The 60,948-nt window shown below is 51.7% G+C and overlaps 2 protein-coding genes across 3 annotated transcripts; both read right to left on the bottom strand.

Annotated features, from left to right (window-relative positions):
- Positions 1 to 22,367: 22,367 nt before the first annotated feature.
- MFNG (MFNG O-fucosylpeptide 3-beta-N-acetylglucosaminyltransferase) lies at positions 22,368 to 32,573 on the bottom strand. Of its 2 annotated transcripts, none has more exons than XM_009957067.1 (8): positions 32,235 to 32,573; positions 26,870 to 26,918; positions 26,232 to 26,334; positions 25,991 to 26,144; positions 25,442 to 25,527; positions 23,930 to 24,095; positions 23,294 to 23,379; positions 22,368 to 22,434 (listed from the first exon to the last, which is right to left on the bottom strand). In XM_009957067.1, exons 1-8 carry the CDS (start codon positions 32,571 to 32,573, stop codon positions 22,368 to 22,370), a joined length of 1,050 nt encoding a protein of 349 aa, XP_009955369.1. The 2 variants fall into 2 exon arrangements, with proteins under 2 accessions (XP_009955369.1, XP_086324961.1); XM_086468835.1 differs by having other exon boundaries at positions 22,368 to 22,437.
- Positions 32,574 to 38,324: 5,751 nt separating this feature from the next.
- Positions 38,325 to 54,317, bottom strand: CARD10 (caspase recruitment domain family member 10). The gene is made up of 21 exons (XM_086461666.1): positions 54,311 to 54,317; positions 52,096 to 52,341; positions 51,584 to 51,721; positions 50,919 to 51,244; positions 48,852 to 49,034; positions 48,341 to 48,496; positions 48,078 to 48,203; positions 47,710 to 47,904; positions 47,464 to 47,610; positions 46,590 to 46,705; positions 46,295 to 46,335; positions 45,473 to 45,593; positions 44,826 to 45,006; positions 43,880 to 44,003; positions 43,288 to 43,528; positions 42,911 to 42,980; positions 42,464 to 42,563; positions 41,815 to 41,973; positions 39,544 to 39,665; positions 38,779 to 38,894; positions 38,325 to 38,532 (listed from the first exon to the last, which is right to left on the bottom strand). The coding sequence occupies exons 1-21, from the start codon at positions 54,315 to 54,317 to the stop codon at positions 38,325 to 38,327; spliced, it is 3,123 nt and encodes a 1,040-aa protein (XP_086317792.1).
- Positions 54,318 to 60,948: the final 6,631 nt, after the last annotated feature.

Consider the following 60,948-nt stretch of genomic DNA (forward strand, 5'->3'; position numbering starts at 1 on the left):
ATTGCTCCCAGCTTCCATACGGGGCATGACAGAGACGAAGTGGAGGCACAAAAGAACCCTGTCTTCAAGCAACTTGCAGCCCTGCGGGTGCGGGTGTTTGTTATGGGGGGGTATCCCCCACCTTGTGTCACCCCTTGGAGCTGTGCTGTCCCCTGCCCCACAGCTGTCTCATTCCCGGCTGCACCTAGGCAGCGCTCCCAGCCACGCACACACGCGAGCGCGACAGGCGGGGACGGAGCAGCAGTCCAGGGAGGGCACGCACAGCCGAAGGATTTGCTGCCTTCGCCGCATCCGCATCACTGGGGGAAGAAGGCAGAAAGGGCTGTATTGGCATTTAAAACGCGAGTGATTAATTCTGCACAAGCTCGGCTGATAGGGCTCTGGGACCAGAGCCGGCACTGCTTCTCCCAGCTGGGAAAGCTGTGACAAGCGAAGGTCCCTCTCCCATGGAGCCAGCTCCGAGCTCTCCTTGCCTGCACAGCCACCGCTCGGGTGCAGGCAGAAAGGGGTGGGCCTCCACCGGAGACATGAGCACGCATGCAACAGCTGCTGGGGAACTGCACACACACGCACACACACACACACACACACAATTTCCTTACGACAGCTGCTGAAGAGCTACACACAACATACAACAGCTTCCCAGGAACACACAGAAGAAACAGCTGCTGGGGAATCACACACACACACACACACACACAGGCTACAGCTTCTCAGAATCGAGCCACCCACATGGAAATACAACAGCTTCTAGGAATGATACAGGTACAAGCCTCTGAGGAGCTACATACACACATGTATGCATGCAACAGCTATGCATCTACTGACACAGGTATGTGCAACAGCTGTGGGAAACTACACTGTGATACATGACCCTGCAGTATTCGCTAAGAAAACTGACATACAAAAATGCAATGGGAGGTGGGGGAAACCTTTCATCCACACACAAACACATGCATGCAACTGCTCTGGGGAGACTGTCTTTCATCCATCTCCTCAAGTCACCACACACAGAAATGCAACAGCTCCTCAGAAATTGCCCGTAACCACACACTCTCATGTACATGCAACAGCTTACTGGAGGACCTTCCACCTCCCTATGCCCAAACCCACATATGCCATCACTGATGGAGTTCTTTGCCCACAGTCAGAAACAAACATCCATGTGCACCAGGTGCTGGCAAACCAGCCCCCAAATACTGCACACAGGAAATACCTGATAGGAAACCACCTTCCCAAACACGGGGTGACTCCTAAGACATTACTGCCCAGTCCCTTCACAGAAAGCACAAACACACATGACAGCTAGACATAAATAATCCCTCTGCAGGCATGCAGGCACACAGACTGTGACTGAAGGGACACAATGCATCCCTCGCACTCACCACAGCTGTGGAGGGACTGCCTGTCTCACTCGGACATGCACAGACATGCAACAGCTGCAAAGAAACTTAGGAACATAGGACATTGGATGGGACCTGGCTTCCTGGGATGTGCAATCCAGTCTCCTGCTATTCCAGGCAACCACATCATATAATCTTGCTCAGAAATGTTTCAAAGTCCATCCTAGCGCTATGAGACTATTTGCTCCCTGCTCAGAGGCCGTTCTGGCCCCTGGCCACTCTGATGTTAGAAACCTGTCCTAACACCTACATTTACTCATGACCAATTCAAACCCACATGTTCTTGTGCCATCTGACTGTGTCCTTCACACAGGCACGCATAGAGGTTGCGAGAACAAATGCGCTTGCACTTGCAGCCAAACAGGCACCATCTGCACCCCTGCCTCACACAAACATACACACACGCAACAGCTGGGTGAAGTTGTAACCCTCAGCATAAATATCAACATGCTTGCCACAGCTTCTAGGAAAACAGGCACCTAACCCTGCCACCCGCAGCCCTCATATGCACACAGGTACAGACGTACAAATGCATGTAACCTCTGATGGGAAACTAATGACTTTCTTCATGCAGTCCAAGAACTACAGATGAATTACTCTCTCTCTCTCTCTCTCACACACACACACACACTGCAAGCAACACTGTTATTGAATGTGTTATACTGTGATGTCCAATTGCATCTAAAGAAGCTCAGCTATGCCCCACCTCCCCATCCTGCTAGCTATTGTATAAGTACAGAACAATGTAATTACCCCATCTATCTCACACCTGCAGATCTATAGGGGAGTGGTGAGTTCCTTTGACACCCCCTGCACATTTTTCTCTCTGTTGGGAGAGAAATAACGTCACTCATATCCAAACCCAGCAAGTACGGGACTGCCCCTAGCTTTCTCACTTGCATACAACAGCCTCAGGGACAGGACAGCAAACCCACAAACACTGTACATGGTGGGGGCTGGCAGGAGGGACAGGACAGGACACCAAACAATCAGTAGCCCTACAGGAATGAGCTGCCTCCTTCAAAATGCAGGCAACAAGTGCCAAGAACACATCTACAAAACTAGCCCCAAGCATCACACACACATACTTGGCACAAAGAAACAAGTTGGTCCACCAGATACAAACACATAAGGTCATCAGCCCTGTTGAAAATGACACATAGGAAGCTGCTTGTATCCTCTTTTACTCCAAACCTGCAAACCCAAGTGGGAAAACAGCCCCACCCACACACACACACGCTCCTCAGCAAGACAGGAGGTGAGCAGCTCTGAGGACACTTCTGGATGTTCCCTGGACCATCTGTAGATGTCTCTTCCCAGTGGATTAAATGCCAAAGCTACTCACTCCACCTGGGATGAGAGGAGAAGGAAGCTTGCCTTGGCGACTACAGGCTCTAGTTTCCTTGCCTTTATCACTTTGGGGTATTATGACCATGGGGATTTTTCTCCAAGCTCTTTTGAAGCTAAAAGCTAAAGGAACAGAGACTTGCTTCCATCTTTCTCTACCTTCTCCAAGGACAGACACTCTAATTTTAAAGAGTGTTGAAGTAGGAGAAAAGGTTTCCAATTCTAGATTAATGCAGGACTTGCTTCTGCTTGAGTTCCTCCAGGATCATCTTGCAGTCTAGTCAGGATGAGTCTCCCAGAGGCTGTCGTGCTGGTGCAAATCCATTCTGGACTCAGGAGTGCTGGGACAGGATCCTTGTGCTGCCAGGGCCTGAGGGGGTCAAACAGTACTTGCTTATACTGCCACTGAGCCAGGAACAATACTTAAATCTAGCAGAACAGGACTGCCCCAAGAGACAAGTAGAAGCAAGCACCACATAACCAGCAATGTGGGACATATAGGTCCTCGATCTGATTTGAAGCCTGGCCCCCAATGCTTATTCATCCCATTGCAGATGATCATCCAGAGGGTACAGAAGCTCACCCCCATGTTTATTTTGCAGAGGCTCTGACCTTGTCAAAAGCCCTGGAAAGACTATGTTGTTTGTTACTTCACAAGCTCACAAGTAAAAAAAAAAAAAAAAAAAAATTCACCAAGGAAAAAAACCTCCTAAGGACGTCATAGGTACTTAAAGTCAGCTGCAGAGGTGCCTCATTCTCTACGTCCAGCACTACAGAAGAAGAATCGCCTTCTAATTCTTTTGTGCCAATGTCTCGGAGACCACCACCAGCCAGCCAGGCCTGACCTCTTTGCCCTCTTAACGAAGATAGAAACAGCTCCGAAAACTGCCTTGGTTTACACCTTTCTGCTCAGCTGCTGCTCTGTTGGGCTGCTACATCCTCTAAGACTGGAGATGCTGTTAGGGGTGAACAAGGGAGCTGACCTTATTAAAGCAATTCCCTAGTGTTATTCCAACATATGCCAGGGAGCTGTTAAGTCCCAGAATAGCCCAGAATCCGGGAGTCACAAAGGTGATGACAAAACTGATTATTTAACCCTCTGTGCCCAGGCTGGGGAATACCAGAGGTAATGTTCAACGTGGACAGTACCTGTACGGAGTTGGGGCTGGGAGTATGGAGAGCCATTCCCCATCACCTGCCCTTGTGCCTTTTGCCCGCACAAGGAGGGAAGAGTCAGGCAGGGAAGGCAGCCACACAGCCTGCCTGCGCTGCCTTCGGTGTGTGCTGCCAGGGAAGGGAGTCTCGCTGGGAGCATTTCCAGCTCGCGGAGCTGGCGGATCGGCCCTTGTCCCTCTCTGCCTCTTCCCCTGCCCGTCTGCCTCTCTTCCCCAGGGGTACAACTGGTTCCCATGGCTGGGGAAAATGGGCCCCGCGAGGAGGCTGGGCTCTGCCCTCGCTGCAGTCAGAATCTCTCCGCTGATCTATACTGCGGTGAGCAGTGACAGATTGATTTTACAGCTCTGCTTGGAGCCGGCCGCTGGCCCTGGGCTGTGGATGAATCAGCTTTCTCTGGGCCTTGGCTTTTATTTCATTATTTTCCTGCAACTTCCCTCACAGGCAGCTAAAGAAAGAGCAAGAGGCAGAAAGATGAAGTTGGCAGATTTCCTTCCCTGCTCGTGTGCTCCCAGCCTCCCAGATTGGCTTTGGGACTCCAGGAGGAGGGAGGGAAAGGATTGTTTTCCAGGGACTGACAGCTGTCAGGAATAAAGACATGAGGCTCCTTCTACATGGGTAGCTGCACATTGCGATGGCTGTGGGAGATGGCAAGAACTGCGTAAGCTCTACGTAGCGTGAACGGTTCCGGCACTGTTACGCCGACACCTCGTTCTTTGCCAAATGGAGGGGGGCCCATTTTTCATTACAAAGGCCAGCATGTTTGGAAGTAACATCCCATGAGGACATTGGACATTAACCTGCTCGCAGCCTCCAGGGTGGAAGTGCTTCCAGGTTCTCTCCTAATAGCTGTGGACCTAGAGGCAGGGGCAAGGGCTTTATGCCGCTGTCTCCATCAGGCTGAGAGGTCTCTGCCACAGCTAGAAGGTTCTCCTGGGATAAGGTAGCACCTCCAGGCATGGAATTTGCCTTCTTCCCTCTCCTGCCCGTGGATGTTGCAGACATTGCTGAGGGGGAGCCAGGCTCAGTCCTAACTCTGTTGGTTATTGTGCCATCAAGAAGAGCAACAGCGAACTCAAACAAGGAGAGAGCAGCAAAATCAAAGGGTAGAAAGGTGTTGGGTTTTCCAGCCCTCATCTGGAACTACAGCAGGACAGTTCAAGCCCTCAAAGGTCCCCATGAGCAGAAGGCAGTCTGGGGCAACTGGTGACCCAAGGAAAAGCAAAGGGACCAACACAAAGTGCAATGTATTTCTCTCCATGCCCCCAAAGCCCTGGGAGTGAACAGGAGCAAATCTCTGCTCTATCAGACTTGCTGCTGAAAAATCCTTTTGTCAGAGCTGAAGATCTACTCAGGAGGTCCCTCCCCTGGACTGACACCTGCCCTGCAAGAAGAGGAATAGCTGAGGGAATCCACCACCAGTTTGGTCTACTCCAGCCTTCTTCCCACCTGCTCACCTCCCAAGAGGGGCTTCACATCACCAGGGGTGGTACCTTCATTGTAACGGGTTCCGGATGCCTTGGAGCTTTTTCCTGCCTTCTCACAGATCTCTTCAGCAATATAGACTGCCTGGGGAAGGAGGGCTCCTCAGAGGAGAAATGCTAGAGTTACTGAAGATGGACAGCTAGGACATTATGTCAGTGGCTCCCCTCCAGCTCACACATATCCTTTCTCTCTCCACCTGCCCCTGAGCAAGGATCAGAGAGTGCCCTTAAAGATGGCCAGAATGGCACAAAGTGTCAAGACCAAAAGGCAACGGCCTTTTGATTTGTAAAGATGAAGGGGTGGGAGGGGAAGGGAGGAGAAGGAAGATGGGAAAAGCAGGAGAGGTTTCCCAGAAGTCTGTCCCAGCAAGAGGGAGGGAGGCAGCAAAGTCCATCTCATCCACTTTGTGTAATCTTTTAATCTCTTGGGTTTTAATCTTTCACATCAGGAATGAGACACATCATTAAGAGCAGAAGAAATCCTAGTTGGAAGGGAGATGGGTATGGCGAAGGAGACAAAAAGGTCTCTTATATCTAGGCTTTCTGCCTTGTTCCCTTTCTCTATGTCTCTCCCCCATCCTTTTTCCTCTCTGCTTACAAGCAATAATATAGGTAGTGACCTGACAGACACAGAAACACACTGGGGGCCTCAGTACTTGGAGAAAGGGCAGTGCCATGGCCTCTGTGTGATGCAGGTCGAGCCCTCCCATGGTGACAGTCTGTGGTGGCACAGAGGCACAAGGCTCAGTGCCCCAACTCATCTTGAAAGGCTCTTTCAGAGCCAGAGATGAACAGCAAACATTGCCAGCGAGGTCCCTTTTTGTCAGAGACAGGGTGACAGGAAGAAGCCAGCTCACCCCTCACTGGGAGAGGAGAGACAAGTTCTTGGAGGGCAAGGGAGGACCCAGTGGCACTAACTGCCTCATCCCAGAGCCTTGGGCTGGGCACTCCACATCTAAGCTTCCCCCATCTGTCCAACCCTGTGGATAATAATCCTCACCTCAGAGGGTGATTGGGAGAGGTTAATGAATTAACATTCATAAAAGCTTTAGATAAAGGACTAAGGATTATTACTGTTGTTATGCATGGAAACAGCTCCTAACGAGCATTTCCCATCTCCTCTCTCCTTCGAGCCTGGGGGATCATCTGACACAGATCCTGCCGCACAGGAGCTCCCCCAGAGATGGAATTACAGGGAGAGTAACACAGAGGGCTGCAGGCTGCCAGAAACACTAATCAGGGGAAGACAAATTTGGGGCACTCCGTCAAACCCACAGTGGGCTGTAGGGCCAAGGGCCTCTCCACTCACTCTCTAACCACTAGTGACAGGTCCATCCCACTCCCATCAAAGTTCAGCAGAAAACAGCTGCTGATTTCTCGCCATGGCAAGCCAGCCCCTCCTTTTGCCCTTTCAAGGCTGTCGACTGACCTGAGATAGTTGTGCAAGATACATTTGCTTTAAGGAAAGCTTAATCCCAAAAGGAAACTTCTGTGCTGCTGGCTTGGGGCAAGATTCAGAAACAATCCAGACAGATGCTCCCTTCATAGGCATAAGAAGAGGCTAGCTGGAATCAGATTTTGGTGTATTAAATCTTGTGCAAAATGTTTTCTGGGCTGGGATGGGAACTAATTCAAAGCAGGAGTCTTAACATTATACATCTCTCCCTTACACACAAGCATAACCTCGACAGAGAAAAGCCCTCCCTAACTCGCCTGCTATAAATACACCAAACCACTTAAAATGTCTACGTTAAAAGAGAACTGGTAATTTGATAGTGGTCTCCACTTAATTAGATTAGGCTCTTCTTGAACTCAAGGGCTGCAAGCAGCTGATCCTCCTTTCTTTTTTCAGTATTATCCTGGAGCTGCCATGCTGACACGACCATTGAGTCTCCCTCCATGCTTGGTCCTCATGGGATGCTGACAGGGAAACCCTGGGGGACCAAGAGCTGTTGTCAGGCAGTGACCCAGCAGAGCATTTAAATATGTGCCCCTAACCCTAACCAAGACAGACTAATTTTTGGCCAAGGTGACTGGCTGAGGACCTTTACAGAACTGCACATTTCCATGACATCCCATACTAATGAAGAGGGAATGGATGGGTTAAGGGGAAATCATACCATCACTGATGACTGGAGATGAAATCATGGTACTCATCCATGCTCTGGGCAGCTGGATCACCAGCCCTGCCATGGAACATATCTGTGCCACACAGTGCAGAGCTCCAGATCCAAGAGCAGAGTCGCTGCACCCGTACAGTGCCCTGCCTGGGCTGTTTAGCACTGCTGAAAATAAACAGTGCTGTGCACAACTTGGTGACAAAGTTTTTCAGTCACATCTGGGGTAAAAATCAGCTTCTTTACACTGCAATGTGTGGGACTTTGCACTTGAGCTAGGCAAACAGCAAATGGCACAGTTAGTTTCCCCTGCAATGAGAGACCAGAGGAAGCACTATCTTGGTCTTCTCCTCAAGAGACTAGAGCAGATGTTAATAAACCATACACACAGCGAGAAGGGTTTTTTTAAAAATCTCATTTTCCTGATTTCTCACTTGAAGGGAAATAAGTGACCTGTTTGTAGGTTACTGGGTCTAGCTGGCAGAGTCTGTAGCCTGAACGTCATTGACAACAGGACAGAAAGTCACCTGGAAGGGAGAGGTGAAGTTGTTCTGGTCTTAGAGCAGGAGACAGACTTGGTGAACTCTTGAAGGCCTTGTCGAGCCTCCCTAGCAATGCAGTCAGCCAGTCAGTACCTTTTGCATGAGTCCAAGTGCTGGTCTCCCTGGAGTCTGATCCAGTTCTAACTCAAATCCAGGCTAATGGTAGCATTTCTCTTAAACTGCTGCATTGAAATGACACGCATCCTACCCAGGTCCTTCAACCTCTGCTCAGTGAACTTAACTCTGTCCCTAGCAGGGCTGTATTCTGCACAAGTTACCCCCTCCAAAAAACACCCCCAGATTTGGAGAAGTAAAATTCCCGGACCTTTTGCTCTCCATCAACAATGGACGAAGTTGGCTTTAACAACAGAAAGATTGCTATTCTATATGTTCTTAATTAATATTAAAATCTATGTCAGGTTGTTTTGTTGTGGGGTTTTTTTTTTCTTTTTAAATCCTCTATCTCTTTGTTATTGATTCGGTTTGATTTTTTATTTTACCTCATTAATGTAGTGGTGATTTAGATGCAGTTTCCTCTCTCTGCTGCACTTAATGAGTCGTCAGCTTTATTCACTCTCACCCGCATCCTCATGGGAGCATGCTTTGATTTTCTAGTGGGTGCATGAAAACACAGATTAAAGCAATTAGACAGAAATAATCTTAGGGAAAGGGGAGAGAGATCCAGAGCGCCTAATTATACCATTTTAATCAAGATACAATTATGCAGAGACTTTTATAGATTATAAATTAACCAAACTCCAAAGGCAGAAAAAAAAAATCATTTTAAATATGGTTCATTATGCTTGTTCTTTCTGCCTTGTGATGTCTCCCAAACTGGACTTCAGGGTTCATTTAGAAAAAGTTCTGGATGGGGCTTTGTGGAAATGGGGGAGAAATAGACTCAGGAGACCCTGCTTGCTAGGACCAGGGTCTGGAAATGACCTCTGAGAGAAGGTAGGGAACCACAGCTGCCTTTCTCACTCACTGATCTCACCAGTCTTTTTCTAATTAACTGAGTAAGTGCACCTGCTGGTAGGCCAGGCTTGACTGAAGACCTCCAGCTGCCTGCATGGGTCAGATAAGGAAAGATCCAGTTCAGAGGTCTGGGTTTTGCTTTGCCCTGACAGGCTATGCCGAGCTGCCAGCGAAGGACTGTGGGTACTGTAGTCTAAGAAGCAATTTCCCAAGCTACAAACATTCCAATTAGAAACACAGTGAGTGGGCAAACAAAACACATCAGGCTGGATGTGTTTTCTTCTGAACCCTGGAGGAACTTAAGCCAGCTGCTTCAGATTTATAGCTGCTCCAGATTTATTGCAGCAATACTGCAAGGCGCTCAGGCTCTCAGAACACGTAGGAAGGTGTTCTGCTCCCGCTGTCTCTGCAGAGGAGCCAGGGAGATCCCCCCCCTCCCCAAAAGCTGCAGGGAATCCTTGTTTCCCATGTAGCTGTCCTACTACTTTATGATGAGGAAGGTTTGCAGAGCTCAGGCAGAAACAAGCAGGCCAGTTCAGGCACTTCCGATTTTGTGGCTGCAGCCCAACGATGTCTGTGAGGCATCGTGCTGCTCACTTTTTCCGTGAGCGCAGCACTAGCGATCCCTCCTGCACCAGCGTGCGACACTCCTTGAGCTGTTCGCAAAGAGCTTCCAGGTGTTAAGGAGACAGGAGAGGGCTCACCGCAGTGATCCTCAGCTTCCTGCGAGGTTTGCCAGCAAGTCTCCTGACTGGTTTTGCTGCACCGTGGCCTGCACAAAACTCTTCTACAGAAGAGCCTGCCGCCAGGCACCTCTTACAAGGATGTCTCAATCCAGCAGGGCTTCATCGGGTCCCTTTCTGTTGCCACGGCCACTCCATGCCATGAGCAGCAGTGCTGAAATGGCTGCTGTCCTCTCCATCAATGGCAATCCTCTCATCTGCCAAGGCACCAGCCTCAACCATCTTCCACCTGCAAGTCAGTCCTGGTGACACTCGTGCAGGCTGTCTGCAAGATAGGGATGACTGGGATATGCCCAGAGCTGGTCTAACCCAGTGACAGCACCAGAATAGGCAGCTGGGGAAGGGGGCTGATGGGTCCTGCTATTGAGCCTGAGGCTCAGCAGTCCTTCCAAGGAGTGAAAGGCTGTTCCTTCCCTCAGCTGCCCTGTGTCAGAGCCATGCTGCACCCATTACCTCAGAGGAGAAAACTCTGGTATGTATGCAGTTTATCCACTGTCCATGTCCAAGTGGTGGGACTGCTGCGAGCTGATGGAGGCAGACACAGGTAGCAGGGAGATTCCTGGCACATCTCTCCCTTGCAGCCATTTCCTCCTTCCCCTTCCCACAGTGAAGAAAGCAGGGTTGCGGGCTGCTGCCCTTGATCCCCATTGCCTCCTACACCCAGGGCAAACCCGAGGAGGGCTGTAGGGCTTTGGGGGTGGCCTCGTTCCCCATTTGAGGGCTTGGTCCGGTGGGTGAGCGGTGGTATCGGAGTGCCCTCTGCTGGCCCCATTTCTGGACTATTTGGACTGTCCAAGCCTCGCATACCCCCAGTACCCCTGGAAAGCTGGGTCTCGGCTTGCCCCCGCCAGGCCCTGACACCCCCACCATGGTGGTCACCACTCCAGCAGCAATACAAGCCATCCCACAAGCGGCATGGAGTCTTGTCAGTGCTGGGTCACAGCCCCAGAGGAGCCAGCGTGATGGAAAAGCTGGGACAGAAACGATTGTAAGTCAGTGTTCAGCTCCGCCTATGTGGGTGGGTGGGTGTGAGAGCACAGGCATCGCTCTCATGCTTACCAAGTGTTACTGTGGAGATGTGGCAGTGACTCCCAGGGGCTTTTTGGCTATGTTCCCAGTTCCATGGGAGGAAAAGTCCATCCCTTGCTTCTTTGCTCCAAGAGGCAAGAAAAGCAGAGGAATGGTGAAAGGGGCCAAGGAGGAGCACACTTTCTGCCTTTAGGCTTGGTGCCATTCAGATGGTTGACCTGTGATGGGAGAGGGATGTCTGGCCACTTTGAATGAGTGTCCACAAAGCTGGGGCAAAACATCCTGGCCATTCACCTGCTCCAGCTGGCTGGGAGCCTTCATCACACTGGGATGTGCATGCCTTCATTCTTCAGCCTAAATTTTCCTCCACAGCTCCCCTGGATGTTTTGATTATCCCAATCTGCCATGGCGAAACCAGCAGAGAAGGCTATAATCATTCTGTCTGGACCCAGGACACCCAGGTTTGGACCTACCAGTGGATTCCCAGGTTGTGCTAAGGAATCTCCCAGGACTGTGCACGCAGACCGGGGGTCTGAAGTCCCCTGTGGATCTATACCGATTTACACCAGCAGAAAACGTGGCACACTGTCTCTGGGCTCTAGAACTACCGAGGTGACCTTCTATTGCTATCAGCAGAGGAAAGAAGGAGAGAGGGAGATTGCGATACAAGGAGTTCAGGTCACTCTGTGGAGCTGGTCACTTTGTGCTTCGGTATCTAAGTCATTCAAGCAGGGATAGCACTGGCCTGACACATAAGATGTGAGCTAATTAGCAGTGTTCTCTTCAAGCTCTTTCCAAGCTCAAGTGCTGCAGAAATGCTGAATACCAGGTCTGGTTACTGTTCAGGGCAATTTTAGCTGGAAAGAGGTAATGGAAACTGGATTATCCAGGGAAGTGGCTTGTGTTTGAGACTGGGATGCTGTGTTGAGGTATTTGGGGGTCTATGAGGGAGAGATGCAGAGGTGCTGGACATGCCAGTACCCAGGGGCCTGATGGAGCAGAGAGGAGTCCCAGACAAGCCCTGGAGGAGAGTACCTGAGGAGAAGCTTCCTTCTACATGTCCTGGGTAGGCAGCTGAGCCCTGCAAACACTTCCATCAGGAACAGCCTTTTGTAAATATTACAAAATAGCAACAGCAAAAAACCAAATATATGCAGGGGAAGGAGTTCCTTTTTAAAGGAGCAAACAATGGTGTCCTGCAGCCTCAGCAAGTGGAACAGTGCTGTGTGCTGCACTGAAAGAAGACATTGAAATCACTTAGACATGCACCCCACCAAAAGACTTCAGCATGGAAATAACATATAGTGTAGCCATCCTCACTGGGACTGCTTCTGGTCTTGAAATGCCATGCATGGCATCCCTCTGCCAGGAAGGGGGCTATCAGTGGATATCATTCTTTGCTGACCTTCGTTAGAGTAATGTACAAAGCAAGCTGATAGTGTCCAAGGTGGAGCAAAAATTTTACTTTCCTTTCCCTCAGCTTTTTGTTAGGCACTGCTAAAACCACTGCCCTCTCTCCCTCTCTGACCGTCATCTAAATGTTGAGCCACAGACAATGTGGAGCCAGCTTCTGCTCCCATTAACCCAAAGTGCTGGAAGAATTGCAGTCCAGAAAAACTTTGTCTGGTAAAAATGTAAATGTCACCTTACAGAAGACAACTCCAGCTTGACAGAAAATCCATTGCCTCTTTGAAACAGTTTGTGAGCTCTTCTGGATACCACTCTGTGTCTTGCTGAGCAAGCAAGGTGGAACACAACTGCTATTTTTCCAGACCCATCCACTCAATCTCCAACTGCTTCAGTCCATTTACCTGTGGATAGGCCTGTCACTGCCACAAGGGCTCCCATTTTAAAAGGCAGCAAAAAAAAAGTGAAAGGCAGCCAAGGCCTCCTTCCTTTCTCCTCATTACTCAAATCCAGATGCCTAAGGTGTTGACATGGATCCCATTCTCCATGGTCACCTGGCTAAATCCCAACCAAAGTGGTATCAGGCTGGGAGTTTCCGGGGCGCTTGTGAATGAAAATGATTTTTCTGCAACTGAAATTGAGATCCCATTATCCCAAACTGGATCACTTCCAAGTAGCACTGAAGCCCTCTTGCCCGCTAGGTACCAGCTCCTACCAAATAAGTCAATGCATATTACTGGTGTCTGGCAGCAGTATTGGAGAACTGCTTCAGGGACATCTCAGAGTCTGCAACACTCCCAGGGGAAGCCAGGGATGATTCCTGTGCCCCCCAGACTGGACTCTGAGGAGAAGGGCAGAGAGATAGAAATCTGCACTGGATTCCTGGAGCAAGTCCTGACTACAACTCTCTGCAAGCTGCTTCTTTCCCTCCAGGTCTCTCTGGTCTTCTGCCCCATTCCTAGGCTGGTTGTTCTGTGTGGGCACAGATCATGAGGGAAACAAAAACCAGAGTTCTTCTGAGACATAGGAAATGGTTTTTATCAGAGCTCTACACAATCTATCCGTCCATCAGCCGATTACTCTAACTGTCTCCCAGACTCCCTGTAGCTTTAATTCCTCCTCTGTTCTGTCTCCAGCATTCTGAAAGTTCCTCCTCAGATCACCTGGAAGGCAAGGGGCAATATGTGAAACAGCTAAGTCCTCTGTAGAGGATGCCAAGCTCCATCAGCTGTAGCAGGGTCCCAAAAAAAAAAAAAAAAAAGAATATTTTGCACCCAATTTCAACATGCAGGACTCCAGGGCAGTCAGGTCTCTCTGATAAACTCACAGCACTGTGAAAGTGACCACAGAGAAACAACCAGGAGAGGGAGTGAGAAAAAGAGACACAAAAAGGAAAGCAGTAAAATACGTACATTGGAGGACAGCAGAGACATGAAGACTAATGTGGAGATGCAGAGCAGCAGAAAGTGAGCAATGAAATTATATTCACAGAGAGCTGGCTATAGGAAAAGAAAAGGGGAGGGAAGCATACAGAGGGAAGAGCAGAGATGCAAGGGAAGAGAACACAGGGCAGGGAAGAGAAGGAGGAAGTCAGACAGGGAGAAAGGGAGGGATCTGGAGGGATTGCCTGATGTCAAATCTGATAGAAAAGAGGATTTATCTGCAAAAAATAACCCAGATCTAAGCCACAGCTTCAGAGCAGCTGTGTAAAGAGCCACAGCACTGTGTATTTGTTCTTAAGCAAGAGCAAAAAAGGGCTGGTGCAGGTTGCAAGCCAAAGCAGGGTCGTGCCATAGCAGAAGGCTGCCCGCCAGCCTGGACCAAGACAAAGGGAAGGCAGGGCAAGGGAAGGAAAAACAAGGCAAGGCAGAGGAAGGCGAGATGAGACACAGGAGGGATAGGCGAGGCATGGGAGGGGAAGACAAGGCAAGGGAGGGAAAGCCACAGAAAGGCAGGAGAAGGCCAAGAAAAGCAAGGGAAGGCCGAGAAAGGCAAGGCAGGGCCAGGCCAGGCAAGGCAGGGGCGCGGCGGGTCCGTCCCTGTCCAGGGTGCTGACCAGAGCCCGCCGCCTCCCAGCCCCAGGCCCCACAGCCCTCCTCCTCCTCCTCCTCCTGCCCCCTCCCCGGCACGGAGGGCAGGGACCATGCCGGGGACATGAAACAGTTAGAAAAGCAGTGTGCTTCCTGCAGTGAGCTGAGCAAAGGGAAAAGAAACACACAGTCCACTAGGTGTAAAAGACACTTTCCCCCTTGCTCTCTCCTGCCAATAACTGCAGCAGCGGGGCTGGGCTCTCTAAGGGCTGGACTAGATGACTAGTAGTGAAGTGCGTGCCCATGGCTGGGGAGCTGAATGAACATAAGGCATCTCTGGAGCTGCATTTCTGACCTGTTCTGGATAGGCCGTTGTAAGGAACAGCCATCCTCTTAGCCTCTCTGTGCAGCACAGACCTCACTTCTCCTCAAGCTAGGCTCTCAGTACTCCTAGCCTGTGTTGCCCTGGATGTGTCTGGGTGCCCTCTGTCCTCATTGCTGCTGGATCGCAGGCTCTCAGCATTCACACTGGAAAAGCAGAGATTGAGATGGGAGGATGGACTCAGCTGTCCCACCTGCACCTGATCTGTCCAGATTGTGTGACCAGGAATTGGCAGTCACACAAGTGTTGTGTGTGTTGGGCCACATTTACCACCAGGGAGCTTTTGGTGAGGAGATTTCTCTCCATGGCCTTGAGGCTTACAAAAGGCTTAGTCTGAAAAGCAGTCTTAAAACCAGGGTCCACCCACAGGGTGGACAGGTGCTCTGTAACCACAGCAGCTCAAGCCCCTACTGTGGACTGCCAGGTCATTTTGCAAGATGAAAAGGCTGGAAGGGAGTTGATCTCCTCTGCCCACAGCTCTAGTATGTGTCTCTGCCTCTTTCCAAACATATCCTGGCCTCACCAGGCAATTTTTATTCCAGAGAATCGCAAATCAGCTGCCCCACAGGGGAGAAAGTAGTGCCCAAGAGCCTGACAGGGTTGCTTTATGGGCATTCTACAAATCAGTTGGCACAGAGTTGCGGAACAAACCTGTCTTTCTGAGATCAACATTGTATCAGTGTTTTCTTACCAGCAACTTGGTTTTCCAATCTGACATCTATAGTCTGGACCAGAACAACATGTTTTAAGAGTCCTTTGGAAAAACATTTGACAGAAGTGGTGTAAGGTGGCTGGCCCTGCCGCAGGACTAGATAACCTCCCAATAGCTCAATAACAGCACCTCCTTAACTCTCTGTGATTTTAATATGTGACCAAGTCAGAGTCCAAACCCTCCAGTCACTAAGACCCTTGTCTTACCAGAGTAGTAACCACACAAACATTTCTTTCCAACCCTGAAATCTTGCTCCCACTTAACATGTAGCAGGAGCCCATAGTGATTCCTGCCACAACAATGTAACAAGCATGACTTCATAATCACCATTCTCCAGGTCACAATGGAAGGCAAAATGGCCTTCAGGAATGCAGATGTGAGGCATCAGCTGGGTCCCAACTCTTCTGACAACAAAGCAAATCAGGGGGCCTTTAATCAACAGAGACCACATTTCACAGGGTTGTGCTGCTTGCCAGCAAGCCAGCCCCATCTTGGGGGATTATTGAAGCAAAGAAAATGCACCAGGAAGAGTCAGAACAGAACAGCACAGTCCCAGGCCAGCCAGGATGAATCACCTGCCTCGTGTCTCCCCCAGTTCTGCTCACCTTGGCTGTGCTGTACCCAGCAGCTGGCTGCCTGAGTAGCCATCCCTCTCCTGTGGGCCAGTGCCATGTGTCTAAGTTAGAACATTATTCTCCAGTTCTAGGAAATTGGATTAAGGGTCAAAGAATACTGACTGTTATTTACCTTTGATTAAAACCAGCCCTCCTCCCTCCCAGGCTGGAGAGGCCAATGTTGCTGTTATTTACTCTGCTGCCAAACCTGGAGCTCAATCCCTGCCCTGCGGCACTCAATAAAAGCCAACACGGAGGGGGTGGGGTGGCGGGGGGTGTACGACAGGCAAGCAGGCAGGGCTGTGTGGGTGGAAAGGGAGCGATTATCCAGGCCACTAAGTCCAGTTTATTTCTTTTGCAGTCAGGCTCTGGCTCAGCAAGGACAGGGCTGCTGGAGGTGCCTGCCCATGTGTCTCACAGCACTGATAGGGATCCAGCCTGGGTGATCCCAAGCAAGCCTTTTTTGCCCCCATGCCTGTCTCTGATCCTCTCTCCTCAACACATCCCTGTTTTCACACACCTCTCCTCTTTAATCACCTCCTGCTCTAGCTCTCTCCCCTCAGCCTCTACTTTCACCCTCCTCTCCCCCTCCAGATCTCCCTGCTTCCCCTTTCTGCCTTTTCCTCTCTTCCTCTCCCCCTTCTTCCCACCGTCTCCCCCCACCTCCGTTTCCCATTCCTCTCATTCTCCTCCTTCCCTCTCCCCCACCCTCCAAGCAGCTATTCCAGGACAATAGAGCAGATGGCAGGCTGTTTGTTTTATATGTCCCTTCGGAAAATCAGCTCAGCTGTTGAATCTGCGACTTTTGCTAAAAACAGACACTGTCCAACACCAGCTGAATGCTGGGGGAAAGGGAGGGGGGTATGGACAGGGCCCTGCTCTCCCTACCAGCTGCACTGAGACATTGTTTGTCTGCACCCCACACCATGCCTTTGGGAAACAGGCCTGTCTGAGAGACCAGAGAAGAGCGTTCTCCCCTGCACACTGGAAGAAACACCATCACAAGCAGAGAGAGCTTGGTCAGCTTCTGCAGTCAAGCTCACTCCAGCCAAAGCTGATGGTAATGTGGGAAAGGTGGGGCAGTGAAGAAGGGGCAGAGTCTTTTCAGCACATCTATCCTGCTCATTGGCCCATCTGTTGCTTCATGGTGTTTCTGGGTGGAGAGGGATCTTTGCTCCTGAATTCTGCCTCTCCCTGTCCCAAGGACCACCTTGCCCCCTCTGCTCAGATGTGATAATACTGTCTCATCAATCCTGTAAGCCCTCCCCTTCTTCTCCACCCTGGTTCTGCTAGTAAGTGCTTCCAGGTAGGCACCGTTTTTCTCCATGTCCAGCACCAAGCACAAGCTGGCCTTGGCTCACAACTGGGGCTGCTACATTCTCCAGCAGCGTAAATGCTGGATATTTCATGGCTAATCCTCCACCTGATAAACTGTGTCCAAAGGCACAAACTGCAAATTCTCTCTATGTCCAGCTTCTGGGGGTGGGATGGGAAAGCAGGGCTTCCAAATAGCAGCATCTCTCCCCATCCAATCACTCTGTTTAGTTGCAATTTTTTCCTACATTGCTAAAATCAACACTGTCTTCTTCTCAAGCAGCAGCAGAAGGGTCAGGGCAAGCAAATCCATGTACAAAGCACTCAATTTAATTTGTTCTCAAAGATCACCATGAATCAGATGCAGCTCCCAGCAAAACCAAGGGAGGCTTGACCGAGGCACAGTTGGAGGTAACATCTGAAGAGGCTCCTTAGCCTTGCAAAATACTGGAAGGCAATTTAAACACAAGAGATAGGCAAGGAACCCATTCTCAGGGTCTGCAATTAATCACATACAGTTCAAACAGGGAGAGAGATGAGTTCCCGGCTTTCTTGGAGTCCAAGCTGGATCAAACAGGGAGCAACAAAAATCCCAGGCTGTCAAGGAACGGCCTTAAAGAGGCAATGCCAGCTGAGCAACAACTTTTCAGCCCTGTGTTCCTTTAACCTCCCAGGTAACTGGGCAGAAAGTCTAGAAGAAAAATTCCTGCATCAGCTGCTGAGAATTTGTACATTTGTGATGCTGCTCTTCTTCCTGAATCTACAGTAAGACTCACAGCCTCTTCAGTGAAGCCATAAGCTGAGCAGTATTTGGGACAGAAGAAAGTCCCAGTTAGTGTGAGATCCCACCTCTGGCACCAGCTGCTAGCAGGTGCCTCCAGGAAGAACATAAGGATGGTTCATGCCTCTCTGTGCCCATTCAGTTACTGAATGGAGCAGTCACCCACCCTCCTTCTCATCCACCTGAGAAGTGTGCTCAGGTGTGTAGAGCCCTGGTGGCCTGTGGTGCAAAAGGGCAAGCCAGCTGTCCTGTAGGGTTTTTCAGGGACTGAAGACAAAAGAAATTAAATAAATTAGTTAAAAGAGCTGCTGATCCCACACCTGGACTGTCTGAAGAGCCTGCATTGCAAACCACGGCAGAAGAATTATCAAAATTAAGAGGCCAAATCTGCTGTAAGGAATTGAATATGTCAGATGAAAAGACATCAAATTATCTGGAATGTTATTAAAAAAAAAAAAAAAAAGAGGTTTGGGGCCAACCAACCTGATCTCAGCTCTTCCAAGGTGAACTTTGACTCACAGCCTGGCATCCTCTGTGGCACTGGGGGGCTACAACTCTCCTAATCACAAAAACATCCAGAGCTGGAGGGCCAGGCAACACCCCCTTTCCCGCTATTGCTGGGTAGCTCCCAAACAGCACTTTCAATGCACAGCTCAAATTCCCAAGTTCTCCTCCAAGGCCCCGTTTGGTGGTTTCTTTCCTTCCAATCGCCTTTCTTCCTGTTCCTATTTCTCACCTTTTGGCTTCTGCCTGATAAACTGCTCATCTTTTGAAGGCTGCATCTTTAGCAAGAGGCCTGGGGAGAGAGCTGAAGGCTGCAATCTGGGTACGAGTTGGGTAAATCCCACAGAGGCTTAGAAATCTGTTTTTCTTCGGCAGCAGAGCTGTTAAGAGGAGTTGGCACCAGGGACAGAAACATTGTCTAGCGTTGCTATTCTTCTCTCTCCCCTTCAAGTCTTTAGCAACAACTGCAGTTTCCCACCTATTTCAACTAACTTCTCTTTTCCCCCTAAAGAAAGGATAGTCATTAGCATTTTTTTTTCACTGTCAAATAGGGGTTTCCTTATAAAAATTCTTCACAGCTAAAGGGAAAGTGAAGAAAGGTTATTGTTAACATGAACGCCCCACTTAATACTTTACATTTTGAATACTGTAACTGCTTTTTTCCCCCTCCTTCTCCTTTTTCTGAATCTTCAGTATACAGCTTAAACATCATTAATAATGTTGGTTGCTATGGTGTTGGGCAGGCTGAGGTTTCTGTACTTGAAACCTTGAACTACACTTAATGTTGTACAACAGCAGGGTCATGCCAACACCTTTGACTTTGACCCCATTTTTCCCAGTAAAATATAAAGACCATGTCTCCATCCTTTTCATTCATGGGAGAGGGCTTTTTTTTCCTGCAATGAGAAAAGGGAGCATGAGGTAGAGAAAGGGAGAGAAAGATATAAAAAAAGAGAAAGAAAAAAAATCATAGACCCAGTGGAACCTTTCCAAAAACTTTTAACTGTTACATCAGAAAATCATGAAGGAGAATAAAAAAAGACAGTCCCCTGAAAAGTTTCATGTGGGATTGTTTCTCATTTTCCCAAGCAGCTAAACATTTTAATAAACTAGGAAAATGAGACTGTAAAACCACAACATCTGACAGCAAGCCCCAGGGGCAGGAACCATTCCTGAAACTAATTTTAACTCAGGTTTTAACGTTGATCAGATTTCATGTGGTGAATGTCCCCTTAAGCTGTCTCTCTGTTCTTAGAGAAAACCTGGTTTCTTTTGTCGACTCCAAGAAGCTATTTTCTTTCCAGCGCATTGTCGTCACAGGCATAACAGGACTTTTCTGTCATTCGTTTCTCTACAGCCCAAGAGATGCCCTGCCCCAGACATCTTCTCGTCTGTTCTCGGTTTCCTTATGAGACAAGACATTTTCCACAGAAGTAGCACTTAACAGCTCCAGCAATGAAGCCCAGTCTTAAAATCAGTCCCCACACAGCCGCTCAAGGACTCAACCCATTTAATATCTGATCTGCAGCCATGCAAAAGGCACCAGGTCAATTCATACCAGCTGAGGCCAAGATCCAAAGCAAGCTTCCAGTTTCTCTGCTTTGCTTTTCCTCAGAGAAGGGAAGCTGCTGTACCAGTTGTTCTCCTTCTCCCAGCACATGAATTGCATTTTGCTTTGACTGTCACCAGGACATCTACAGACAGAACTGGCTTTTAAACTCAAAGTCTCATTTAACAACAGCTAAAAGTTTGAATGGGGAAAAAAATAAGATATCCGGGTAGTATAGATTTCTCTTGAAGACTCTCATTTCTTCTTGCAGAAGCATTTTTCATCTTCTGGTTGAGTTCAAACCAAACCATTTGCCCTGTGGGGCAGGACTTCTTCATGCTGCAACTGTCTTCCAATAGTTGGGTGTCTCTGTTTTGAGCCACATGGTTCCTAGGTTCGCATAGCTCTGTGAGCCAACTGCTTTGCACAACTCAAGGAATAGTCATTGGCATCAGCTACCCGTTGTCCCTGCTCAGGATGAATTTCCAGTTCAAAGGCATGTTGTGCAAGAGAAGAAAGCAGGGCTCTCTGCTGCTTCACAAGCTGGTTAACTGCCAGTAAGAATGACCAGGCTGCAAAACAGCTCTACAGGCTCCTGCTTTCTGCTTCTCCAGAAATTAAAGTGCTGGTTCATTTCTAGATCACCTTTTTCAGAGGTGAAAGGTCTTCCTGATGCCTTTCCTTTAAACCTTGTGTGTGCTGTGCTGGAGATGCTGCTGCTTCGGGGCAGTGGGAGGAGGCAACAGGGTGGCCAGTTTTCCAAACAGCAGAGGCACAATGATAGTCACCCTTGGCTCTTCCAGCCCACCAGCCGCAGGCTTAGTCACATCAGCAGCATCAAAGCTGAGCAGCTCTTTGGAGAAAGGGCATTTGTCCTTTGATCTGGAGATTACAAGAATCTTTCACAGGTCCCAGCAGTGTGTTTTGAAATGCCCTTTAAAGTGAAATACCTGTTTGTGGCACCACCTGCCATTTAAAACAGCATCTTTGCTTTCCAGCTTTGCCTGAAACACTCTCCCCCAGCCATTTAACTGTGTGTACAAAGACAAAAGGGTGCCAAAGTTCATTCCCCAGCAAGCAGAATTGCCCAGTTTCATGCCAGGCTCTGCACTGAGAAAAGGACTCTCCACAAACATGCCAGAAAGCTCGTAACCTATTTGGGCCTGCTCCTTCCCCCTGTTGCGCTCAGCAGGGACAGCAGGAAGGCAGAAAGCTGCTCTTAGAATCTGGAGGAAAGAAACAGACGTAAAAAGCTCTTTGCCTTGCTGTTTCGATTCCTTCATGACTTTTTTTTGATCAGGGCACAGGAGAAGATTATAAACCTGTAACCTCTAATCCGCTCCTGAGCACTCCTTCTCCATCTCTTCCTTTCTCCTCTCTTTCAGCCAGTTCTAATCCTTTGTGTCTCCTCTCTCACAGGTAGGAGCTGGAGTCTAATCTCAGATGACAGGTTGGTAATTAGAGCAAGAGATTATCTTGACCCCATATCAAGAAGGTAAAAAAGAGAGGAATAATGCAGGGCGATACAAGATCAAGCCTTCAATGTTCAGTGCAGGAATCATCCCCAGCTCTATCTGTCTCCTCCTGGCTCCCCCACCCCACCCTCTCTCCTTTGTCCTGGCTGAGGGCGCAATTCCTGATTCTTTGTACTTGCTGCCCATCTCCCCTCTGCCAAGCAAGGACTATGCTTTTCCAGCACTCATTCAGCACAGAAATAGTCACATTTCCCATTTCTATAGACCTTGACTAAGCAGAGTCTCAGCCAAGGGTCTGTGGCTGGGAAGAGCAGGCAGTGGGGAAAGCACAGGCAGATATGGAGGAAGAGGGCCTGCTCACAGAGACTGGAGCCATGACATGCTGTCAGCCATCCTCAGCTGGGCACTGATTACCCATACCCAGGCCCTTTCTAGTGCAGCAAGATGAATCCACAGCAAGGAGCAGCAGCAGGTCCTCATCTCTACCCAGATGCCCAGCAGTCATTACCCAGTCCTTGATCTGCTCAGGAAGGCATACTACACTTATCCCAGCACGGATGGGAAGCCCATCCATGTGTCCAGACCATGTTGTCCATCTTTGGGACAGATCTTGCCTCTTGTCCTGTGTCACCAGTGTTCAGCGAGGACCAAAAAAGCCATCGTACAGCCGCAAGACCACCATAGAAAAGGGGAAATCAGAAGCACTAAGCTTCTTCAGTGTCTCACCCCTTACACACACAAGGTGAATGGATGTCACCAGGACCCACTGTAGCTGAAGCTCAGGTATCACCAGCCAACAGCCTGCAGGCACCAGGAGGTGTCAGGATAGAGATGGCAGTGGAGTGATCGAAACCTGCTGGGGAGAGAGAGCAAAAGAATGCCAGGTGACAGTTTTTACATCAGTGCACAGATGGAGAATGGAAGACCTCTCCCTCATGTCCCATCCCACATCAGGCACCCACCCTGCACTACAGAGCTCCAGGACTAGTTGTTCACCTCAAGATGTTTTTTCTCAGCAAAGCTAAGCAGCCAAGCCTCTCTCCAACATCTGAATCCAGCTCTGGCCCATGTAGCCCAAGCCCGTGGCTCACCCTGATCACAGGCAGGAAGATGGGCACTGCACCAGCCCCTGTTACATGGTTCTGTTGATGCTCTTTTCATCGCCTAGCTGCTTCCCACCCCTTCTATCTCCAGCCAGGAGCTTCCTACCCATGCTCTGCAAATAACAACTTTAGGTTTGTTCACTCAAAGCAGAGAAGGTAAATCAAAGAACACTTTTGTTTGCAGTCAGCCTGAAGTGAACCTTTTTCTTTTTTCCCTTCAGTTTTCTCCACAAAACAAAAAATGAAAAAGCAAGCAGAATTTCCTTTCTTGGGTTTAAAAGAATATTTCTGTTCTTATCCCAGAGGTAAAAGGTTAGCTTGTTCAGGCTCAAAATGTGAAATAAATGGCAATACTTTTGGCTCAGGAATTGTCCAAATAAAATGTTTTGATACTCCTATTCTTCCCGCTCACCCAAAAAGGTTTGCAAAGTTTGTAAGCATCCACAAGCAGCTTAGTGCTGGTGTGGCCTCCACTCAATAATCCATGTGACTGCAAGATTTCTGTCCCTCATTCTAGACCTCCTGCACTCCATTTGGCTGCCTCCCCCTCCCAGCCTATTGTCTGTGGGCTCACACCACAGCAACACCCAGAGCACTCACGTCCTGTACCTTGAGGGATCCTCTTGGGGTGAGAAGGGGCCGCTGAGTTCAATAACATTGAGCTTGTTCTCAAAGACACCATAGCTGAGGGTGACCTGCAAGGAGGGGCGGTGAGAAAGGAGCAGGGACGATGAAGTGAATTCAGGAGCAAGGAACTTGTTTTGGGCAAAGAAGCTCCCATTCTGGTTCCTTCTCTGCTGGCTTTATCTCTGCCTTCCATGTCTCTCCCGTCTTCCTTCCCATGATGGTCCACCATGCTAGTCCTTTGCCTCTCCAAGACCCCTACACACCCTGTTTTCTCCCCACACAAGGCAGACATGGTGCCATGTCAAAGCTCCTTCCCCGGACAATCCTCTTTTCTGCTTGTCCTTGTGCCACATTCCCCCAGGTATGCCCTTGATCCTCCCATCACTCCCCATACATGTGCTCCCCACCGCTGATGCCAGGGGCACTGTGAATGGCATCTGTGCTGCAGGCAACATCCGCTCTTTATTTCAAAGAAGCAGTTGTCAGGAAAGCCTCCTCAAAAGAGCAGATGATTTATTCAATCCACATCGGTGCCACCAATGGAGCAATGTGCCTGTAAGGTCCCCTCCGCTTCTCCTTCCTCACATACCTCCCTCTTGCTCCATTTCCCCTCCTCACCTGCTGCATGAGACGAGATGGGGGGATAAGCTGCAGGTTCTCCAGGTGGGAGTGGAAGAGTGTGTTGGGCAGCAGCTGTCCACCGACTTTGCACTCAATAATGTAACCCACGGTGCAGTCATCTGGCAGGCGGATGAGCTCTGACGTGCTCAGGAATTTCCTGCCACTGGAAGACAGTAGGGCTGCATGGGTTAGGAAAAGGGTAGGAAGGTATAGAGGCATCCACTTAGGGGGGAGATAAATGAAGGACCTAACTGAAAACCAGAGTAAATCTTGGAACTAGGAAAGATATCCCCGAGTGCCACCTGCAAACATTTGGGAATGTGTTTGCTCTTTGATCACTCCCAACCATGCTGTCCCACCAGTTGTCAGGTGTTGTCCCTGATATGCATCCAGCTCCTCGGTGAGCTGATGCAGAGAGCTGGCAGACTTTGCCGAGTCCCTTTTCCACCTGTTTGGTGAGCTGCGCTGAGTCTGAGGGGTCATACAAGTCAGCCCAAGAGAAAGAGTGGGACCACATGACCAGGACCAGGAGGAAGAAGAAACAGGAGAGTCTTGTGCAGCTTGAATAAGCTATCCATGGCTCCACTGTAATTTAATACCACACACTTGGCCATCCATTGCTGAAAGGCTAAATGCAATTTTAAGGCTCCTGTAACTGGAGGCAGTCACACAGGATGAAGCACTGCCTACTGTAACACATCAGCTAGTTCAAATGTGTTTTAAGCATTTTCAGCAGTGGCAGACTTTGTGCCAGGCTAGGCATTATCTATCCATGCCACTTTCATTTTACCCTAAATCACAGATCATCCTCCTGTCTGGGTCTACCATAAAATACATATCATGGGCTCCAGCTAAACCAGCCACCTGGTGTGGATCAGATCTGTCTTTCTGGGTATGCACAGATCTGGTTAAGGCTGGCATAGCCATTGCTTATCAGTGTATGTGCATATAGCCTGAGATATAACTTAGGGCATCATGGAAAACATCATCTTGTTGGAGGCTGGGCTAACACAAGACCCCGGGACCTTTCTCTCTTCTCCATGCACCAAGCTGAGGAAATGACAGTAGGCACTGTAAGAAGCTGAAGAGAGTTTGGGGTGGGGGAATGGAAAATTAGCTCAGGAGGTAGGTACAGGAGGCTGGAAAGAAGCATATTAAAGGGAGAGGAGATAGGCAGACAGGGAAAGCACTTAGGAAAAGAGTCAAAGCAAGCTGAAAGGGATGGGAAGAAGTGTCGGGGAATAACCAAGAGCTGAAAGGAGTTGGGGAGAGGGGAGTATGTCATCCTACAATCACGCTCGATAAACGTGCCCAGTGGCAGACCCACCTACTACATCCTTCCTCCAGTCCCATGTGCTGGCAGATGTGTAGCATATGCCACTCTGCACCCTTGTAAACATCCTTGCAAACATCACATACACAAATCCAGATCTGACACTGCCAGGAATTAATGTGCAGCCATGTTCCTCGTCCCTAAAGACTCCCTTACTCACCAGCTGCGCAGCTCACCTGGCCCATGGCACCATCTTGCTTGCCAGCTTGCGGCTGATGCAGAACCCAGCCCCTCCTGTGGCAAACCAGAAGTGCACAGATTTCTGGAGAGAAACAGCAGAGAAAATCAATGACAGAGGCTCAGATAATACCGTACTCCCTGAGAGGGGAATGCTGAAAACCCAGCTTTGATGCCAGGGTAAACACAGCCCTATTGTCACCCCAAACCCTTGACTGCTGCCCAGAAGAAGGACTTGCCAGCAGTACAGCATGGATTTTGACCTCCTCATATTTGGAGTGTCCAAGTTCCTGCTGGCAGCCACAGGTGGGCTGCCCAAGGCAGGCTTATCTCCTGGCAGACAGGTACCCAAAGGCACTGCAGCAATGTGGGACTCTTCCTCTAGGTAGATCGGATTGAGTCAACACCTACAACCATGTTTAGACAGTGTTTTTCAGCTGTTGGCTGTTGCTCTTGGGGCCTGTCTCTCCTTGGGGTACTTTTACAGCCAATGAGCCAGAGCACTAAAAACAACCTGTTGGCTCCCACACCACCACCACGGGCTGTACCGTCTGGTTGTTTGGCAGCATTTCAGAGGCTCGGATGGGTCGGTTCAGGCTGGGTTTCCCCAGGTAGACATCCCATGTCGCAGAGTAGGAGGACAAAAGTTTCAGGAGGGCCCGAGGGTTTAGGTAGTTGTCATCATCCAAATGGCAAAACCAGCTGGTGGGAGATGGGAGCAAAGACACAAGAGGTAAGGAGGGTGCCTCTTGCTCTCAGGGGTCCCCCCCAGTGGCAGTCCTGCCTCACCTCCGGCCACTGGACAGGAAGGCATCGAACTCAGCGGCCATCTTGCAGGAGAGGGCCAGGTGGCTGTGCTCGGCAGAGCAGTTGGTGAAGATCGCATGATCACCTGCCAGGACAAAGAAAGCTGTGGCCTACTTTGCATGGTCACAGGGAGGACCTCTGGGTGGGAAGGAAGGGATTTGTTCGCAGCCAACCTTCTTGTGGCCCCATGAACAGGCCTCTGAGCCTGTCCCACAGTGATGTGGGTGCCATCCTTTCCTCTACCAGGAGCCTGAAACCTGGAGAAAGCCAAGCATCTTGGCCAAGATTAGGACACCTGCCAACTCCACTTCCACCCTGCCCACTGCCAGACAGGGTGCAGGGGCTGAAGGGCTCTTTTAAGGCCTACTTCCACCCATGGATGCTTTAAGGCAGAAAGCAGCCTGCCTCCAGTTGGCTGCATGCCCTGAGGTAAGCCAACTAAACCAAATCATCACCGCTGCAGCTTGCGGTCCTCCCACGGGACATGGCAAAGGGTGCGCTTTAAGAGGCAGTGCTGGTGTAGGAGAGTCAGCCTTCATGCTGGACACCCTCCCAAGGCCGTGGCAATTCAGAGGCTGAAGGACTGGGGGAGGTGGTGGTGTTACAGGACAGTTAGTTACCCATTCTCCTTTTCAGGGCATCGTCTTCTTCATCGGTGAAGACATAGGTCTGTCAAAACAAGGAAAAGTGGTTAATCTCAGGGCTGGAATTTGTGACGCTCCTGGCCGTGCACCCCTTTCTCCCCACAGCTGGACACCCTCACCATCGTCACCCCACTCCATCCTCTGCTGCCATGCCCCAACTCCACAGCAGCAGTTGAGCAGAGAGATGGCCGCACTCCCCCTTTCTGCATGGCACAATCATCAGTACTTGTGTGGCTTCATTTCCCACCCACCCCCCTCACCCTCTTGGGAGCAGTGAGAAGGGGACCCATGACATGGAGTGAGTGGGTGAGGGAGCCCTGGCTTAGGTGTCAGTGGTAGAAAAATGAAAGCACCATGGCTGAACAATGCCCCAGTTAAAGGGAGAACATCTGTTTGTGTGTTAACTGTGCACAGCCCCCTGCTGCTTCCCACCTCCTCCTCCTCTTCCTCCACCCCCAGGCCTCTCTAATCCCCCTCGCTGCCATTATGTGGCACATCTCCCCCTCTTCAGGGCCAGGCAGGGATCGGAGCTGGTGGAGAAAAGCTTTCCTCAGGCAGAAAATGAGCTTTCATGAAATCAAAAAGGAGACGCAAGCCGTAAACAGCCTTTCCACCAGCTGCCCACAGGCTGGTTAAACGCAGCACCTGGGCAGGGACAAAGGGGACAAGGCAGGCAAACAACAGCTCCAGGAGCCGTCATTGCTCCCAAAGGCTCTTGTCAGAACAAGACGAGAGTCTCTACATCTCCCCACACCCACCCAGCATTTGGGAGATACGCCCCCATCAGGAGGATGTGGCAAGAGAAATGTTCTGCACATGAAAAGAAGGCAATGAAGGACCCTCAGAGACCACCTGGCTCAAGCAGAGACAGCAGGATGGTTTCATGATCTCAAATGTACATGCTACAGTGACTTGGCAAATTACCCTCCAACAGCTGAGCTGCAGCAGCGGGCCATGCACACATTCCTACCCAACCCCGCTTGTAAAGTCTCTTAGTTTAAACCACTTTCAAGGTGGTCACGGGACAAGAAGCAATTAGCTAAGTCTCAGGTAAAGGAGTCGCTCTGGGTCAGGGAACCATATCACAACCTTCAGGCAAGGCAGGGATTGCCAGTGGCACGAGATTTCCCTCTCCAGTGTGTCAAAGCCAGAAATTTCCACTATGACAAATATTTCACATTAAGAAAAAGAATTCTGAAACCACTGAAACTTTCTGACATTTTCAAAAAACCCCAGAAACATTCTTGCTGGAAATGACTTGCTTACAGATATAAAACTGACTAGAAACCATGTGCCTAATAAATAGCATATCTGATTGACTTAAAATAGGAATCTGCGTGTTTTCCCATGTTTTCTACTTGTGAAAATATTCCGAGGTTCCCACTTTTCTCTTGATGCAAGGTGGGAAATGTTTTCTTTTGCAGTCACTCAACATGTTTTTGTGGGAACCCAAGGATAAAGGAACATTGTCACCATGGGGAACACCAGAGTGTCCAAAATAACTGGGAAAAGGGGGCTATGAGTGCGGGGACTAGGCATATCTGATTTCTCTGGCTCTCCCAAACTCTGATCTCTATGGCACACCTGCCTACAGTACTCCAGAGATGCTGGAGTGTGTGCCCTGGCTCTGTACTGAAGGAGATCACAGTAGCACAGGCAGCTGCCTGCATCCTTGTCTCTCCATTGCTCATGTCCCTGAGAGTGGGCAACCTGGAACAGCAGCTGCTGCTGGCATCTGAGTGACTGCCACCATGTGTCCTTCAGCAAAGCCACACACGATGCCTGGGATGGGAGAGCGAGAGAAGGGCCCTAGCTAAAAACCTGAATGGAGACCATTTGTCCCAGTTACACAGGTCCTTCTCAAGAAGACATCAGCCACTGTTGTCCATACTAATGGAGTCTGGAAGAGGTTCAGAAGGTCTCTCTGGCCACGCTAGACCTACTCTCCCTGCTGGGGGCATGCAAGCGGAGGAACACCTGGTGTCACTTGTGTCCCTGCAGGCAAACGGGGTAGACAGAAGCAGCCTCCCCATCATATCTACCGCCTTCCACCAGACCACCCATGGGGCCATGCAGGATCTCCCATCGTGGTGCCTGCCATGGGCGCACCGAGACTGAGCCAGGATGGCTGTCAATGCTACTGCTGGGCAGCTGATCCAGGCCTGAGGAGGGATGCAGCGCAGAAAGCATCCCTCCATTCTGGAGTGGAGAAGATAGCTGGGTGGGAAAGGGTGTCTCCAGGACAGCAATGCAAGCAGTGTTATGAAGCCACTGGTGTCAAACTGCTTTGCCTGGCAGCTCTCCATGAACATAAGAGCACATGCAATGGATAAACATTAGACTTTGAGACCTCTTCACCCCACACTGGGAGAGTAGCCTAGCAAGAAAAAGGGAATAAAGATGCGGAATCTGACAATCCAGGGCCACGTTCATCTCCGAGGCTCCCAGGGTATCCCTTCTCTGGGAAGAAACCCACTCCAAAATGCAAACACCTCAGCAGGGTTATTGTTGTGTCCTGCTCAAAGTCTACAGTGTGTTCACAACCCTGAAGATGAGAAAAACAGTTCAGGATGGGTCATTCAAAGGTTTAATTTCAATTGGTTGGATGTCTGGGTTTCTGAAAGGAGGGGAGGTGCTAGAATTAGTTTATGTTACCAAACAAAATGCCATTTCAGACCAGAAACCTAGATTTATCTCCATCAAAACAACAGGAGCCAAGAATGCAAGCCACTCTAAGTTGCTGTCCAGCCTAAACAATCATCAAAATGGACACTTCTGTTTAGACAAAATCTTTTCTGAGGAAAAGTCCTTTTGCTGAAATGACTTCCACATCAAGCTCCAGTGGAAAGTTTGTCATGGATCAGTTCTCAAGAGGCAAAGCATGATCCAGCGAAGAGTGCCCACCTCACACTCCTCCTTCCCTCTCTCCCACCAGCTGTATGTCTTCTCTTCTGTTTATACAGTGCAGCTTCAGGGAAAACATGTCTTTCTCAATAAGTCTACCACAACAGTCCAACATAGAGGACTTTTAATTTGGCTCCTGTACAGTCTGTCCTAGCCATAAAAACCACAGCTGTTCCTGCCTCCTGTTACAGTCACCTAAGCCTGACCTGTGAGTTCTGGGTTGCTTCCTCTGGGAGGACACCATGCAGGTAATCAGCTCTGAAACCAGGCTTGGCATTAGCAGCGCGGCCAGCTGCTAAATATTCCCCGCTGACCACCTGCAGAGAAGGACCCCCTGAAACAGTCTCCAGCCATGAGTGAGTGAGACAGCAAGATGGTGGGTCAGCCCTAGGAGGAGGCAGGCTCTGCACATCAGGGCTTCTGAGACCTGTATCTCTCCGGAACGGGCTCTTGAAGCCTATGCCTCTCCATAAAGATTCAATAATAGGAGGTCTGGTGCTCTATCACTGGACCCACAACTATTAAATATCCTTTGCAAATGAAGAACTCTCTTATTTTTGCTAAACAAGGTTTCTATACTCTCAATTTTTAAAAACTAACCCTTTCCCCTACCTCCAAAAACACCCTCAAGCAGCAGTATATTTAAAAAAAACCAAAAAAACCCCAAAAAACCCAAAGAAAAAGGCTTTTGGCTTTCATTTACTTCTCTACACCTCCCTCCCCACCCCCACTCCCCCACCCTCAGGGCCATTTAGTAAAAGAAGCAGAAGAAAAACATGGAAAATTGAGGCAGGGGGAGGAAAACACTGAGCTTGCAACAAAAAATTGATAACAATGAAAAAACACTGTTTAAAAATGACTGACGCTCCCACTCTACCCTTCCTTCCTATTCTTCTGCTCAGTTTGCGAAGCTTTCCTAGAGGCTGGCAGCAGCATGGAAAAATTCAACACCTCTTCCCAGGTTTGGACATCATTTGCCTGCCAAACAGAGAGGGTCAGATGAACCTGGGGAGCTAGTATCTAATTCCTGTCATCAGCAGAACAGCCAGGTGCCTGTTTGTCAAACACACAAGGAAGGAAAGGTGAGCTGCTCTTTAAAAACCCACTCCAAAAGCCCCAGTCACTGTATCTGAATGCCAGTGCAGCCATGAGGTTGGGTTTGGTTTCTCCAAAGAGAGGTCGGGTGGAGAGGAGAAGTGCATCTGGAGGAGGAAGCGGGGCATTTCAGATGCTGAGAGGGACTAGCAGAGAGGAGAGGAAGCATGCTCAAAATAGGACATGGTTTCCTGTGTCAACCGCAGCAGACCAGACAGTTGCAGCACCATGAAGTGGAAAACCACCCTTACCCAGAAAACCCTGCACTGCTTCAAGCGCTCTCCTACCCAATACCTCCGCCCCCATACCCCTTCCTCACTGAGGCCTGAATTTGTCTTCTAGGCACCCATCACACACAGGCAGAGGTAAAAAAAAACACACTCTTTGGGGGCAGCCTTAAGATTTCTTCTTTCTTGAGGCGCAGCTCTGCAAGGGAGGGAGAGAAGTACCCAGGCTCTGGGGAGTACTTCTGCCTACCAGTAAGCCAATCTGCAAGCACCACCAACATGGTGCCCCACATCAGTTCCTCTAACAGGAAGGAAACTCTCCAAACTCTGCTTTAGCAAAGGGTAGAAATATCAGACTGCCAGTTAAAAAAAAAAAAAAATCAAATATGCACCCACACCACTTCAAGATCATGCATGTGAGGGCATATGCCCAAGAAAGCAAGGCATGGATTCCGCTCATGTGCTGGTGAGTGAACAGGGCTGCCACAGTGATCTCATCTGCCTGTACCCCTCCTGCACTCCAGGTCCTCCTGCCTTGCCCTCCTGTCCACTGCACCACACCGTCCCAGTGCAAAGGGTGCCCAGGCACAATGCAGGGGTCCTGATGGAGGGCCAGGGGGAGGCACTCAGCTCAAAACCTCGCAAACTCATGGCACTAGGAGGTAGAAAAAACACCATTTCACACAGACCCAGTCTGTGCTCTCAGTCTGCTGTGGCCTAGGCAGTCTGTGTGGCCTAGGCAGCCCCTGGTGTTACTGGTTCAAAAACTGAAAGTAAATCACTTCCACCTCAGGCTGAAAGAGTCAGGCTTAGGTTAGGGGCAGGTGATGCCTGCTAACAGCACTCATCCTCCCAGCCTTCGTGGGAAGAGCCCACACAAGCTCTTCATCTTCTCTGCCAGCCTTTGCCATGAATCAACTACCGGTGAAACATTTTGCTGGGTAGCATCCCTCTTTCAACATGAACAGAAGTGAGAGTTAGGGAAAATGAGGCAGGTACTGGATGAGATTGCAGTGACCAGCCTCCTCTTCCTTTGGCCTTTATGCCCCTCACCGACACCCCACCCCTGTGCCGTTACCAAACACACTCTCTCTAGTCCAAATCTACATGCTCACCTGCTCTCTGGCCTGGGATATCCATGTGTCTAGGAGCAGCTCCATCCTGCTTTGGTGAAATCTCTTGGTTGTCTTCACTGCTATGAAAATGTCCCCAAGCGTCAGGCTCCCCTCAGTCCTGTATCCCTCCAGAGGATGCACTTGCAGGTCCTTTCGCCTCCTGCCACCACCTCCCTCTGGGCTCGCTTTGCTCTGTTGCTCTGGCTTCTCCAACATTCCCTCCCTGAGCTCTGGGTACCGAGCTGTTTTCTGAGCCCCACGGTGCCGCACAGAGAGGAGAGCCATGCTGACAAGGAAGACTGCAGCTCCAGAGAGACCATGGATGAGCCGACGGCCCATGGCTCCCAAATTGTTCCTGCTGCAGCCAGTATCCTATTGAACAAGGACGAACTCTGCCTGTACCTCCACGTGAAGATGTCCGCTCTTCTCAAAGCCTCCGAAGGGGCAGGACCAGCTGAGAGCGAGGTCTGAATAGGATGTGGCCAAGGAATAGGGTGAGTGAAAACCAGAAAGCCAAAGAGACAGCAGCCTTGGAGGATATCAGTGAAGCAGGGGGAATTGTCACAGACTAAGAGGGCTCGATGACCCAGCAAGGCAGGGACATGTCATGGGAAAATACTCCAAGGCAACTGGCAGGTGGCTGGCACAGCCTGCCAGGAAGAAAGCGACCATCCCCACTCCTGGGGGAGAGGCCGGGCGTCCCAGGCTGGGGGTCGAGGGGAAGGCAAAGGAGATCAGAGCCATCGGTGGGGAGCCTGGACAGAAGGAGGCATCAGTTCTCCAGAAGACACCAGCCCACGCATCCAAGGCAGGAGCTGCGGGGTGGAGGTGAGCAGCGGGTGCAGGGCTACCGGGACAAGTACCATGCGTGCGGCGGGGCCGTGTCTCTCCACCTGCTCCCTCCGTGCAGCTCGATTTCAGTCCCCGCCAGCCCCGGTCCCGCCTCCGGGCACGGGGCGGGGCGCCAGCCCCGGGGGAGGAAGAGGATGGAGGGTGGAGGGAGGATGGAGAGGGGGGGAGCCCTGGATGTGCTAGTGGGTTTGCCTCTACCAAGGCATCGCCAGTCTGGGACAGCTGCGAGGTGACAAATAGTGGATCTGGGAGGACAAACCTGTTGCTTGACTGTTTTCCTCGCTCCTCTGTGACAGTCCAGCCTGATCCCTGCAGCCCTGCTAAGCCCTGCGCTCTTGTGGGAGGAAGGGAAGGTGGCACAGATGTGGTCTTCTGGGGAGGTGAAGATGCGGGGTCCTATATCATTCTTGGGAAGAAGGATGTTTCCCCAGGAATTCCCCCAGCCTCAGACTTTTCCTGTGGGCACTGCTCTGAATTGCTGCCCCCTGCCCCTTAACCCTACCCTGCCTCCCAAAAGCAGGACTATGTGTCCCTTTCTGCCCCTCCCCCCCCCCCCCCCCATATATGCCCCAGAGTCTCAAACTAGGGTCTGACCCCCACTTCTGACCCCCATCTCCCCAGACCCTCTCTACTCTTCAAGGTCCTTTTCCCTCTGTCTTCAGCCATGCACACCCCCCTGCCTCACCTCACATCCCCACTGGGGATGCCCAAGGACAGTCTGCTGCCCAGTGACACTCACAGGAACATATACACCAGCACAAGAGAGCGTGAGGGATGGCCTGCTGCCTCCCTTCCAATGTCCGTGTCTCAGCATCACTGCTGAGTTTATATCCCAGCCAGGTCCTTGCCCCCTGCAGCAGGGCTGAGCTCAGCAACTTGTTCCTTGTGGCTCTTGTGCTGTCCAAGGTGATGCTTCCTTTTCCCCTTCCTCAGGCAAGGAAGAGGGGTGTTCTCCCCCTCTATGGAGAACCCCAGAGAGTCCCGTAGGCACAGCAATAAAATGGCACCTCCAGCTCCTTCCACCCCACCCCCCACCATTGGGCACGGCTGTACATCTCCCCTGTGCCACATCCACCCTAGTCCTCTGGCTGCCAATGAGGCCAGGAGGGCAGTCTGGGGCCATGACACAGAACATGCTGAGCATAGCTGAGAAAGTCCTACACAGAGAAGGCTTTCCCCAGGGACAGGGATACCAGAGCCCCTCCCAAGGCGTGAGAGCCCTTCCCAAGACAAAGACCACCGCAGACAGGAATTTTTGGGGTCAGCACCACAAATTGCTGCATGCTGTCACGGGTTCAGTTGGATACGGGGTGGATGACCATGAAGGTCCCCTTCACACTACCTCTAGGCCACTTTACAGAGCAGTCAGGGGGTTCAGAGATGCAACCAGCCCAGGAGGGTGATGATACCCACACCCCCACCCCAGCTTCCCTGTGCAGCAAGTATGGGGACAGCAGGATAGTAGTGTTCTACATAAGCTGTCGAAATCAGAGCACCTCCTCAGGGACCTGCAAGCTGTGGGCATCCAATCTCAGCATACCAAAAAAAAAAAAAAAAAGTAATAAGATGGGGACCCAGGGGAAATGTGGGGGAAACATGGCACCATGGGCCCCCCCCATGCACACGTCAGATCATGGGACCTTAGAAAAGGAGGGGTTAGGACAGGGATCAGTGTCCCTCTGTTCTACATTCCCACCATGTGTTCAGACACAGACTCTTTCCAGGCACACAGGGAAGGCCTCCCTGCAAGGCTAAAACTGCATGCTCAGTTTCCCCAGGCTTCATACACACTTTCACCCCAGCCCTGTCCCTGGCTACAACTTTTTTTCTTTTGTAAGGAAGAAACCACTGAATCCACTTCTTCTCCCTCCTCCCATGATTTCTCCGAGTCTCTGAGACTCCTAGCCTTCCCCTGAAGCAAGAACATCTCCAGAGCATCTCCCATACCCCTTTGGAGGGTCCCTGCAGGTTTTATTTTTAGATCACTTTGAATAGCGATGCTTTCTTACACTGATTTGGGGCGGGGGAGGGGGGGGGAGGGAAGTCATTCACCTTCAGGCCTTACATTACTGCAGGGATGCGAAGCTGGTATGACTGATCCACTGCACTAAATACTGGGATTGCTCCCATGGCTAGCCACTGCTCCTGAACCAGAAATTAACCTCTCTGAGTGTTTCAGCCACATGTCAGCAGCCCCAGGCAGCTGTAAAGGCAGCTTCCACAGCTCCCAGGCATCCTGCAGCACCTCCCAGCCCTGGCCCAGGAGATCATCTGCAAGGGCAAGGGGGACATAGGCAGAGGATCCTTAGTGATGTCCCCAAAAGACATAAAAAATATGATTCAAAGCTACCCTGTACCATGGTGCCAGGGAGCTGAGCAGGTCAGACCCAACCATGTACAAAACAGAACATACTGGATGCTAGAGGTGAGCACAGCCTGCTTCTTGCACTGTGAGACACCTCCTTCTTCTGGGGTGCCAGGGATGAGGGGGCCATTCAGTGCCCAGTTGTGCCCCAGGGTGGGGCTGGCTGACCCATCATCGGGCGAGCGCAGAGACCCCATATGCCGCAGCTCTGCCAGGGCAGGGAGGCAGCATGGAAAGGGCTGGTGACTTCCCAGAGTGTCAGACACATTGCCTTGCTGATCACCTCCCTGGAGGGTGAAATCTTGCTCTCGGTGACTCGTTACAGGGTCTTGCACAAGGCTGTTACAGCTGGTAATTGGTGCCCAGGGCTGCTAATTGCATTCTGCCCGTTACCTAACCCGTGACTCATTCCTCTGAGCAGGCAGCCACCCTGCCAGAGGTACAAAGAAGGTGGGCTGGGGTGTGCAGGGCAGCGGAGAGGGGGGGTCATTTATGTTTGCCTTAGAGCCTTCTGCCCCGCTTCTCACCCGTATCCAGAACAAGTTGAAGCTGGATTTTGAAAGCCTCAGGGAAGACAAGACAGATAAAGAGAGGGCTTGGAAGAAGCCTGGGCACAGGTGAGGCAGTGGCGCTCGCTGCTTGGAGAGCTGGGCAGCACCAACCTGCCTCCCAGTAACCTTCTTTTGCCTTTCTTTCCCTCCAGCTGACAATGCTGATGGCCCAGGGAGGTGCTGGGGGATCTCTGTTTATTTGGGGGTACTAGCAAGCACCAAGCTGGGAGCACATCCTGACTACCCAAAATGGGGGGCTTGCTCTTAACCATTCTCAGCCTAGGCCATAGGGCTGGGGATGGTTCTTAGTGCCAGCAGGGGCAGAAGGAGTTGTCAAGCCCTGAATCAGCGTGTCTCACACAGACTGTTTTCCTTGGGTACTCAAGTGCTACTTTTTTCCCTGCAGAGATACAAACTCAAATCCAAATCCATGCCAGGGTGGATGGGAGCTTGCTTTGGGACTTGTCTTCTCATCACCTCAACAAGACTCCTACTTTGTTTGCCTGCAGGGCAAGCACCCTCCCAGGGGGCTGGCTGTGTGGGGATGCTCAGGTTGCATCCCCTGGAGTGGATGTCATTTGGGAGCTTTCATCTGTAGCCATGTGTTACACCAGTTCCCCCTACCCTGGGAGGAGAGCTGCATTGCTCCAGGGCAGAGCTGGGACTTTGCTCTACTTAGTGACTACAGGTTAAAATCTTTTTGTTTTCTTTCCTCCCCCTTCACTCTTGTCCTCATAAAAGACAGAGGCAACTGGTTTAGAGCCTGAAATAACACCTCACAGGGGACCCAGGAAGATCAGCAAGTTAATCTTTGCTCAGAGCTTCAAAAGTGCATGGCACTAGCAGTGCTTTAATCGCAGGGGTGAGGAAGACACAGAGAGGACTTGACTCTGGTGCTGGTTGCCCATCTTTTCCTGATGACCCCAGGATCAGTGGTCTCAGCCCCCTCTACCTGGCCTCACGCCCCATGGAGGCTGCCAGAGCCACAGACTCCATTTTCCTCTTGCATGCCCCAGGGAAGACCATCTACTGCCACAACCCACACTTCTCCATAGCACAGGTATCCTGGCACCCCTTTCCCATAGCAGGGCTGATAAAGGCAATTGGTTAGGAGTCACGACTATGCTCGGGTGGGTAAGCATGTCTGCTACTACCCAAAGCCTCCATCTTCCCTCTGCCAGAGTCTGAACCCACACTCAGCCCCGTATCAGTGTAAGAACAGCCTCCATTAGAGGGGCACTGCCCCCACTGTCCTGGCAGTGTGGCTGGGCTCAGTCTCACTGTTGTCCCCCAGGAGGATGAGGTAGCTGGCTGGTCACTTCACGATAACCAGGGCACGGAGGGATGTGAAGCCCTAGGGATCTGAGCCAGACACATCAAGTGAGATTTTCCCTGGCTTTCTTAAAGCAATCTGACCAACATCGGCACTGAGGAGAGGCAAGGGACTGAAAAACAGGGGCAAGTAGAAAGGGGAGGGGGCTTGGTCTGTGGCATGCTCGGCCTGTCCTCTTCCCACACTCTTGCTGCCTACAACAGCAAAAGCAGTGCTCCCTCCTTCCCCTGGATGTCTGGGCAGTTGGGTCACAGCTAAAGGAGGAGAAAAATACCCTATTGTGCATCATCTGAACCTTCCCAGTAACACACAAGCCCATAGCCTGCCACCCATTCCCATTATGAATGGTATTTAATTCTCCTTTATATGCAGTTTGCCAATAAAAGGTTCCATTAATAATTTACAAGCAATAAAGAGTACAGCTCCTATAAAACAAGGGTTTGTTGCAAGTTTAGTGTCATTCCAGCCACGGTGGGGCATTGGCACACAAGCCGTGCTCCCTGCGCCGTGGGGCCAGAGGCGAGGTAGACGGGGGGGGGGGGGGGGGGGGGGGGGCAGGGGACCTGGAGCACACAGTGCTGCAGGGCAGGGGAGATGGAGGTGACGGGAGACGGGCTTCAAGTATGTGTGAGATATGCTCCTACACAGCCTGATCCCACACAGTTCCCCATCTGGCAATATGACCACGTACCAGAGACAAGGGCAGCCCAAGGTGATGGGGAACAGCCCACACGGGTGGTTTCCACTATGATGGTGGAAGATGTCTCTCCAATAAAACAGAGAAAGCTCAGATGGGGGAGGCAGCACATGTTACTCCCCAGCTCTTGGTGGTCTCAAGTGGACCAGAAAGGCTACCCCTAGGGACCTTTGCTGCCACCATCCCCTCAGTGAGAAAGGACACACTGCCTGGAGGAACTCGGGGAGGCAGGGACCTCCAAGAACATCTCTTGGGGATGGTAGCTGGCAGTGCCTGCTCTGCTATCCCCAGCTCAGTCATCGCCCTCCTCGATCCACAGTGGGCGAGTTTGCTCCTGGAAGATGCATCCCCGAACCACCTTGGGCAGCTCCTCGGCGTGGCTCCAGGCACGGGACTCCACACGGGCCCAGGAGCATGGCAGAGTGTGGAGAGCCTGCTCCGCAGCGCGGCACACCTTCAGCACCTCCGAGTCCCGCTGGCCTGCCTTCCCCAGCAAGCTCCTGGGGAAAACACAGGGACGAGCGTTACCCTTGATGTAGAGAGATGAGGTGGCAAAAACATCCAGGAATTCCTTCACATGTACATGAAGACAATTTTCCTGCCCTTTTTCCCCTCACAGCGGCCAACCCCAACACACACACAGCCGGTGCTCTCACCCTGATTCTTGTCTCTCCCTCTGAACAGAGACAAGGGCTTCTCTCTGCTCCCGTGATACCCTTCATCCATGCCACTCTGTCTTTTCTTACCTGAGTTCTCTAACGTTCTTCTCAGTGACCTCGACATGGATAACGATGGGGTATATTTCGCTTTTAATTAGATCCTTCACACTCTGAACTCCCAGCTCTAGCAGACAGTGTTTATTCTGGAAGGGAAATTGAATAGATTTACTGATTTAAATGGAGAAAAAATAACCCCAGTCCCTGACAGTTACATTAAATCAAATCCCATACTGTGAAATATCATTGCTTTTCCAATAGTAATTCCATTAAATGTGGGATTTATGGACAGTGCCAAGATGGAAGGCGAGAGATTAAAGTGCAGGGTCACCCACCCCATCACTGTCAACCCAACCCAAGAGCCTACTGGACCCCTCGCTCAGCCACAACCCATCTTCACATCCCCTTTGTCATCATTGTCATCCACAGCCGCACATTTCTCTGTCTGCCCTTAGCAGAGCTGTTACCACTTTGGTGAAGACAAGGAATGTGAGAGCAGGGAGGTCACTTCTGCATATGACATTTCCCACTGCCGCCTCCTCCACAAAGCCCCAGTTGCCATTTCTTTCACCTGAGCTCAGCAGAGACACAGGGAAAAGTCCATATCTGCTGCTACACAATGCCACAGCACCCAGACCCAAAACACCCTCCAAATTACACAGCCCCCAAGCAAGCAGCTCCTTCTCTATCACCATTACCCTCCATTTTCCCCAGCTCAGCTGTCCCCTCCTCTCCTCCAGTCTGAATGGGATGCCCCATCCTAGGCCTCCCGCCCCAAACCAAACAGCTTAGCACCTTCTCCATTGCCTCCCGGATCATATGGATTCGCCTGCTCTCCCTCCAGTCCTGGGGGGCAGTTCTAGACACAAGGTGCTCCTGAGTGTGGGTCGCACTGGGATCTCCTTCTGCCAGCTTCTCTGCGAGCCAAGAGGAGATATGAAAAGGGAGACATCAGCCCCTTCTCCCTCTTGCACATACTTTCTACCTCAGATCCCTCATGTTCACTGCCGCGCTGATGCTTATTGGGTTCAGTGTTTATGGATTCTGGAGAGAGAGCCTAATTATACAACATTACACATCAGCATGGATCTCCTGCAGCTTTCTGAGTACAGAACAAGCAAGATATCAGAGCTGAAGACACCTTGCGGGTCAAGAGCAGCACTTGTGTTGCAGTACCGCAGCAGCCTAAGCCAGTTCACAGCCATTATCCCCTCTTCCCCACTGCCACACTGTCCCACCCGCTCTGTAACAGAATATGGCAGAAAAATAATCACTTTATTTTGCCAGGTAGGTTTTCCGCAGCATTTGTGAGCTACATGGGCTCATAGATGGCTCCAGTGAGTGGCAGGGCTGGGGAAGCAAGAGGAGCGTGCATCTTGGCGAGGGAGGAAGATGGGGGGCAAGTCGAACCTCCTTTTCTTGGTGGCAGCCTGAGCCACCTCCCTCTGCTCAGAGGCAGAAGGACAGCACCCAGCAGCCAAGCAGCAGAAAGGTAGTGCTGAGACACAGAACTGGGGGCAGAGCTGGCAGGACAGCAAGGTCTGGTGTGGTCAAAGCAATGACTGCCAGGTGCCCTTGGTAACTTTTGACAGATGATACAATGCACACATACAGAGACCTCACTTGGGGTGTCACACTTCAGCCCAGTGTGGCTGAAGCAGGCACCAGCCTTTACCTGCTGATCATGCTGCCCTAGGCAGCTGCCCACACTGCCACTGAAACACCAGCAGGGAACTTAACAAGGCTTTTAGGAGCTGCTCACCCCTAAGATAGAAATAATGTATTTAGGAGAAGGCATGTTTGGAACTGGGTCCAGAGCACACTCCAGCTCTCCCAAGCCGCAGGCTGGCTGGGCATCCTCTGCTACCTCTGCCTGGTGGCACAGGTACTTCCCAGGCAGAGCTGGATCCTGCAAAGCCATCTGTTTCCTTTGGGGGCAGCAGGCTCCTGTGGAAGATCAGCTGGCTCATACTAACTCTGCACTGCCTGGGGAGTTTTCCAAAGGAAAATACAGGCAGCGAAGAAAAGAAAAATGGCTTGGGGCTCCCGGATCACCTTCCTTCCCTTGCAACAGGCAAAACTGACAGGGGAGAACCGAGTTTTTGCCCTAGTTGTAAATTCCCAGACGCAGTAATGGCTTCAAAGTATGTCCCCATGCAATGTGAGGGGGACCCTGCAGAGGGCTCAGTACGACAGGATATATGGCCAAGTCACTCATCTGAGAAGCCCAGGGGCCAAAATTTGCAGAGCCATCCTTCAGAAAACCTGAGAATTTTCACTACCTCCAACACCACCCCCCAAAAAATATACTGACTCATTTTCCAGTCCTGCAAGTTGGCAAAGGGAGAACTCTAAACACAGGGAAAGGAGAGAGATATAGAATGGAGGAGGAAGGAGGAAAGAAGGAGTTGTCCTCTGTGAAAATTCCCTATGGGAGAAAAGCCCTTTCCCCAGCAGCCTTTGCAACGGCGCATCAGCCTCATGGTGCTGGCAGAAGGAAGGGGACAACAGCACTAAGGCTGGATCCTCTTATTCCTGTGGAGGAAGAGCCGGTATGAAGTCAACCTGCAGATCCCACCCCAGTCAGGGCTTCATCTCTGGGAAGAACCACCCAGAGCAGCAAGGCGATGCCACTGCCACCCACTCAAGGGAAAAGAGAGGATCCCCATGCCCCAGGAGACCAGAAGAGAGGGCTGGCTTCCCTGTGGGCCAAAGGGATAGGGCACAGCTAAAAATAGGGGTGAATATCTTGCAGACACTCAGCCCAAAAAGGTGACCTGTCAACAGGTATTGTCTGGGAAGACTGAGAGACTCCCACACTTAGCCACTGAAGAGACACCTCATGTGCTTTTCAAGAGTCCCATGAGACCACATCTCATACTTCCAAGACTAATTTCTTCCCTGAATTGGGCTGACCACAGAAGTGACCTCTTTGAACAACATCTTAGCTTCACACTGTATGGCTAAGAAGCAGCAGGAAAGCAGCCCTCTGAAGTAGGAGACTTGCGTACTTTACTTCACTCAGCCCCAGGCTCCTAAAACTGTCCACCACTCATTGCTGCTTACCTGCTGGGCACACGTGGAAGTCCAGGCGAGAGGTGGGCAAGTCCAGCAGGTTCCTGATGAGCCGCGGTGCAATGCAGTTAGGTGACAGCACCACAGGACGGGGTGTCTTGACCACCACAGGACGCACCAGGCTGTAAGGCTTCAGGTTCATGTCCGTGCCTGGAAGACAGGAATGAAGAAGAGAAAGCCAAAGGTGAGAACATGGGAGACCAGCCTGTCACTGGCCCACACACCATCCCATTCTTCCTCTACCATCCCCTCATCCTGACTCACAGAGGCACCTACCAACCATCCTATGTCCCAGGAGAGATCCTACCCTGGTTACAACACTCACTCATGGGCAGGTACCCTGGCTGTATCTCGCCCTGTCCATTTCCTGGGACTCCCTTGAGTTACACACCAGTTTATTCTCCACAAAATGTTAGATGACCCCAAGAACTACAGAAGCAATGGGAAGCTCCAGAAAACCATGGAAAAGGAGAAGGGGCTTTAAGTATGCACAGGCTTCCCAAAATCCCATTAGTAGAGTTATAAGATGGATCCTGGGCAGAGAGACTGAGGCATCCCAGATGTCAGTGTCCCTTCGGTGCCCACAGGGGATGACTGGGTCTCCAGGGGTGATGGAGCAGGCACAGGGGTAACAGCTCACCTGAGCAGGGGTTCAGCCACAGCTGCTGAGGGGGCTGTTCTGAGCTCCTCTGTGGTTTGGATTTCACCAGGCGCAGTTGGTCCAAGGCTCGTTTCTTTAGCTGAGGAGAAAGCGAGGCGATAAGGCTGAGAGCACAGACCATTTCACACACACACACACAGAGCTGGCTGCAGAACACCCACTGGCAAAGGGGGTGAAGCGCACACACAAAAAGCATGGGATTGGATCTGCCTCCCGCCAGGTTCAGTCTGGGCAGTGGGAAGGAAGTAGGAAAGCAGCCACAGAGCAGTAACACTGCCTGGGCTATAAGCCCCTGCTCCACTTGCTAACCCAGCTGCCACCTCTATACAAGTTGGTTTACCAACAGAGTGGGTCAGATTGTGTGCTGAGGTGGTGGGGTGGCCATAGGCATACACACACCCCTCATTGCTGGCTTCTTTGGCTTACGTTATTTCTGTGGCCCCTCTGCTGCGCAGGCACCTGGCCCTTCTCCTGGATCTTCAAAAGCTGATGAGCCCTGAAAAGACAGAGAGCTTGCACTCAAGCAACTCTAGAGCCCCCAGGAACCGTGGACTGCTGTGATCCTCTTTGCCAAACCCCACAGACCTGCTGAAGCATAGACATATCAAAGCCCTCACCCAACCCAGACCAAAGTCTCTCAAGGCGACCCAAACACTACCACACTGGTCCCCCATACAAGGCTTGGGCAGCCCATGCTATCGAGACACCAGTCTGCACCTCTCAGGACCCCTAGGGGATGCTCACCACAGATAATTGGGACAGGTACCCCAGCTAACCCCTGCCTTTCTCCTCACCCTGTTTACCTGCTGTAGTTGGGCACTGTCCCCTTGTCCAGGTCCCGCATGGTCAAGGGATCGACGCGGGAGCAGTACCACTCCAGCCGCCCTTTGTGCATGGTGTCTGTGACGTGGAGGATCTCCCGACACTTGACGCACAGCGCGTAAGGGTCTGACAGCTCCAGGAGGGACAGGTTGGTGCGTACATAGAACGAGTCTCCAGAAAACTTCTTCCCTTCTTCCAGGGCTTCCCGCAGAGGCTGGTATCCTGGGGCAGGAGATATAGGTCACCACAGGTGGGGATACAGAAGACAACCGTCACTGATAAGATAGCCAAGTCCCCAGCACAGCTGTGATGCTACAGATTGGGGTAGGGGGTGCAGAGGAGGCAAACAGACAGAAGGTCTGTACCTCCATCCTGTAACTCAGAGGATGCACAAGTCACACCAGACAGGGAAAGCTACCGGAACTACGGCCAACCCCTGTGTCAGACATGGTGGCCTAGGACCAAACAGGAGAGGAGAGAGAATAACAGATTTACCTCCAGGGCTGGGTGGAGAGTCTGGAAAGGGAGGCAGAGAGCTCAAGCTCAAAGGAGACCCAGCTGCCAGGGCCTTACCTTCCAGGTCCAGCTGAAAGATGAGACTAGAGGGCTCATCCCAATGCAGCAGGCTCAGGTAGGCGACCTCCCGCGTGCAGTTCTCCAGGGAAAGCACCTCTTCCTTCAGTGATGGCACCCTCAGCTAGCAAGGACCCAATGCCGTTAGACCTAAGGGCTGGAAGAGCAGGCTCCCCGCAAGCTCCCTCACCCATCAGGGTAACACAAGAAAAGCCACAAAGCAAGGCAGGCCTGGGGAAAGCTCTGCCTGAGGACAAAGAATCCTCAGTCTGCCTCTGGTTCCCTCCTCTGCCTCTGAAATACCTGCTGCCAGCCACCACCCAGTTCAGATGCTGGGCTGCTGTGAAAGCAAATTGTGTGCATGAATGCGCGTGGGAGCAGGAGAGCTGGTTTATTTTCAGTTACAGGTGGGATATTAATTCAAGCAGCATAGCTGTATTTCAAGCGGTGTCATTCTTGCCAAAACAAATGCCCTTCCCTCCCTCCAGGAGCTTTCTTCGAAGCAATTATTCTCTATAGCTCTGAAGGGTCATGAAGGCCTTAGAAATCTTGCTCCAGAATTGATTGCTTTGCAATAGGCATGTGTGGGATGCAGGATGTAAACTGCTCTGAAATACTACATGGTGACAGACAACTCTGGGGACATATAGCCATACTGCCATCTTAATTGGGTGACTGCTTTTTGTTTCTCCCTCCCACAGCTGAAGGAAGTGTTTCAGAAGGTCTCAGCATTTCTACATGCACAGGTACACTCAAGTGCCATGAGACTTGAATGGGTGTTCATGCTGCATGATGCTCTAGGCGGGGAGAAGTCCTGGGAAACAAGAGAAATGGAAGTGGACTTCAAGCTGAGTAGAGGTCAGCTTGCACTGGGGATCGCTCCACTGTCCTTGCATCATCCCAGGTGCCTTGCAAACCCATAAGGTGAGCCCATTCCCAGACTCACCTCAATGAGCCGGCACCCTTCCCTGACTCCTGCATCTTCAACCTGTGAGCCTGGCTTGACCCACTGGACATAAATCCCTGTCTTGTTCCCTCCAAGGATGGAGATATCTGCTCCGAGCCTCTTCTCCTGAGGTGAGGGGTTGCTGGAGTGACCCATGCTAGTGAGCTGTACCACCAGTGACCTGGCAAGGAGAAACACCAAGTCCAGCAACAGAAGTTTGCTGCCTTTTCTAAAAACCAGTCCCCCATGCCTTGTGCTCAGCTATTGTACTGAGAACCGTGGTACAGAGCTCATGATTCACAGCCATCCCCAGGGCACACACACAGAGCTTACGAACCCCCACAGCCCCTTCAATCCCACCAGCCCCAATGCCAAAGCCAAGCTGGGCTCCCCCAGCCCTGTCCCTACCTAAACCAGTGTGTGTCCAGCCCAGTGCAACACCCCCACCCCTGCCATAACAAATGGGACAGCACAAAAACTTGGAGTCCTGCTAGGAAGCAAGGACTATAGGATCTTCATTTCTCTCCTCCCCTACTAGCAAGAAAGAACCCTCAAGGGGGGAGGCAGAAAAGAAGGGTCTCGCAAGCATTGTCCCCTAGCACCACGAAACAGCCCCCCAGGCAGCAAGCTCAGAGAGCAGCAGTCACCTCCTCGTGACTTTCTCACGGCTGGGAAGCGTGGACAAGCAGATCTCTGACTTCACCCTGGCGTAGGTGCTGCTGGAAGAAGAGGAGAAGGCCCCAAGCGAGGCACTAGCAAAACCACTGCCTAGGAAAGAGAGCAAGAGGGAGAAAGGGGGCACATCACCTTTCCGAGCTCTGCAGGGAACTCACGTTCTCAGGGTGGCAAAGGTCTGTCACCCCCTCCTAGGCATTTTCTAGCATCATACTGGGAAATTGAGGCTGCAGGGAGGCTTTAAACTGTCACCCTCCTGGAAAGGGTTTCCCATGTCTCCTGAGAACAATCAAATCTTCACTCCCTTCATCAGCATTTTGGTCACAAGGCAGCTGCAGCCACTTGGATGTGCCCAGAGATCAGCCACCAGCATCCACCATAGGACCTGCTAGCACCAGGAGCTCCACTCCAGGAGATTTACAACCCATCACCCAGGTAACAGCAGATGAAGGGAATACCCAATAACACCCCAGGGCAAAGACATTTCTCTCTTCCATTACCTACTCCCCCAACCCCACATCAAGTTCTCCACCAGCACAGCTCTCCATGGATTAAACAGAGCTGATGTGAATAGCTACCTGTCCTGCAGAGGAAAAGCCAGCTTTTCCAGCTGCTGTGCTTGGCAAGGCATGGGGGGCACATGTGGGTCCACAGCACCCTGCTATGGGTGCAGAGCCCTCATAGGGAGCTACACAAACCAAAGGCATGAGGGAGGGTCAGTTGTCCAACCCCTCTCCCCACAGCCACCAGTTCTTTTTAGCTAAGCCCTTTGGGGAAAGCCCTCACCCTGGTACCTGTTGCATCTTCAATGCTGCTAAAGGAGCCACAGGACAAGCTACAAAGGAGACACAAAGGGGAGATGTGAGGCAGTAGCTTTTCCAAAGCCCTTTTCCATCCCATTCTCAACCCCATCCCCACAGCCTTCCCCCACCCCCAAGAAACACTCCACCAGCCAGCACGCAGCTCCCAGCCAGCCTTCCCACCCTCAGTCCCCACGCCAGGTTCTCTCCTCCTCTGCCAGCCTGCTCTCCCTGGACCCCCACAAGCTCCACAGAGGTGACACAGACTCAAGCAGGCCCCAGCAATCACCTTTTGTAGGGCATGCACCTATCTTCCCGCTGACGACGGAGGATGGAGCCGATGCAAGGGGGGAAGGGGAAGGTAGAAAGGCGGTTGATATCCTTCTCACTGTCGAGAGTCACCTCCTTGGGCAGAGTCAAAGACAAATGCCTGCTAACACCAATACCCAGCACCACCTCTCCCCTCCCTTTGGGCAAGGCTGCAAACAGCCCCTGAGGTACTATATGCCTCTTCAGGGACTATCCACATCCCTCCAAACACCCAGAGGCACCTTTTGTTTTCCCAAGGAGAGAGCACAGATGGAGATGCATGACACTGCATCCCCATCTTCTTGCAATGTACCAACTGTGGGAGTAGTAGCAGATGAAGTGAATATCTGACCTTATCCTTATATCTCACTTTTAGCCACCGCACATCCAGAGGTGCGAGTAAACTGTGGGACTGCCCATTTTAGGGTGCTCTAGGATGAGAGTTCAAAGAGTCAAAGGAAAGAACCTGACTCCCTTAAAAACAATACCATGCTGCTACAGGATTCAAAAGAGCTAGGATTTATCCCCCAGCATGTGTAGATTAAACAGCTTTTTGGGGAGGACAACATCTTACATGAGGCTGTTGATTTCTAGGGTGTCATATGGGATAAAGGGAGTTTCACTTCCTCCTCTTTCCCACCTAGCTGAGCACTGCACACTTTGGTGCAGCATTGGCCAGTTTGTCAGAGACTGAGAGAACAAAGCTTTGCACCTGTGATCTGCTCCCACCTTACACACCACCCCCTGCCCAGTCTTCCACCAAGTCATAGCCCCATAATGAACCTGCTCCAATGCCTCTGTGCCCTTCCTGAGCAGGGTGGGTCCCCACTGCCCTCTCCTGGTCAAGCGCTCACCATGCTCTGAATGGCCGAATCCCCTGGGAACGGGGTAACAGAAACCCCCAATGCATCCACAAATCCAGTCGTAAAGCTGGTAGGGTTGTCTACGAGGCTCCAGGTGCTGCTGAGGTTGGAGCAGAGGGAGTAGGAAGAGCTGCACATCTGGGAGAGAAGGCACTCCATCATCCCATTGTGTCCCTCAGAAATCAGTCCTGACCCCTCTGCCTTCTCTGTTCCCCCTTCTTTTCTAGCCACCCTCACCTTGCTCAGGCTGCGCCTGCCTTGGCACCGCTGCAGCTGTGCCTCCAGCGTGCTGTTCAGCCCTTCTGCCTGGCTCAGCTTGCTTAGGAGCTCATCCCGCTCCTCCTCCAGGGCCCGCACACGTTTGCGGTACTGGTCCTTCTCAATCAGGCTCTGGGAGTACTGCAGCTGCACCCCATCACGGCTCTGGATTGCCTGCAAGGAGCCAGGATGAGAGTTAGAAAAGGCAGAGAACTACACTACTAATCCCCACCTCCCACCCTGGCATAGATGGAGGAGATCCACTGGGGAAGGAGAGGGCATCCAGAGCAGAGACAAAAGCCCTTGTCCTGCTAGGAGGTGGCGAGCCAGGAAGGAGACTAATTTACCTGGTCCCGCTCTTTTTCAATTTCCTCCAGCTGCAGCAGCACTGTGTTCATACGATGCTTGTAGAGATCACAGTCCTTCTGCAGCGTCCGGTATTTCAGCTGCAGATCTTCCACCTCCTGGAGGTACTGGCAACAGCAAGCAGTGAGCATTAGCCCTCCTGGAAGTGACTGTGGCTTCCTAGACCCCTCCCTCGCCTCTCTTCCAGGCCCTGCTCAGTGTACAGGGTCAGGGACAGCGATGGGGGTGGCGATGGATGCTCTACCTTATCCCTCAGCTCTTCGGCCCACTGCAGCTCATTCTGCAGGGAGTTGAGTTTCTGGCAGAGATCCTGCCGGTCGTCTTGGGCTTCCTTCCAGTCATGCTCCAGGATGTCCAGCAGGATCTGCTCAGAGCCTGGCACCGGGCCCTCGCCAGGTGTCTAGGAGGCGAGAGGGTACTGTCACTGCACAACAAGCACTGAGGGAGCACCAGACCAGGGCAGTGACAGGCAGACTGGTACGACTGCCATCATCACTTCTGCATTAACTACTGTGCACTCCAAGGAACAAAGCCACACTTGTGAGCACATCTTAGAATCACAGAGCTAGAAACAAGGACCCATCAATACCCAGATCCTGAAGCAATGTCAGCCACCACAGCCAAGCGATATGCTCAGAGGAAGGGACAGGCCAGCTCAGGACAGCGATCTCCCCCCATCTTTCCAGTGCCCGTGTAACCAGCGCTGGGGGGTGACCCAGGAAAGGAGCTGACCTGGAGCCCGCCCCGCCAGGTACCTGCAACATGCCCTGCAGCTCCTGCAGCGATGCCATGAGCCGCTGGTTCTCAGCCCACAGCTCAGACATGGCATCAGGGTGGCCTCGCTCCTCCGGCTCTCGCTGAGGTGGCGCAGATGCCTGTCTCCGCAGCAGGCTGCACTCCTCCTCTAGGGTGGTCACTTTGCATTTCAGCTGGTCCACCTGCAACCCAGGGAAGACACACACTCTGACACACATGGCCCTGCACCTCTGCCTTAGTGGGAGAGTGAAGCAGAGAGGACATTGGGCAGAAAAATGGTCTGGAGGTGAGGAAAGTGGGGACTGGGCAACCATGAAAAGGAGTATCCCACCAAGGTTAGCACAGCTGCACACAAAAGCTTTTCCCTGCAGGGCAAAGGAGGAAGATGCACTTGCATAACAGCATTCAGTCTCAGGATCCTCTCTCGGTGCAACAACTTTCTTGCTATCTTGGGGCACTCCCAGTGCAGCTGGCCTGGGCTGTGGGTGGACCAGGGAGCTCTGGTGCGCTGCCAGGGCCAGCAGCTGTGAGTATCTCAAAGGCTTCCCGGCTCCTAGAACAGCTGAGAAACAAATTTGCAGCAGAAAAATCCACTGGAGGCTAGTCAGTGTGTGGAGGCCACCTCTGGCCTGGGAAGCATTTGAGGCTCAAGCTGCTGGAGGCTGCAGGGTACCACCACAGCATCATCACACCCTGGCCTGCTCTCTCACTCCTCCACCAACATGTCACTGAAGACAGGCGGGATCGGTTACTTTCAGGAGTAATGGAGGTCCTCACAGACCTGTAACGACTGACGAGGTTGATCAGAGAACCAGAGTGAGGTTAGAGTTTCACAACCAGGTAAGGCTTTTAAGAGCAAACGGGGCAGAAGAAACCTATCAAAGCCACTGAACTTTAAGCAGCACTGCCAAAATTTCCAAGGAATGACTCAGGAACTGGATTACTTCTGCAAATCTACCCAAAAGACCTAGAATGACTTTTGGGAACCAGTCACTTCTGGACCCTGCAGTCAGCAGGGGAAGGCAGGCTGGGACCTGGTGGCCTATCATGCTTCCAAGGGGATTTCTTCACCCCACAGCCTCCCATAAGCGATTCGTCTCCCTGCGAAGAGTAGACCCAGCGGTGCTGGCATTGGCAGGAATACAGGATAAAAGGCAGGGGAGGATCCCAGTGCTGGCAGAGCAGGATGAGGAATGAAAGGTAAACGTGGGGCTGTGCGAGAGGTCCAAGCCCAGACTGGTAGGGGGAATGCCAGGAGGCAGCAGAGCACGGAGGAAACTGGGTTATTAATAGGTTCAAGGTAGGGCTGTCCTTGCCCAGGCAGGAAACGGGCGCATGTTTGCTGGAGGTGAGAGCTTGGCAGCCGGAGTGCAGTGTCACGAATTCCTTCAGGTATGCGGGGCATGAGTCTCCCAAACATCATGAGAGAGATGAGGAGGCAGTGGGGAGTGGCGAGGGAGGGGGATGGAGTCTAGGCCAAAACGCTCCTATGAGCAGCAAGGCGGGCTGGGCAGCTCCAGGCAGCAATCACCCAGCGCCCCGTGTGTGGGTGGCTGCACAGCCACCATCCTCACTTGAAAGAGGAAAATGCAAGTCCTTTCCCAGAGAAGAAGTAAATATAAACACACAGCTTGACAGAATCAGTTGCCTGCTGCCTGCCTGTGCTGCCTGGACACAGTGCAGGCACCCATCAGCAAAGCAGGCAGCACAGGGCAGCAAGCGGGTGCAGAAGCAGACAGGGCATCTCATGGTACCAACGCCCAGGCTGAGAGCCGAGAGATGCCAGTGAAGGCATCACCCTGGCAGCTCCTCTGAGGAGTTGGTTCTGGTTCCTCTAGGTGATGCATCTCCAGCTCTCTAAGTGATGCCCTCCAAGCAAGTCTCCTGTGCCATGCCCACAACTCAGCCTCAAAAGCAGGGGCATGCGCCCCAACACACATCCTGCATGCCATCAGCTCCTTCACGCTGAGGAGCCACCCCGCACAGACATCCATGTGTCACCCCCTCTCGGCCATCAGACCCCCACTGCCTCCCACAGCCAACCCTCGCGCTCCCTGGGGCTGTACCACCAGCTGCAGGTCCCTGCTCCGCAGCACAGCCATGTTCTTCTCCTCACAGAGCTGCGCATAGCGCATGGCCATCATGTAGTTCTCATCCTTCAGCCTCAGCAGCTCCACGCTGTTGGTGTCCCACTCCTCTCTCAGCCGCTGGCAACGCTCCTGCACCTTCAGGAGCTCCTGCAGCTGCTGCTCCAGCCGTGCCTGCTCTTGCTCCAATGCCTGGTTTTTTGCCTGGAGCTGGTGTTCCTTCAGCAAGTGCTCTTTCCGCTGAGCCCTCACCTTCTTCACCTCCATCATCAGGAACTGAGTTAGTCCCTCAGGACCTTCCTCATCTGGGGGGAGATAAAGCAGAATCTGGTCCTGGCTGCTGAGACAGGGGTACCCCCAAAGAAACAGCCTGCAGATTTTCCCAACGCTTCCCGTCAGTTTTCCACCAAGGGGTGCCAAGCCCTCCTGCGGGTTTGCAGCCCTTCTTGTCCCAGGCTTACAGCACCACGGTCCATCACACTTGTACATTTGCCCCCCTTCCTGCCAGATCCAGAGCACAGAGCTGTCAGGGTTCCTCACACACCAGCAGCATGAGCCCAGGTTTTACACATGCACATGCACAGATTTTCTGACCCATCCCATGCAAGCAGCAGCTGAAGGGAGGATGGAGCGCCTGCCCCTACCCAGGATCATAGAGCAGCGCTGGGCTGGCTCCCTCCCTGTTAGCCGCGTGTAGTGCTCTGGGTAGTAAAACTCTAAGGATTCCAGGAAGGCTTCATAGCCCCGCTTTCCACGGCGCCGGAGGATGTCCATCAGGTAACCTGGAAGAAGGGATGAAGAGCTAGGATTATTTCCCTGCAAACCAAAAAACAGCATAGACCAGCTTCACGATACGAAATAGCATCTCCACCAGTTCTCCTTCCATCCACAAGAATGGGAATGGCTGGAGGAGGGAACAGGGTGGGAGCACTGCCCTCATCTGTGTGCACTCAGGGGGAGACCCACAGAGGATGAGAGGGAGGTCTGGCTGCAGAGCATCTCAGAGAACAAACTCAGAGAAAGCCGGGGTAGCACTGCAGTGGGTGGGACCAGGAGGACATAAAACCACATGCTGGGTAGCAACCATTGCATGTCAAAACCAGGTTGTCCCCCACAAACGAGGCCCATCTAAGTGCAAGTTTGTGCTTTCTCCCACCTGTCTGGTTGCTTTTGCAAGGGAATCGGCATGAATTCAGCACCTCCTCCTCATCCTGCTCGTCTATCACACGGCACTGGCGCAGGTACGGGGTGAGCTTCGCAGGGTTCAGGGAGCGGGTTAGCTGGTGCCGTGCACTCTCAATCTTCTCCCAGATGGTGTCTTCTTCCTCCTCCTGCTCCGAGAGGCTGCAGGCTTGGAGAGGGGCATTCTCCAGGGCTGGGAGGATAAAAGGAAAGAGAAGGTCTGAGGAATGATGGAGGAACACAGAGTAAAAGCATGAGTAGGCATGGGAGAACATAAGTGAAGGTATGAGCCTGCAAACAATTTGTTAGTCTTACAAATGGGACTCAGATACATCAGAAGCCGTTTTACATAAAAATCAGTCCAGCAGGATCTTTAGTGTCCACCCAGGGCCTTAGGTATGCAGGAGGCAGAAAGCAGTGGTGCATAAAGGGGTTAGGAGTATATACAGTAGGAAGTCTAGGGAAGAATGTCATCTTCATCCCTGAAACAATCTTAAATCCCCCTGACCATCACATGTCTTCCCTTTTTCCCCATCCCTGAGAATAGGAAACTCTCAGGACAAAGAGTTTTCACAGCCTGGGATGTGCTCTCTCATACCGGGATTGGAGAGGAGGGTTTCCCTGGGGATCCATTTGCCCTGTGCATGCCCCAAGCATCAGTGACCAAACTGAAGTTCTCAAGGGCACTGTCCCATGGAGCACCTTGGCTACAAGTACTGGAGTCAAAGGGGAATTGCAGAAGCTTATCTTCCATTTATCTTCCATACATACTTGTGGAGCCCTGGAAATACATAGCAACAAGGCAACCCCTCTGTCAACAAAACAAAGCAAGAGGAACCTCCTCTTGTTAATGGACCAAAAATTCTTAGACCAGTGGTGAAGCTGCCATTAAGTCCTACAAGCTGCGATGGAGCAGGTATGTGCAAGGAGCTCTCTTCCCAGATGTGTACCAACTCAACCAGCATTATCTATTTTCACTTCAGAAGTAAAATCCGCTTCACAAGCCAGCACAAATCCTTTTACCTGGCAAGGCAAAGCACAGCAAATATCTTCTGACACCTAGAAGCCATCTCTCCTCCCCAGCGCACACTGTTACCTGCCGCTCTAGTGCTAGCACCAAGTCTAGCTTTCCTACCCCAGCCACACAAACATCCCCAGGGGCAGTGTATAGGTTCATGTTGCATGGAGGCAGAAGGAAGGCAATCTCCCACTCTTTCTTCTTTTCTTTGGGTTTTGGGTTGTTTTTTTCTTTTTTTTCTTTCTTATGGTGAGAATGATATCGTGCAATTTCAGACAGCCAACTAGCACAGCAAGAAGGATGGATGAGAGAGCTGTGCAGAAGTTAATCTTCCAAGCAGGAATATGGGAGGCTTAGGGTTTGCTGGATGAAGAATAACAGGAAGAGAAAATTGTTGAAGCCACAAAAGAGAATCAAGTGTCTGATTTCCAGCACCAAAGGGCTTAGGAGCATAAATACCGGTACAGATCTGGATTGTCCCAGGTTGAATAAAGAAAACAAACTGTGTTTCTTGCAGAAGCTGATCAAGATCTCACATTTGGGACAGGCACGCTTGCCACAGGGACACAAGTATGCAGAAAGAGGACCCAACAGCAGGTTGCTACTGTTTTGAGCTCCGCTCCTCGGCAGCAGATTTATGCCTTTAAATCAAAGTGTTTCTCCAAGAAAACCAAACTGGCTCTGCAAGCAGCGACCAGCTTCTCGGCAGCCAGGCTCGGCAGAGAGAGAGAGAAAGAGAGAGAGGGCGGAGGGGTCTGGGAGCCGGTACCCCTTCTCCGGCCCGGGATACCCCTCCTCCCGCCCCGTGTACCGCCCCCCCGCCCTCCGCCCGCCGCGGCCCCTCCGGAGTCAGGGGGGTGGCAGCGTTTCCCTTTTCGGCCAGCCCGAAGGCGCTCTTCGAGGAACGGCGAGCCGGAGGCCAGCCCTGAGGAGTTGGGTGGGAAAGAGGAGGAGAAGAGGAACAAACACTCACCGCCACCGCCACAGCCCGTGCGAAACCCACGCCCCCGGCCGCCCCGGGGCGATGCCGACGGGCGCGGCAGCAGCCTCCGCGGGAGAGGGGGGCATCAGCAGGGCTGCACCCTCCCGCACCCCCCCCCCCCCAAGGGCTTTGCAAGGCGCGGGGGGAAGCGCCCGACCCCCGCTCCCCGCCGGGGGGGTAGCCCCTTACCCGCCATCCCCGCCGCCGGGCGGGCTGCGCCCCGCTCCGCACCGCGCCACGCTCCGCACCGCGCCGCCGCCGCCGCCTGTCTCGCCGCCCCGGCAGGTGTGTCTGAAGCGCTCTCCCCACCCCGCTCCACCTTCCTTCCTTCCTTCCCTCCCTCTCTCCCTCCTCCAGCCGGCTGGGAGGGAACCGGCACCCCCCTGGGCAATGCAGAACCCAGCCCTGCCCGCCCCCGGGGATCGCGGTGGCACTCACCGGCGGGGCGGGGGCGGCACACACACACACCGCCACCCTCCCCATCACCACCGCCCCGGCCTCTCCCGGTTTCTGAGATCCTCCGGCTGCTCCTCACCTGGGCGAGCCGGGGAAGGGTTTTTCTCTGCGTTATGTCCCGTCTTTCTCTCCCGCCGCCGCTCCCCAGCCCCGGGCTGGAGCTGCTCTCCGGAAGGATGTGGCTCGCCAGCGACTTCTCTTCCGAAACGCACCGGGCTTCACCTCCCGACAAACCGGCGGGGGAAGTGAGTACCCGGCTTGGCCTCCCAGCCGGGACCCTGCCCGGGCACGGGGCGGGGTGGGGTCTCTGCTGGCAGGGCGTAGCCTCCTCAGCTCTGGCTGCGGAGAAGAGGTGCATAACGAAGAAGTTTTTTGGTTCGTGGCCTCCGGAAACGGTAGCCTGGCCACTCCAGGTGTAGGGGCTGGTTCTGGATTGGGGGGATGGTCCAGAAAGGGGAGAAAATGCAAGTGGTTGAAAGAAGCTTGATCCAGGCCGAGAAGAGGTCCCACAGGCTTAATTTTGGCCCCCAGTCCTCAGTAGTGTCTGTGGGTGGAGCAGGGCGTGGAGGCACCCCAGGGCAGTGTGACTGAGCTGTACCCCAGGGCATGCAGAGGCTTGCACCAGGCGGCCTGACCGAGCCCTGAGTCCCCCAGGCCAGGGGCAGATGCCGGGAAGTTTCCCTCCTCCCCTGGCCCAAGTGGTCACAGCAATCCCAGAAGTGGATCTGAGTGTTCACACAGCGTCCCAAAGAGCCCGCGCAGGGTAACCTCCACCACTGCTGTGTACCTGGTTGCCCAAATCTGTGCATACCGCTGGGACTAGGAGGGGTCTAGGAGAGACGGAATTGGGCACCGTGGTTTGGTCCTCACATCATATGCCTCTCCCTCCAAGGCTAAGGCTTTTTTCATTTTCTTTAGCAACCTCATTTCACTCTCATTTCATCACTCTCAACCATGTCAAACCTCAGACCTCAGTGGCTAGGATAGACAGCGCAGGCTCTGTGCAAAGGATTCCCCATGCAATATCAAGCTCATAAGACACGGGAGTTCACCTGATTCCCCCCAGCCTCAGGGTCAGCCCACAGGGTAGTCCAGAGCAGTGCTGTGCATCCCTCCATGGCTCTGGACACAACATGAAGAGCCCTACATTGCTCCTGCCCCTGCCAATACATTCCTGAAAGGGAGATACCCTCAGCATCCCACCACTGCAGCTTCTAGACCCCACCTCTGCATGGAAACCTCCCTCAGATAAGTGAAGAAACCAAAGTAGGGGGAGTATGAAACAATCTTGAGGTATGAACTGGGTGCTCTGCCCTGAAGAATTCCAGCTGCACCTAAAATGAACGTCTTCATTTTTTTCTCCTTCAGTGAAGGGCCAATGGCAGACACATACCCTCTGGTCCTCACAGCGCTCCTGCACCAGCTTCAGCAAGGTGGTTTGAGGAAAGGGAGGCTTTAGCAAGACCCTTTCCCCACGCTGCTATGTTCTTTTCAAGATCAAGCACAACCACCATCTGGGAATTGAGACCGTACCTGTGTTATGCACAGAGCATCACACAGATACATAGCCTTTTTGTTGCAAAATACACACAGGTATTGAGCAAACACCAGGCACACGCATGCACACAGGGCTTTCAGCAAACACCACCTCCTCTCGTGTGGCATCTGTCCCAACAGGCACTGGTTGACACCCCGAGCGTATGAACTTGCTGCTGACTCACCCTCCCTGCGAAGGGTCCCAACTGCCGCCTTCCCCTCCCTTGCAAGCCCAGCACTGCACAGCTCCCCCGCAAAGGTTGCGTGCTGACCCAGGACCACCAGCAGCAGAGCACAGCTCCAGTCTCTAGCCCTTACCTGCAGCCAGAGGTGTCCAGCTGGGTGATCAAAAGCAAGTACAAGCAAGGCTGCCTGCAGGGAACCAGTTCTGACTCAACCTATGTAAACTTTTGCCTGCTAGTTATTCTCTTGCAAACAACCCAGGTCTCTCTCTCTCTCTCTGTCTCTACTGAAAAGATTTCCTGAACAGGGTATTATGTGGTGACAGAAGATAAGATCTTCACATAAAAGCCCCAAAACAAGGGTTAGTTTCTCTCATTCAGCCAGAGATGAACTCAAGGCTGATGTCAAGGAAACCTCTCCCTCCACCCGCCCTGACCCCATGGGCAATGGCTGCGGTGCTTTGTGACTCAGAGCCCACAGACATCAGACAGAGCTGGTCCCACATCAAGCACCATCAGCCACTCATTCATGGACGGTGTCAGCAGATACCTCAGGAGCAAGCAGACCACCCCTGAAGGCTCTGGGCTGGGCAGCCGATCCCAACAGATCAGATAGGCAGTTTCTAAGAGGAAGGATATGATCCATTCCTGTGTTTTGGCCAGGGTTTGGAGGCACAGAGCTTGCCCTTTGAAGGGAAGCTGCAGTTGTACAAGACACTCCCAGTTCATCTGAGATGCATGGTCCCACCAGACCACACATGCTCCCAGCCAGGTATTACATTTCCAAAATAGCTTTACAAGTAGCAGCTACTTTTGTGCCGCCACACTTGAGTTCACACTAGGAATGACATTGGGGTGTCTGGGTGTTTTTTTTCTGTGTTGGGCTGCTGCTTGGGTTGTTGGGGTTTGGGGTTTTTTTCAAATCCTAACCAATATAGTCGCACTGGTAAAACTTTCCAAGCCATACTGTCTCACACAGGAAATCTATGACAAGCCAGCAAATGGTGAGCCACATGTTGTTTCCACTGCCAGAGGAAGGGCTTAGCACACATGGCCCACAGAGCATGACAAGCAGCTGGGTCTTCTGTATGACTTTGAGGTGTGGGACCAATTGACGGCACTGAGAGGTCAGTGGGATCCCTTCAGAGGTGAGCAAGCCCGTGCTGTGGGGAGCAGGGCTGGGTCTGCCACAGCACTGCATCATTTGCCCCCTCCTGGAAATAGCTTTAGGAAGGTTTGAGGCATGGAAGAAATTCATTAAGTTCCTGATTGTGTGGCTAAAACGACGACAGTATAAGGCTCAAGCTGCGGTTACAGATGGTGGGCTTAGATGCTTTGTAAAGTCCTACCCTGTGTTTTGGGAAGCATGGTATCTTTACAAACCTGCCCTGAAACCTCCTACCCACACAGTGTCCGTAATGTGAGCTGGTCAGAATGTCTTCAATAATATGTTTCTTGCTTGATCCTTTTTTTTCCAGTCAAAATATGCTATTTTTCTCGCAGCCCAGTGATTTGCAAAGACCTACAGCTCCCAATGAAGTTTTAGTGGGGAGGTTTGCTAAGGTCCAGGGCAGTCTCCCTAGTCAGATAGAGGAAGAGAGTTTGAAATAACCTCCCTAATAATAACTTCCGCCCTGCAATAGCTGTCCCAACATGATTTGGTGTCGTGAAAAAACTCTCTGCAGTTTTTGTTCCTGTGTGGAACAAAAACAAACGCTGAAAATGCAAAAGAGGTTGTGAAACAGAATTATCGAATCCAGCCTGATCTAGTCAGCTCATACACTGGTTCACACTGGATTAGGTAACACATACATTAAAAAAAAACCACTTTTATTTTCCTAATGACACTCATCAAACTCAGTGTTTATATTAACAACCTTCGCAAGGACTTTGACTACCTGCTCATCTCCCCGATGCTTTTCATAGCAGATACAAGACTGCCCCAGCACCCTTCCTCTTTGTTCCCTTCACTCCACTCTGGTCGTGGTGACTGCAGAAGAGGAGGAACAAGGGCCCCCCCTGCCAAAAGGGACTAGCAGCCTTCATGGCAGGAAGGAAATGCATGTATCTGTGTGTGGAGATAGCAAAACAAGCAAATATTTCCTTCAGCATTCCTCCCCCTCACACACACACCCATTGCCTGGAGCTACAGGAGGCAAAAGTGTGTGGGAGCCTTTTGGTAAGGTATTGGCAACACATCTCCATCCTCATTAGGGCACCAAGGTGTGCAGGCTGGCAAGGAAGGCCTGAATTAGACCAGGCTGATGGGATTCAAGTCACTGGGATGGGCTTCCTCACTCTAAAATTGCCCAGCTGCCCCTGGGAAAGGGGCTCCACCTCAACAGGGCTGAGCCTGGAAATCACATGCTTGGCTCCCACCTCAGCCTTGCTCGCAGTTGCCTTGTTCTTAAAGCATTATCTCTGCGGGATCAGTCCCAGCTTTTTCTTTTTCCTCTCTCTCCAGAAAATGCGCCAACTGAGAGTCTATCTCGCTGCGCATTGTGAATTCAACCTGGTTGGCTGCATCAGACTTTTCAAGAGGACCATTAAAGTCTGCCCTCCCCTGTGTAAGAAGGGTCCAAACACCGACTGTACAGAGGTTACAGTGAATTCAGAGGAGCAGCATCTGCTCTCCCCACTCTGTTTAGAAACTGGGAGTGAATTCAGCTCTCCAACGAAGGATCCACCTTTGTTTTTTACTGGTGTGTCTGCAAACAGAGTTTGCTTCTAAGGGAGGAGAATCACATAGACTGAAGATGTACACACAAACGGGGTAGATCACACCTGCTTCAGGCAGAAAAGAAATGACTGTCCAAGACGCAAGGCGATGGGGGATGGAGCCCAGAGAAGGAACATATCCAACTGCATTTTAATTGCAACAGGCAACAGCTCACCAAACCCACCCGCTTTTCCTTGGTGCTTTCCTTGCACGCTAAGGCTGCAGCCACCAGAGGTCAATGTGACCACGTCAATCTCAGCCAGCTATTGGGTGCTGCACGGAGCCCCTTTGAAGCTGGGACGACAAACAGAAATATGCAGTAGGTAGTGTTTTCCATCTCTCAGGACATAACTTCGGGGTAGACTTGCACGTAAACCAACATCCAAAGCATTAATCGCAATGTGACCCCAGCACTACCCTGGAAAAAAGGGCTTGAGAATGACAATGTCCCCAGCTAGCGCCCTGCAAATGCTCTGAACTGAGACCCTGTTACTTGGCTGCCATCCTGCAGGATGGCACAAGTGCTCCAGTCACTCCAGGTATATCTCATACTGCTGGTTTCAGTGTCACTCAGGCATTCTCACCAGTCCCATACCTGCCTTGTTAGCCACAGGGGCTATCTGTCCTCCCCTGAGTCCCACTTCTGCTCCCTAGGGCATAAGGTGTGACACAGTGAGTGAGGTCTGTCACAGATCCAGGCTGGCTAAATAAAACAAGTAGCTGACTTGCAGCCAGAGAAAGGCAAATGGGTTAAATGAGAAGGGTGGTCAACCCGGATTAGAAGACAGGGAAGATGGGACTGTGCAGAACAGAAATCAATATGTCTATATAGCTTTATAACAGCCAGCCATTCCTCTGCAGTCCCGTGCATACCAGTTACCTTCTTCTCTCCACCTCACCGATGTCCTCCCCTGGACCTCCTCAGTCACCAAGAGGCCCTTTCCATCCTAGCCTCCCAACCCCTTTATCGTCTATGTGGACACACACCTAGTCGGAGCAAACAAAACACTCCTATTCCCTCTCCAGCAGAGCTCCAGCCTTGTCTCTAGCCCTGTGGGATGTCAGATTCCCCTAGACAAGAGACATCTTCTCCAAGTAAAAACTCCACTGGACTACAGGATCAGCAGTGGTCCTCTGCCCAAAGCTAGCCAGCTGCCCGGATCAAGCATGTTTCCACCATCTCATATGAGGACTGGCTGAGGATGGGGGTTAAGACAGACCTGAAGGCAAACCCCGCCTTGCGTTTGCAGGGCAGCTGAAGTTGAAGACACCGAGACAGTGAGAATCACCAGCACCAGCTCAGATGCCATCATATAGATAAGCAAACTAACTGTGAGCAGTCTGAATTCAGAAGAATAAATTGACACCAAAAGATTAGCTGCTTAGCTGGGAGCTCTGCTCAGCCCACTTCAGAAATACTCTGTTCCCTGATGCAGCTTCAACAGGAGGGAAGGAAGGGGCATAGATGGAAAACATGACTTCTATCTTCCCTTCTTCCTCCCTGAGATGATCAAAGTCCCTCCTGTATGGCTCCTCTCCTGAGCTGGTACACAAGCATGCCCCAGGGTCTTTGGCAGCCAGAGTCCCTAAGGGTCACTGTCAGGCTGAGACTGGCCAGATGTTGATGGAGGAGAGGCAGGAGGGGGTGGTACCATCCCATAACACCCATGACACTAAATATGTGCCGTATCACAGAAAGGGACAGGGTTCATGTGTCAGGGAAGGAAGATGCTGCTCTTCCAGCAGATTTGCTCCATAAAGCAACAGACAACATAAATGAAGTGCCAAAAAACTCCCTTCTGCTACAATAATTGGAGCTTTGAGGGCACAGATTGGCAATGTACGTGAGAAGGCATGTTGTCTTTTCAGCCTGCAACCCATCAAAGCTCCATCAGCAACTGTTCACCTGTGCACCTAGCCTTGCAGTTCATGGT

Source organism: Leptosomus discolor, chromosome 1 (assembly GCF_034619465.1).
Source record: "Leptosomus discolor isolate bLepDis1 chromosome 1, bLepDis1.hap2, whole genome shotgun sequence".
Taxonomy (NCBI): Eukaryota; Metazoa; Chordata; class Aves; order Leptosomiformes; family Leptosomidae; genus Leptosomus; species Leptosomus discolor.

Excerpts from the sequence above, each read along its gene's own strand:
- CARD10 (XM_086461666.1), bottom strand. Across the intron at positions 49,035-50,918 it reads GCAGGGACCTGCAGCTGGTG|GTGGACCAGCTGAAATGCAA; the intron begins GTACAGCCCCAG and ends CCTGGGTTGCAG. Across the intron at positions 38,895-39,543 it reads TCCGGGAGGCAATGGAGAAG|AATAAACACTGTCTGCTAGA; the intron begins GTGCTAAGCTGT and ends TTTCCCTTCCAG.
- MFNG (XM_086468835.1), bottom strand. The coding sequence starts at position 32,573 with ATGGGCCGTCGGCTCATCCATGGTCTCTCTGGAGCTGCAGTCTTCCTT. Across the intron at positions 26,335-26,869 it reads TGCCCTGAAAAGGAGAATGG|GTGATCATGCGATCTTCACC; the intron begins GTAACTAACTGT and ends TTGTCCTGGCAG. Across the intron at positions 25,528-25,990 it reads TGCTGCCAAACAACCAGACG|AAATCTGTGCACTTCTGGTT; the intron begins GTACAGCCCGTG and ends GTTTCTCTCCAG.